This window comes from Lepisosteus oculatus, chromosome 14 (genome assembly GCF_040954835.1).
Source record: "Lepisosteus oculatus isolate fLepOcu1 chromosome 14, fLepOcu1.hap2, whole genome shotgun sequence".
In the NCBI taxonomy this organism is placed as follows: domain Eukaryota; kingdom Metazoa; phylum Chordata; class Actinopteri; order Semionotiformes; family Lepisosteidae; genus Lepisosteus; species Lepisosteus oculatus.
This window is the reverse complement of record NC_090709.1, coordinates 51393888-51465098: the sequence shown is the minus strand read 5'-3', so window position 1 is coordinate 51465098 and position 71211 is coordinate 51393888. Positions and strand designations below refer to the sequence as shown.

Below are 71211 nucleotides of genomic sequence, written 5' to 3'. Positions count from 1 at the left end.
TTTAAAATACACGTTTTGAATAGAAAGAAATCCTCTTCCTGGTATAGCAAACCAGCATGTCTTTTTTCTCCAATCAGAGGGGTGTCAGATGGTGTCAGCCAATCACCATTCTGCGTTGGGTAGCAACGGGTGACTGTTCTCAGGCGGAAGATGTAAACAGCTTAATGTTCGTGTTAAATATTTTTTTTTAATTCAATTAAACGGGCACAGTTAAGACATTAAATATACATATACATACTGTATACAGTACAGTTTGCATACGGTAATATGTTTATGTTACGCAATTAAAAAATAAATAAATACAAATGAAAAGTCCAGCACCAGCTGGATTCGAACACACAATAGTCACGCACCTAGACCAGTAGGCTACAAGACAGCTCGCATGATCAGCCAGGCGAAACAGCCCTACATAGCTCTGCCTCAGTACACGGATATAATCATACTGTTATTAAATTCTTTAGATACGCGATTCCATATTATATTCCCTTTTAATCAAATTCTAAAAGTATGCTTGTTGACTCCGGTATCACGTTAGTTAAAGACTTCGAAGCTTACAATGTTTAGGGAGAAATGGAATACTGGTGTGTATTTTTTTCTTTAAAGTACCAAGACCAGCTATATACTGTATGTTTACGTTCCAAAATTAATATCGTTTATGGCCTTCACACGTGTTACAGTATGCTCCTATTCTTTTTATGCTCAGCTACTAAGATTTCCCTTCAGTGGTAAAATTCAATATCTACAACGGGCACAGTAAAGACGTTTACAGTAAGTCTTTCTACGACAGACCAACGGACCACGAGTGCCCCTGTCGGTCAACCAATCACGCACCGCGGTATCACGTGTCATCTTACCTGCGGTACGTGTCTGTACCGCTCACTTTGAATGGCTGCATCTGTATGTATTTTTGAATTACAAAGCAGACAGAGTAGTCCCTTAATTCAAAGATCAGATCTTGGCCAAAACAAGACAATCAGACGTGGGCTGAATTCGGAACAGGAACCTCTACTTCGTCGTTTATTGAGCTTTTGATCAATGTCTGAATGAAACAGATTTGCTTTTTTAACTCTTTGATTAAAGTACACAAAAAGCACCTTCCTTCAAACCGGAATCAAACCAGCAACCTAAGGACGCCTTGCTGATTACACTACACTCCTACGCTCGACTAACCGAGCTATCGAAGGTATGTCGGCAGGCTCTCTTGCACATACTGCCTGATGTAGTGAAATGTTCCGGGTGATTTAAATCCCACTTCGACATCAAGTTTCCAACTCGTTTCCTTAGTCTTGTTTACCTTGAATTTAAGCCACGAACCAGGATTCTACTCTATACACTTCCAGGGATCCCAGTGGGCAAAAGACGTATAATATACGTCTATTAAATGCATAACTTAGACGTCTAAATGTGGTCTACAATTCGTCTAGAATGAAATTCTAACATACGTCTAAAGTTATACGTCAATTATACGTCTATGTTTAGACGTTCATTATACATAAATGGTTGGAGTTCTATTATACGGATACATTTCGAGGACTATTATACATATATGGTTGGAGTTCCGGATAACTTTAGAGGACTATTATACGTATATGTTTAGAGGTCTGTTATACGGATAACTTTAGACGTCTATTATACGGATAACTTTAGACATCTATTATACGGATAACTTTAGATGTCTATTATACGTATATGGTTAGAGGTCTATTATACGGATAACTTTAGACGTCTATTATACGTATATGGTTAGAGGTCTATTATACGGATAACTTTAGAGGTCTATTATACGTATATGGGTAGAGGTCTATTATACGTCAAAGATGGGTTTTATAAGTGTAGAAACAAGTAAACCAAGCCAATGATTTGGTTTAGAAATGTATTCTGAAAATACACATTCACACCTGAAAAATTAAATTATACATTGTATGCAATCAATCAACAATCAACATATGGGCAATAATCATAAAAAAACACAACTAGTCTTAAACTTCAGCTACAAATTCTGGTAACATCAATATAAAGTATAGTAATGACAAACATAAACTAATTACATTAACACACTATCTAACTCAAAACCACATTTTGATTCAAATATAAATTTTAAAATGTACAACTTTATTTATTTATCCAAATTCTTTTCAGTGTCCAGATCTCCTGGCCCCCTGCCTTGCATATGCATTCTTCAAGTAACGCATTGCGTGCTCCTTTATATCTTTTTCTTTCGATGTAGGGTGGGACTTCAGCACCGCAGCTAGGAGAAAATTATATAATATTACTACTTGAATAAATGATGGTTAATATCTTCTTGAGTATAATCTCAAAAATGAACCATTAAGGTTTACTAAGCTCAAAGCGGAAATAAACGGATAAAATGTGGCTTGCATCACAGCAATTGAGCAATAAAGTCTGTCCTAATTAAAGAGTACCCAAAGTTTGAAAGTACAACATAGAATAGGAGTACCTTTAATTACTCTATAAAGACTTTCTATAAAAGTGTCTCCCAGGCCTCTCTTTTGTTGTTTATCTTTTCGGTTTGTGCCAGCGAAGTTGAATTCTGTCATCAGTTCATTTGTCATAAGTCTGAAAACCAAATTTTCACTGAGTTTAGACATTTTTTCAAGTGAGTTTCCACTCAACATTTATTTACTCAAATATTTAGGATCAAATGTAGTACTGTAATCCTTATATTTTAAAAGACAATTTTGCAGTTTTACACCTTGCACATTCAGTGGTTAACACATAGGTATCTATAAGCTCAATTCTGTGGATATGTTAATTTGATCGAAGTAAAAATTTAATGTAAAAACATTTTAAAAAAATCAATAAGCAATACCTTGACAAGACTGTGAAAACACTCTCTCTGACATTACTGCCACCTACTCTCTGAAGTTGGTTTATCTGGAAATAATATTATATTAGAAATAATATTAGAAGCTATTTTTACTACTAGATCTTCATTAATCAACTAATCAGACATACCCATTTACACATTCATGGAACAAACACATTTTCACGTATTAACTGCACTTTTTTGCAGTATTATCTCAGTCTAAAAATACAAAGTGACCATTTTTCAAAGTAAAACAAAATTGTAGTAACTTTTTAGAACATGAAAACACATTATTTTGCCATTAAAGGATAAGCAAGATTATACATTATAAACTAAAAATATGAACTTATGCCAGAGATGGATCATATTAATCAAATGTAGGCTATAAAATTATGACCCATCTGAAACCTAGAATATTGGTAGTGAATATTTTCTACACCACAGTGAGAATATAATATCATACCAGCAGGTTTTGATTGTCCATGCTGTCAAGTGCTTGCTCATATGCACAGAACTCTTCCATTGTGGTCCTGATGTGGAATTGGGAGTCCACCGGTTCCGTGGACCTACCCAAACGCCTCAATTCATCCCTCATCTCTATCAGGAGGCCCAATACCCGCTTCTGAAACTCTGAAATAATTTACATTTTATGTCAGCATTTAAAAGGAATTGGGTTAGGATTTTCTTACACTTTTGTCACATTAGCATTACTGTAGTGTTGCTAATGTGCTACATGCAATTTATAATCTTAAAAATAAAAAATTCCCACATCTGTAGTTCATTTTAACTGTACTTACTTCCTTCTGAAAGAGGATATTTCTCTCTTTTCTCTTCTGGTCTGGACATGGTCTTCTGCCTGGGAGACTCTGAAAAGAATTCAGTTATGGAAAACATTTACTTTATCACATAACTTAATATTTCAATTTAGTCATTTAGTTTGTCATAGAACTTCATCTCAATTTCATAGAGTAATTAGATGTAGGCAAAAAATGTAGTAATACCTTCAGGAATGTTGAAGCCAGAACTCGGCACCGTTTTTTTCCTTGGGGAGGTTCTCACCTTTGATGGTTGGGCTTCAATAACATAAAAAATGGTGTTAACTTGTCTTAAAATATGATTGATGATGGTTATCTTCTGAGTACATTAAGAAAACATTTTAACTTTAATTCCAATAACCTACCTTTAAACGTACTTGAACAGCTGAGTGAGCTCTGGGAGACACTCTTCCTAGGAGAGAATCTCAGTTTGGGGGGTGGCACTGGCAGCTTCGGTGGCTTCTTCTTTTCTAAACAGAAAAAATATGGCAGTAAAATATTTCATATCAAATTAAATTATTTAATCAACTTTATCTGTAACTTTTTACAATGAATTTATTTCCTTTATTTTGTGAACTTTGAAGGGAGAGAAACCGACTTACTTGGAGTAGCAGCATCAGAATCAAAGTCTGTAATATAATAGAAAATTTTCATATTTCAATATAATACTGAAAATTAGTTTAATATAGAATAAGCTAACCAAAATTTTAAGCAATTTCAATTATCAACAAATCTGATAAGATTTTTAACATTTTCATACAGAACACCTTTCAAAATGACTTATTTTAAAGAGTTGTAAAAAAAATCAATAACAAGGTACAAGCTAAATGAGGCATCAGTTGATATTAAGAACTGTTTAAAAATATAGCTATTGAGATTGAGATTGTTACTTTTACATACCATCAACGTAATCGGAGAACACCCGCTTCTTACTTTTGCGTTTTGGATTGGGTGTCACATCCTCGTCTTCAGCATCCGTAACAGAGGTGGTTAAATCAAAGTGATCACACTCTGATTTCTTGTCTACAAATAATTATATTTACATTACATATGATCAAATATGAAAAGGGTATTGTTGCACTAATACATGTACATAGACAGTTACTGTAAATATTCAATCGGAATTTATAATAATTAACAGGAATTTGCTCTTATTTTCAAAGAAAGCTATACCTGATATATGTTTAACTTTAATGAGCTTGAAGGTAACCCAAGTATCTTTATTAGGGTTGGCCTTCTCTTTGTATAGTTTTGTGGCCTGCTTTGGATCATTCGGCCACCACACATACTCTCTTCGGGCATCCACCCAGTTTGAGGGCAAGACTCCCTCAACCTCCCCCTCCTGCTCTATCCAAACTGCACGTGTCCACATCACCTGAAACAGACATACACATTTTAATTTTGAGTCTTAATTCAGATTGTGGTGCTGATTACTAAACGTATGTTCGCTTATAATGATTATACTCAATAAAAACACATAATTCAATAATAAACATTCTGCTTTATTTATACATTTGTAGTTAGATGGTATTCACTACATGCAATTCCTCACAAACTTTAAAATTTAAACTTCACCATGAGAAAAGAGCAGACTGAAGCATCCTGTGTGAATCAAAGTTGCAACTTCTTCATGGAACAGGATTATGTTCTATGCCATGAAGAAGAGGGAAAAGGACATAACCAGCACCATATGGGAGACACACTACTTTTCTGTGCAACTCTTTTACAGAGAGGAATTTCTCCCTTGCATGCACCTCCAGACTATTAACATATACAATATTAAGCAGTTTTGACTCACATGGTTCAGTGAAGAAGTTACAAGTCTGAGTTTGTCGTACAACATCACATAGAAGACTTCTGTCTGCTCTTTTCTCCTTCACAAATGCAAAGTCCTCATTATCCAACAGGAAACAACAGTCTTTTTGTCTTGACGAAATATACATCCGTGAACCAGATGCTTCACAGTTGCTCTGAACTCTTTCCTTCTCCTTCATTCTCTTTACTACTTGAGCTATAGGGTTATGACTGTTCCGCACTAGTTTCTTCAAGGACTGTAAAAAGTTTTCAAATGGGAATGCAGATACATAATTTAAGGAACAATTAAATTGTACCACATCCTGATGTAGATGTCTCAAACTGTGCACATTATATACAACAAATGTTGGTCCATACAAATGCTGAGCATTGTCAACAAAGGTATCAAGCAGTTTTTGGGCATAGTTGAGATAGGCATTTCTCTTTCTTTCGTCCGAGTCCAACATAATGGAAAGAGCAACTGTTAGCATCAGAAAATGGGTGTATAGTTCCTTTGATACAACATTACGAAGCACAATGGGGCCTGTATACAAAAGGAACTGGCGGAACTCTGTAGCCTTCCATCTGTCAAGCTCTGAGAGGGATCTTGGCTGTCTAGCAAATTCCCCAGGCATCTTTCCGCTAAGAATTTCCAAATTATCAGAAATTTCTTTCCTCTGCCTGACAGACAGTCGACATTTAGGTGGTCCTTGCTTTAAGAAAATAAGAATTCTCTTGCCAACACCAAGACCTAGATGCATGTAGTCAAGGGAGAATTGGCTTATGCACCCAATTCCAGCAGCAGCTAAGGGAGAAAGTCTTTGTTGGTGTTCCTTGTACTCAAAGTTCTTGAATTGTTCATCTGTATGATCATTACATGCCTCGTCCCCTGTGAAAACAACTCTTCCCTCCCAGCTCCCTTTAATTTTGCATCTTTCGCAGCCAAAGTACGAATTGTGTCCTTTGCAGCATTTCAGATATGAGCGTGCAGGGGCATCACATATAAAAGCCTTCACAGTAACATTAAATACTCTATCTTCAAAGTGAATGCCATTATTGGTGAGTAACTTTAACTCCTCTAAAAAGTCACTCACATAATCATCAACTGATTCAGGCTTGGACCCTCCACAAAATAATGCTACAATGAAAGGCTGGAATTGGTGAAAAGAGCACAAAATAGGCCAAAATTGCACAGATGTAGATTTGAAGAGAGGAACTCCATCAACATTGATACACAGGTCTACAGAATGCATGCCTTCTTGGAATGTTTTAGAAGATATGTTTTTCAGGATTCCTTTCTTTAATCCAAAGTAAATGTACTGACCGCCGCATTTATCACTGATTTGCACTTTATTAGGTGTTTGAAGGAGAGTCCTGCAATCCTTTGGAAGCTTGTGCCCCTGACGTCTCAATATCTCCAATAAATCATTGAAACACTGTCTTTTACAACCATGCTTTGCAGACCAAGCTACAAGTTCGGTAGATAGATTTGGCCTTGCTGGGTCAGTCTGTGCCTCATCTACAAGGTCAGTAGATTCAGGACTGGGGTCAGTTACATCAGATTCATCAGAGTCAGAAATTTCAACCTCATTCAAGATTTCTTCTTCAGAAGTAATAACTTCTTCAGTGTACCCATAGTCATTTGAATCCTGGTGTGTAATGTCATCACTGACACAAGCACCCATATCACCAGAGGACTGTTCCACATTCTCGTCCGTGGTGTCATCTATGTGAAAACTGTCATCTTGATCATCACTGCTGGATTCTGCAAGAGCATTTAGCTCTGCACGTCGCTTCCTCCATCGGGATAAATAGTGCTTTGACATAAAGTCTGATTTGGTGTGCCCCCTGCGTGCTGATGTGCACCTACAGATAATTGTAACACATGCAAATAAACAGTAAATAAACAGTGACTGTTGTATGTAAGGTACTATAAGGACGATGTAATATAAAAGGAAATGGTATCAACTTTTCTTAAGAAAATATAAATAGAAATTGTCATTCAAAGAAATCAACATATAATTACATTTTTTTTCAGGCAGGTGGCAAGACCCCCTCGCGAAACTCCTGTATGCAAACCTGTGTAAATAAATTACATACAGCACTGTTGCATGTTTTAGACCATACCGTATGCTCGGTAATTTCCCGCCATTCCTGTCATCAGTTTTATTTTTGGTATTTTAACAGAGATTTTCTACCGTTTACATTTATATAATCTAATTTGATTAAGAGAACAAAATGACTGCGATAAAAATGTTGTTAACTTCAAAAGGGTGAGTAAGAAAGGTCACACTACGCAGGTATTTCCCGTATATCATTGCCTAGTTAAATTTAGAACAATAACATTATTTCAGAAATCACACAGAAAGGAGTATAACTCCGCGATTATTTTTTCCCATAAAAACATATCGTTATTCCTTAAAGTTGTCTTGCTGAGGCAATTCTAATTTCTAAGAATATCCATATATTTTTAGGAGAATCAGAGAAAATTATCATCACATACTTTACAAATTTATGGGGTACTATAACATTAAGGGTTGTTTAGCATTGACGTTGTTAAAGGTACATGTTACATACTTATTTTCAATGACCTGCTGAACATGTGCTGTTTTTTCTGATTCTCAAATTAGAGAAACGGCAAAACGATTTTGTGTAATCTTCCCCTTCACACTATTTTTATGTGCCATTTTTTGCTTATTAACATACTTTTTTAATCAAAATAATATTAAGTAAGATCTGTATGTATTCAGATAGTATTATTATTATTATTATTATTTATACTTACTCGTCAAAAGAGGATCGCTGCGATATTCGCGGACTTCTTCTACGATTGAAAAACGTGGCCAAAATGGCGACCAACGAATACTAGCAATGCATTGTGGTATATAACCGGAAATTATACTGGGTTAGATATTTTCTCAACGTATGCGTTTATTAATGTTGTCGATATTATGGTTGAAATTTAAAATTGATAATACATGTGCCCCCTGCTATGTGCTGATGTGCAATTTTAACGCATACAGTTAGTAAGGATCAGTCACTGTTATTATATACAGTATAATGACATTATGGAAAAGGATTGGGAACAGGCCTGGCGTAACGGGGGGAGGAGTGTCGTCCCTTCAGTTTTGGGCAAAAGGATTTACTTAACTTAATTTGCGCCATAAAAAAATAGTTGTACTTTGTCAATGGTCAGACAATACTAAATGACACGAACAGTCACTCAGTCTGTTTGATGGGCAGGAGGGCTATCCGTCCAGGAACTGCACATATCAGTGTCGTTATTGAGTGTCAACATTACGATCCTGTTTGCTCAGGTGGACCGATTCCTTGCAGGAGTTTATCATTATACTTAAAATCGTTATATAACTAGGACTAGTTATAGCAGTCTGTGCTTTCTGTTGGTTTTACAACATTTTTTTCTTAACGATTCAGAACGTCCATGTAGCTGCAAAAATGAACGCTGGTACTTTTCGCTCCAGGCAATACAAACCGTGAGAGTGACGAAAAATGTGAAACTGAACTTCATCACAAATACCAGATTGCTAGTCGTTATCTTCTATCATGAAGCACTAATCAATGGCATAGCTGCGAGATTTCATTTGGGTAGCTGCACCGTACAGCTCCGTTTCAACCGAAATATCACTCCCCCCTCAGAATTTCAGACGCCCCCCTACAGCTTTTTCCCCGGGCACCGCGCACTGATGGGGGACAGGGTATCCAGGAAATGGTATCAACTTTTGTAAAGAAAATAAAAATAGAAACTCTATAGGCACTCAAACATTTTACTGTTTTTTTTCAGGCAGGTGGCAAGACCCCCTCAGCAAAACCCTTGTATGCCAAGGTGTGGGCATTGATTCGTCGAATATACGTATATTTATGGCGAAATTACGTCTATACGTATATATACGTCGCCTCGACGTATAATCAACGTCGAATTGCAACCGTAAAATCGACGACATGAATAAACCCATATATAACATCGAAAACACATCTAACACAGTGCCTGAGGCTTTTTACTGTATGTATCGTGTGTGCCGCAACTAGGAGTATACGGCACTCTGCACAGTGCACGAAGTAAATTATTTTGCAGTAATTTATTTATGATATTTACTATATTTATTATACACGTGTAAATTAATAACTGCAAAATAATTTACTTCGTGCACTGTGCAGAGTGCCGTATACTCCTAGTTGCGGCACACACGATACATACAGTAAAAAGCCTCAGGCACTGTGTTAGATGTGTTTTCGACGTTATATATGCGTTTATTCATGTCGTCGATTTTACGGTTGCAATTCGACGTTGATTATACGTCGAGGCGACGTATATATACGTATAGACGTAATTTCGCCGTAAATATACGTATATTCGACGAATCAATGCCCACTGGGATATTACAAAATGTTTGATGGGGCATCAATCATTCCAGGCGGAAATTGACTCCTTTTTTTTCTCGAGGGATCATATTAAACATTTCATTAGTATCGAGAGGAGGATCACCATGAGACACAAAACAAACAGTTTCTTTCTGTCTTCATTAGAAAGTAGCATTTGTGCTACATTAATAATATTTTCGTGGAAATAAAGAAGTTGTAAATTTTAAAATTTATATTTGAATCGAAATGTGGTTTTGAGTTAAATATTAGCGTGTTCAAGTAATTAGTTTGTGTTTGTCATTACTATATATTACTATATATATATCGCCATATTACTAGAATTTGTAAGTTTACTAGTTGTGTTTTTTAATGATGATTAGACATTTGTTGATTACAATATTGTATATAATGTATAATTTGAACTACATATTTTCCAGGTGTGAATAATTGTATATTTTAAGAATACATTTCTAAAATAAATCATTGGCTTTATTTACTAGTTTCTACACCTATAAAAATCTTTCTTTGATGCATAATTGACCTTTAACTATATATGTATAATAGTCTTCTAAATGTATCCATATAATAGAACTCCAACCAATTATGTATAATAAACATATAATCATAGATGTCTAATTGACGTATAACGATATACGTATATTAGAATTTCATTCTAGACCAGTTACGGAGCACATTTACACGTCTAAGGTATGCGTTTAATAGTCGTATATTCTACATCTTTTGCCCACTGGGATGTGCCGATTTTAACTTAGCAAACCAAGATACACATTTTCTAATGAAGCCTTAATTAAAAGACAGTTTATTTCTCGAAAGCGTGTTATGTAAAAAAAGAGAAAAACAAAAATATATGGATGTCAATCTTTCAAAGCTGAAGATTTTACTTTTGAAAAAATGACATTTTATGTATGCAGATGCATTCGCTGGTTTTAGAACTTTGCTGTACTTCCTGAATCATTTTCAGTATTATAAAGTGGGTGTAGATTTTTCTTTCATGTTAGGACGCGAGTGTGTACATGTGTTTGATTTTTGTTTCACTGATTCTCATTGAAGATTTGGGAATTAATGACAAAAGAATCAGTTGCCTCAGAAAGCAGAAGGTTTGGTTCTCAACGATATTGAAGACACGTCCATGTAGAGCAGCGGGTGATGATTTGTACTATAAAAGACCAAGTGCTCAAAGTGACGTCTGCGTTTGCCGTTTAGACTTTTCATCTCGGGCGCGCTTTTAGAAAGCAAAGATAGAGCAGTTGTGTTGAATCGCTATATGGCAACTATCAGCAAAGTGGCGCAGCGGGAGCGTGCTGGGCCCATAACCCAGAGGTTGATGGATCGAAACCATCCTCTGCTATGTACACTGTATGCATGATTGATTTAGCACACCATCAATTTAATGAAGTGAATTTAAACTGATTTTTTCTCTCGTGTGTATACAAGCTTCACACTTAAGGTACTCTTTCGTCTTTACCAATAGCAGATGCCCAAATGTATCTTCATAGTTTCCTCAATTCCTTCAAATTAACATCCATATCAAACCAATTATGTGTATATATATATTACAATTAAGGTACATATTAAAAATATCAACGCACATTTGTATAATGCTCATTTAATAATGATTGTCAAGGATTGTCAAGTTCTCCAACAAATCTGTGTTCTAATTTTAAAATATTTTTGCTAAGGATACAACGGGTGTATAAATGAATTCTCCCAACATTCAGTTAAAGAAAAATTCCACACGTGAAGATGGTTTTCTTGGACATTGACTTAGGTACTTAATTGTTTACTTGTTGTAGTTGCACATGAGTAAAACACGAAGATCTCCTGCAACATTCAAGAGGGTTTGCGAAGAAATCCCTTCAATTTTTAGCGGAGATTATGTTTACATCATCACAATCTGAAGCACGTCCCTGAGTGCGTTTGACCCAGCAGCCCTTTGTTTAACAGCTGCACAGGGACACAATCCCGTTGCTTTTCACAAATCACTGGCATTTTTTTGCAGCATTTCTTCTGTCCTGAGAAGCAAGATTTGTATTTTATCTTTCAGAAGTTGTATGAATTTCTTGAAGTTCAGAAACAACTTGTTCCAGAAAGGAAATGAACACTTGCTTCAAAGTAAATCAAGACGTATGTGTCTCTTGCTGTGTGTGCTCTTATCTGTCCATCTCTCTTTCCTCTTCTCTCTGGCAGTCTGTGTAGAGTATCTGAAGGGGATGTAACACCACTTGGAAAAGAAGAAAAATTCTCAGAGGCAGAATTAAAAATCATCATTCTCTTCTCAGTCAGATTCACAGCTCAGACTTACACTCAGACAGGATCTCAACTCCATAGTGCTCTCTATCCTCACAATCCAGAACCAGAACATATTCAGACAATCAGTGCTGCTACATGAACAATATCAGACAGAACGGCCTGGACTCATGTCACATTTCCCCCTTTTATCCTTCCTCCCAGCCCTCTTAGAGACATAAAAGAGCTCCTGGTTCTCCTCTCTGTGAACTGGGCTCAGGGGTCACTGATCTGGCAGTTGTGGGCTCTGTTCCAGGTCGAACGCAAGAAGATTCTATTAATGCTTTGCAGGACTTCCAGCCCTTCAGTATTACTTTCTTTACTGTATGTCAGCCTCCCAAAATGTTTATAAATGTTTTATAACACATATCAGTGTGTAATTATCTTATTATTTATATAGAGTATTTATGTAATAAATACCAGTATTGACACTATGATCAGTATATTGATTATTTGTAGCCGATGGTCCGATGGTCGTGTCTACAATAGTGACCATTTGACCAGTCTGTAGCTCTGAGCAGTGGGACTCAGATCTCACAGAAGACCCGTCTGTGTGTGATTCCATACCAGCCCTGGGATTCAGCTACTCTCACAAATGTCTCATAGACCGTCTTATAAATTTACAATTAGATGAAGTCATGTAACAGTTTTACAGATAATTTAAATAATCGGACAGCAATTTTGGCAATGGATACATCTCCACATGGGGGAAAGAAACTGAAATATATGTGCTCACTGTAAAGTAGGAAGAGGTGGTCAGACAAGCAAAACCACTTTGCAGATAATGTGAAGTGACATTGTTTTGTGTCAATCAGCTCACAGATTTCGCTTCATGTGCCTTAAGCTGTGAAATTTGTATGGTTGTTGAATGAGATTGGTTTCTTCACAAGCCCTGTCAATTGCCAATGGAGAGCTTGCCGACGCACACCTTCATGAAGACTCTCTTTTCGATTTCATTGTCAAGTCGCCTCCTTTGCATACAATAGTAGCACCGACACTAAGAGAAAGGATGAGAAATGGCGTTTATCAAGCGATTGCAGTGTTTGTTTGACTGAGGATCTTTGTGTGCTGAACTGGCCTCTGGAGAAGTGAAGTGCAGTAAAACAGAAGGTTTGTGTCACTCAAGATTGTTACAGAACAGAACAATACAATTACAATACTTTTGTGAGAGTAAATATTACTGGTGCATCACAGTTCTTATAATGGTGAAAACAGGAGCACCTTCTTTACATTTTTGACTGAAGTATTTAAAGAAATAATATCACTATGCAATTCATAAATGCAATTGAGCTCCTCTAAATGTTCTAGTCTAATGAAACAATGTATAGAATTAGGTGACAATATCGGAATTCATTCAAATGAAAATTAAAAGATTAATTTTCAGCAACAAAAAAAGTGCTCGGAAACAAGAATGAAACCTTACATTCACCCTCTACATTAGCAGCGAACAGTAGGACAGAAGGTTAGAGTCACTGGACACTGCGTCAGAGAGGCCGATCTCTTCTCCCTCATTATGCAGGCTTACCCACTCATGATGAACTGTCCTCCAGCAATACTCAGCTGCCATCATCGACTCAGACATGACGCTCATGTACATATTATACCTTAATATGGCACTGCGTTACAATAATTTGATCAAAACAACTGGTGAAAAAATAATAATCAAATATTTCTTTCCTTCTTTTAGTAGATAAAGTCTACTTTATCCAAAAAATAAAACAAGATTTATTTTTTTTATTAAATCTGTCCAAAAAAAATAAATTTGTCCAAAAAAGAAGCATTTATTCCTTTCCTCTCCTACCAACCCTTACTAGTCACCTAGTTTTTAATTAAGAGCTGGATTTAAGCTCTAGTCTCTTTGGGGGTGTGAGTTGGAATCCCACTGCTGCCAAATATCTCCATCTCAGTGTTAAGAAGCAAAAAACACACATCTGCTGCAGACGTAACAGGAGAATTTGTGCCATTCAGCCTTATAGCGTGATGTCATTTTCTCATGCTCATTTTTAGATGCTTGTGATCGAATCTATGATTCTTATGAGTGTGCCCTCCATAAAGGTAACACAGATATAACGTGCCAAGTTTTCAGAGAACCGCATTAAATACAGGTCAGAAGAAGGCGACAAAGTGTCCGCTAGGCAGTTCAGCGATTTCAATGGTGTTCTCTGTTGTTTAGGTCCAGAATGACACCCGTTACAACCAGGAAACACACAGTGTCAGGCATCAAAAAGACTTCCCATAACCCTGATCCTCTCCTTGATCCGGTGATGGCATCCAGACATTTCCTGCAACAAAGCCAGGATACGGTCTTCAACAACACGAGTGAAAAGCTAATTCCCAACCTTTGCAATCCTTTGCAAAGAAGGACCGCATGTGCTCAGTGTTAAATGCACTGTTCATTATTAATAATAATAATAATCTTTACATTATATAGCACCTTTAAAGGTGGCTTTTCAAAGCGCTTTACAGAATGACAACAATAAAGTTAAAAAATACACAAGATAAGCAGGATGAGAATACACAGTTAGAGGAGACAATAGATGGTGGTATTAAATACAGTAGGAACAGAGGGGTAAAGAATAGTTCATTAAAGGCTCTTCTAAAGAAGAGGGTTTTGAGTCTGGATTTGAAGGAGTTTAGAGAAGGTGACTCTCTGATATCCTTGGGGATAAAGATCCAGAGCTTTGGGGAAAACAGCAGAAGGCCCTGTCACCCATAGAGTGTAGTTGGACTGGGGGACAGATAGGAAATCACAATTAGAAGAGCGAAGGTTGTGAGGTGGGGAGTAGGGCGATAACCCAGACAGGTACTGAGGTGCCAAGCCATGGAGAGCCTTATAGGTGAGCATGAGGATTTTGAAGTTGACAGGAAGCCAGTGCAAGGAGTCCAGGACAGGAGTAATGTGATCACAGTCCAGTGCTAATTTATTTCTTGTGGCTGGTGGTTCATTTTCAACTGTGGACTCTTAAGAAGTCCTTTATTTGACTTGATCAACACTAATCCCTAGAGGATTTTGAAAGGTTGAATTAAAATGGTACATGACTGTGGTAGGGCTTGAACCCACAACCTCAGAATTAGTTCATTCTAACAAGGCTTAGAAATCCAATGCACTCTCCATTGCACCACAAAGCCAACCAATACATAGCTATACAAAACAGCTACAGAGAGCTGTAACTCATGCTTCTCCTGTTGTCTTTAAATTAAGCTCCATAAATATTGACAATGAGTGGCCTGTTGTCTACGAATAGATACCGGTGGGATTCACACCCAGGGTCTCCTGGGTTTTAGTGAGGCTTCTTAACCAGCTAAGCCACGGTGCCAAACCTGCTAAATGTTATCCACAACTTCAAACACCTGTGAGAAACGGGCAACTGCAGTGTTACGCCTGCTGGCTCAACAGATAATCCTTTTCGAAGTTTAAGGAGAGGATTTCTTTGTCAATTCAATTAAACGTTTCAGAAATGCTGAACGATTGATGTGTTTCACACGCAGCGCGGGCTCTCCTTTGCTTACAAATATTATTTTTCAATTTACTCAACTACGATTTTTGCTGAGCATTTTGTTTGATTGCTTCCTATTGTATACTGCACTGATTTCTGTATTGTTCAATTTCCCTGTTGATTTTAATTTTTTGTTTTCTAAGACAATCAGACCAGCTGTTCTGACCTGTACTGCAGGTAACACCCCATGAGAAACATCATGAGCATCTGTAAAAGCTCTCTACCTGCCCACTCCCCACACCGACGTGTGTGAGCAGGGATTTAAAGGGACATTCTTAAGTGTAGAAATATTTTATCGTTACATACTTTTTCTGTGCAGTTAGTTCTCCTTCAACTCCGCCCAACAACAGAGGTCGTTTTTAATACAGGAGTAAAGGCACATTGCACATCTGCAAAACATCACGTACAGGTTTAGGGAGAGCCACATCAGTGATTGGAAGGTAGGAAGTTTCGGGTCACTTTTTTATTATAGATTCAAGCAGCCCTGAATAACTTTTCAAGAAACATTTCAGAATCCCAGTCACGTCCAGTATGATTGCTACACAGGTCTACAGTATACAATCAGAATACTGTTTGTGCGTTATATAAAACACACTGCCCAAAGCATTTCTAAAACAGGAATTAGACGTTTTGGAATGCGGCCTCCTTTATAAATAAAATAAAAGGTCTGAAGCCTGCTCCAAAGAAGCACTATATTCAAAGCTGACAAAGAAGTGATAGGAAACATCTCGGAAAACGAAGGTGAGCACTTTATACACAAAGTAAGTGTTTTTGTAACTCTAGGACGTTTTGTGAAAATGTTTGATGTGCAGAAGGGCTATCCGTCCAGGAACAGCATGTTACATAGTGTCTATGTTTTGGGGTGACAACATTATTACGACCTTATTTGCTCAGTTGGACCAATGCCTTGAAGTAGTTTATCCTTATACTTACAATTGTTATATAACTAGGATTGTAGTTATAGAAGTTTGTACTTTCTGTTGGTTTTACAATGATTTCTTAACGATTCAGAACGTAGCGCAATTGGTCAGGTTGGGGTGCTTTTAAAGCGGAGTTATGCCGAGGTTGTGAGTTCAATCATCACGTGGAGTAGTTTCTGTTTTCAGCTACAGAAACTCGCTGTTGAATTTAAGTCCGTTCTTGTGTTGCTTTTTCCGCTCGATGGAGCTGTGTTAATGCAGGCACACCTGCTTCCACGTCAAGTTATTTTACTGTTGCTCACAAACCAACACACTGCAGACACCTCTGATATTGTCAATGCTTGTGGGCCACATGTTCCTGCTGTCAGCCTACCATGTTCATGCACATCTAGAAATATTACTGTTACAGTATAGGAGTGAACAAACAAAATGAAAGCACACCAAGTTTAAAAAGGTCAAAATGTGTCAAAGCCCTTCCTCAACGAGGATGGGGTTCAAACCTACTTGTGCAGAGTATAATGTATTAAGAAGTTATTGCTTTAACCACTAGGCCACCTCCATACACACTTTAGCCCCTTCCGGACATGAGTTGGCTCTTTCCCCATGCTCGAGGGTAATTTTCCTCTTCCACCTACAATTTCAACATTTACCTTGGGAGATGTCAAACCACAGAGCCTGTGCTGCGCTTCAGTGCCAGCTGTAGTGGACACCCCGTTGAACATAAAAAGCAAATTGAGCTCCTTGGACATAAGCCATTTCTCGTCACTTTGCTCAGCGAGCAGGCTCAGCGCACACTGAATGCAGGTGTCTCAGAGCAATTGAGATGTGTCCAAGTGGCTGTAAAAGGGATATTTGATGCCAGTGCCATGGCTTAGTTCTCCGACAGTAGGCGTAGCGGCGCGCCGGTTGGAGTATTCTTGGTCGCATTTAATGGCAACGTCATGGCAACATCAGCTCAAACCACCAAATGGAGACGGGCGTGCCGACAAGCTGACCCTGCTGATGCGGGATTAACACTATGATAAGAGAATGCTGTGGCTTAGTTGGTTAAAGCGCCTGCCTAGTAAACAGGAGATCCTGGGGTTGAGTCCCAGTGGTGCCTGTCTTGCCACACAGTTTATCATTATGGACAGCAACATGCTTCTACATTAAATTTAATGGAAGTGTTCATTTAATTTTTGGAACAACTTGTTTTTAAAAAAATCCATACAAATTGCGAAAGATAAAATACTCATCTGTTTTGTCAGTGAAGAGGAATTACTGCCAGCTGGCAAGGAAACGAGAAAGATTTTTTTGTCTTTAGCCAAAAACCTGTGAATGTAGAAGAAAGGTGATGTGCGTTAGTTTCTATGGCACAGTCAGTCAGCGTATCCTTCAGTTAAACATAACGTTGGTAAATCAAAAGTCCCAAAGACGCATTTCAAATTAATCCGACCTCAACACCGTCTCCCCTAAATGTGATGGGGTTTCTTTGGATGTCCTTAAGCATCCTGATAGTTGCAGAGATTTCAAACTTTTGGCACAAGTCAAACTACAAGAAGTTAATAGTTGAGCGCCTATGTCAATATCACGGGAATGTGACTATGTAAACTTAAATAGTATTCAAAATATTGCAATTTTGTTGTAGTTTAAAAAGATATTTTAGCTAGGGATCCTCAAATGATGAGGGTAGAAAAGAGAACTATTCGACACCATCAGGAGTGCTTAACGTGATACAAGTGTTTTTTAATCACAAAGTGAAAATAGTAAATTTGTCTTTCACTTAGGCGTTCATTAAAAGCTCATTAAACAATGAAGGAGAGGCTCGTGTTCCGAATTCTCTGCGTGTCTCATTGTCTTGCTTTGATTTTTAAAATGTACACTGTTGGCTATTCACTCTTCCTAACACAATTAAAGAGCCGAGTTTAGTTCAGAGGTAAAGCATCTCATGCATCGTTTTCTATCACCAGCATCTCCACTCTGGATTTCTTTTTAAGCGCCATATCTTTTCTGTGATTTCTTTCGTTTGAATTCCCTCATTCCCAATTTCAGCGCGACACATAAACTCGTTTGTCTGTTTTAAAGAGATGCAGTTTTTAAAACAGACAAAATGAAAGACTGTTTAACTAAATACACATAGAAAACGTGCACCTAATTGAGAAAATTTGGACTGGGGTGATTTATTATTGTAGCGGCGCAAGCTCACAGTGGTGCACTTGAGGAATGCGGTACAAGGGCCAGTGGTGCATTGGATAACGCATCTGATTACGGATCAGGAGACTGTAGGATCGTAATGCTCTTAAACCCAATACCATAACCGTAGTGTGTTCAGTCCCACACAACCTTTCTATCGACTGAATAAGCCTCCTGTTCCATCTCCATCTTCTTCCCACACATTCCGGCTATTTCAGCACCGTTATTGTTGGACCACAGTCACAGATACGTAAGGGACACTATTCTGAAGAACCGTCTTAAATAAATAACGTTGCAAAAGGTAACGATAAGGGTTTCTTAATGTAACCTTACATTTGGCCGTACAATACAATTTTCTGTACCCTCAAAAAACTAAAAAAAATTATTACTGCTTTCTCCTGAGAAACACAAGTGTAGTGTCAAATCACAATAAATAATACAACAAATATACTAAATTAACACCCAGATATGACAGCACACAGCTATGACAGAACACATTGAAGACTTAAAAGCCCTTTAAATTTTTATTTCCTTATTTTCCATTCTCTTCCCTCCACAGGATAACTGAAAACTAACTATAATAAAGACTGTATATGCATTACTTGTTTACAGCTACTAATAAAGATATACATGGAACTTAATTATTAATAAATAACACTTTTATTAATAAATACGTGTAATGATAACATTCATTGTGAATATTTGTGGTGTCTGGAAAGCAATTTTAGTTAAATATAATAATAATTTTCAAGCAAGTGGTGCATAACCTTGTTACTTAATGAGTACATTATTTCCATTACATTCAAGACAGTTCTAATGTGATCAATTGTTCTGCTTAGTCCGCTACTGAGTTGCTTAAAACCTATGAAGAGGTGGTTTAAGCTAGACTCCTAATGCAGTAACATCTAACGGGCAGCAGCTGTTATTTTAGGTTTGTTGCAATTGAGAACAGGTTTAGTACAGAGTTGCTGACAAATTTCAACGGAGTTTATTGAATATAAGTTTATTGCAATTGACCCATTGTAGCTACCAATCAGCAGCAAGGAAAAACAAACTTCACTTGTGCCTGTCAAAAAAAAGGAAACAGAGTAGTAGTTTATGTGGTAATTTCAGGTACTGTACAATGTAAGAACTAATGTTAACTACTCCCATAGTAATGCGTGGGGTCCTATCAATAGAAAAAAACAATTGCTGTAACCCGAAAATACAACAAACACAAAACAAGAAGCCTTCCAGGAACCTAGGTAAATCCCGATAGTTGTCTAACAACTACGAAAAAAAAAAACCAAACGCAACAACTTCAAAAGAAAAAGAACATTAAAAACAAATCTGGGGAACAACAAAAACACAGAGTCTAATGCGAGAGCTTTTTCAAGTCTTCAGTGCTCCTCTCGTCTCAGTAGACCTCTCTCATATATTTGTGTACAGGTCAGCTGGAGATACACAGCTGATGGTAATTTAAGTAGGAAGCTGCGTCAGCATGTATGGGCTTCAAAGGAAAAAGTCAAGGTTTATTCCATGCTGAAAAGAGAAGGAAACACAATGTTTCAGCTGTGGAGCCTTATTTGATTGTGACTCGAAGTAAATCTTCACTTCTTCGTTTGATGTTAATTTATCTTCATCAGATACCTGATAGTATCTAAACTTAACAGTTGCTTTCAGTAGCTAAAGCTCTAGGTGAGGCTTGAACTCACAACCTCGGCATGACTCCGCTGTGCACTACTGTATAAGTACCAAACACGGACCGATTGCGCCACTGGAACTGTGCAAGGTATGCAGAAACACAGGGTGAAACCGGTTTTGGTTGTGGATCCATCTATACATGGGGAACACTAAAATAGCAAGGAAAATACAAGAAAAGAAACTGAAAGAATTGTGCTAACAGCAAAGGGGGACGGAGGGAGGTGGTCGGACAAGTAAATCAGCCTGGCAGATTATTTGTATCGTCATTTTTTGAGTCAATCAGCAAACAGATTTCTCTTCATGTGCCTTAAACTGTGCAGTTTGTATCTTCGTTGTAGATAGGTTTCTTCAGAAGTCCAGTAAACTGACAATAATGGAGAACTAGCTGACGCACCCCGTCGTGAAGACCCTCTGTAAGGTGATTACACGTTTCATTTTCAAGTCGCCTCCTTTACACGCAATTGCTGCCCGGACACTGAGAGAAAGCAGGAGAAATGGCTTCAATTTCAACGTGAAAGCACAGTACAGGCTCGATGGCTTCACATCTCCCATCAATCAAATAAAATTGCAGTAAAGCGATCTAAATATGACTCTGAAGTACTGGGAAAGATGATTATTTTGAGCGTGCCTCCCAGGGTCTGCTACGAGGCTGAAGTTACAGTAGCTTCTTATTCACCAGCTTCTTATGCGTGTTTTTCGTTCCACCTTAAATGGTGCTGCTGTGATGTTATGTCACCTTTCGCCTGTAGATGGCTCTCTTCAATCAGTACTAATCCGGCTGGAATACTGTAGACATCTTCACTGAAAGGGGATATCCAAATAGCGACTGTCCAAATTATATTTTTGTATGGAAATATTTCAGAAAATCGCAAACCAATTTTAAAAACTCACCACAACACAGACTTACACTGGGAAAAGATGATTGCACTTTCTGCTTATTGCTACGGCCTTCCCCCCGATTATGAAAATGTCTCACAGTTCTGACACCGCCGTGTGAAAGACAATGTAACAGACTATCAAAATCCTGAAGTACAAGAAATTTTAATGCACCAGTTTTTTAAATATGACCCTCTGATCCTGGCATGTCAGAATACATTTCGAAAAAGTATGGCATGAATTGCACGAATTGCAATGGCACAAATTATTGAGAATATCACTGACCTTGCCGATATTTGCAGGGGATACGAGTGTTTTGCACATGTTGAACTACGACACGTCAAAATTGAGCTCCTTAGTCAATATCACCGGGAATGTCCAATAATGACGAACATCAGAAGCTTCAAGGAAACTTAGACTTCGACATGGAGTTTTATCTTCGAATGGAGGGTGGGAGAATTCATTTATACTCTCGTTGCTCATTAGCTAAACTATTTAAAAAATATATGACACAGATTTGTTCGAGAAAATTGTAATTGCCTTAAAGAGAATCTTCTTGAAGATGTGCACCAGCTAGCTCTCCACTGTCAATTGACAGGACTTGAGAAGAAACTGTTCCCATACAACCAACATACAAATTACACATCTTAAGGAAATCCGTGTACTAAATAACATAAAACTGTCGCTGCAAATTATCACCAAGCTGTTTTATGTGTCTGACCACCTCTTTCCTACTTTGCAGCGAGCACAAATCTTTCTGTTTCTTCATCGCTATTTTACTGTCTCTTTTCCCCATGTGGAGATGGATCCACAGCCGAAACTTTAGGTCAGTTCCTGTTATTCTGTCTGATTGAAAGAGCTTTATTAAAGGCACTCCCATCTCTGCAGGAAAGTTATTGCTGCTCTCAACACAATATACTGCAGCCAAATATAGCGATAGTGTCACTGCCTGTGGGCCACGTGTTCCTGCTGTCAGTCTATTATGTCATGTTCATCCACACCCAGAAACATTACTGCTGTAGCACAAGAGTTATATAGGCGCAGTCCATAGAGCATGAATCTCTTAATCTCAGAACTGTGGGTTCAGCCCCCACATTGGGTCCCTCTGTGTCAATTTCATCCCCCCAATCCTCCTAGCATGACCTGATGGCGTAACAGTGATACCCAGTACCCAGCGTAATTCAGCTTTCTTTCCACTTGATTCAGATTTTGATCTGAAATCATTGGCCGAACAAGAGTTTGTCTAAATCGAGGGAGATCTGCTCACAAGCAAGTATTAAACACTTCAGCATTTTCTGTTCGAATACCACACTTTGTCAAAACACTGCCGCTTCTTAAGCTAATAAGTAACGGTTTTTGAGCACGCATTGTATTGTTAATGCTTATATTAAAAAAGCATAAATTCACATAATGGAATTTGGACTGAACATAGTAGTCCAGCCCCTTTACAACATTACATACCCTCTGATTAAAGCTTAAAACTACAGCAGCAGGAGTAATAATAATGGCAACAACATGTTTGGAGTTCGGCATTTCATTTATTCTGCGGAAACATCGTATCAGAATTAACTGTCCGAGATAAAAGAGTAATTGCGGCTTCAGGTCGTTTTTACAGAGCATTGCGTTGTTCTGTTCATGCTGATTACACACTTTGAATTTGTCATTTACTGCTTTTCTAGGTTTTTCTGAAATTCCTCGCATTTGAGCCAGCACTAAAATATTTCATTCCCGTCGCTGAATACATCGTGGAAACGGTATTTGCAACGGAATGCTGTCACACATGAAACCTTTTCGTTATTCGGTTCTGAAGTTTGAAAATGAAAATAAAACGGGGGTCACCTCATAGGCTTGAAAGAAGTCCAAGCAGCATAAAAACCCGCGAATTCTCACAAAGGCTGCACCTTTCTTCTGCTGCTTTTATAAATCAGCCTTAAACATTTGAATGCATACCTTACTGTTGCTAATCACATTCACGTATTTACGAAGCTTTTTTGTTGTCCGTTATGTTTTTGCTAAGCAGTTTCTCCGATTTCCTCGTACTGTGATTGTCAGCGAGCACAACAAGACTGAAACAGTGTAAAGGCAGGTAAAAAAGACAGGGTAAAACGCCTGACTGTCGGGAGTGGGATTTGAACCCATGCCTCTATTTGGAGAGTGAAACACAAAGCTTATAAGAAACTGTGAATTTGCTGTTTTAAACTGCTCGACTATCCTGAAAAAATGTGTGCTAATTGCACCAGTCGCATGCGATTTTCCGTAACTTTAGGGCGATTGATACGACTGGACGAACACAATTTGTGGCGTTTAGCATGACATGGAAAACAGTACCGGAGCATTCGGGTCCGGACTACCAGACTCAGAAACAGTTTTTATCCCCGCACTATCAAACTATTAAACTCCCAGCCTCTCTCACTCTCTCCTCACCTCTCACCTATGATCTGAACCTCACAGTGCCTTCTTTCTTACCAAACACCCAAACACACATTGAAAATCTACCTCTACCATACATGTCAAAAGCTCACTCCCCATCATTTCTATCCCTTTATTTCATTCTTTTGATGCGTGTTTTTGCACATAACCTGTTACATTTTTGTTGTTTTGCACACTGCCTGTTGTTGTTTTTTGCACATCGGCTGTCGTCTCAGTCTTTCTTTTGTTATACAATTGTATTGTTGTGTTTTTTTCTTAGTACTACTTATGTCCGAGAGCTAGCTAAATAGCATTTCGTTATACCATATACCTGTGTATGAGTATAATGACAATAAACTTGAACTTGAACTTGACATAGTCTTGCAGGCAGTATATTATTTTATCGTTTACTCGTATAAAAAAGCATGGTCTTCTCGTTCCTAAGTCAGATTTTTAGTGCTTTCGAACGTTACTTCCAACCTGGACTGACAGCTCACCCGATCTGTTTGTGATCAGACCATGGAGTCGGGGGCTATACCAAGCGCACGTTCCTTCCCAATGCTGAGGCGATCATTCGGAAGATGGGTGTGAAGAGAGATAAGCTTTGTCGACTAAAAAACAAGGCAGGGTATGCAAGAATACCAATCACTGGCGACAGTTATGCTCTCTTACTATTGAGATCCCTACATTGCGAGTTTTTTTAAGACTTTGAAACTAAAGGAAAGCGGTGACAAATGAAACAGGCACGGGTGGGGTTTGAACCCACACTATTCGGTTTACGAAACCGACGCCTTACCACTTGGCCACCGCGCCTTCGCGTAAGCGTGGGAATAAGGTTGTTCGAATTATTTTTTTCTGAATCCGGTTTACATCGCCAAATGTAAACGGGAGGCAGCAACAACAATAAAAGAGATACTTGTCCTTAAACTCGGACGTGATGTTCTGCAGACATGTGCACAATGTCCTGTTTTCTTGCAGTGTAGACATTTTGCTGTTCACGCTCCGCATTCATCTGCTTTGTGCGTTATTAGTCCGAACCTGTAACATGTAATGTCAGCCATCCCCTGTTCTTCTATTTCTCTAGAATGACTGCGTCCTGCTGCTCGGCTTTTGTTTGTAAAGTTTGAGCGAGCGCCCCGTTCAGTGTCACTTTGTCACTGTGGTCAGAAAGCATTCTTGATTCTGCTTGAGCTGCTTCATGAATTCTAGCGACTGTAAGAGCTCTTTTTAAAGTCAACCCTTCCTCCTGCAGCAATTTATAGTCTCTTATGTGCACATGTTTCCACAAGCTGATCTCTTAACATGTCAGTTTCCAATACTTCAAAGTCACAAGATTTAGCCAGTTCTCTTAGTGCAGTCACAAAAGCATCAACAGATTCGTCCTGAGACTAAGTTCTCTGCCTAAATTTATGCCGTTCCAAAACCACATTTCTCCGCGGTGTAAAGGAAGCGTCTAAGGCAGCTACAGTCTTTTTCTCCAGGGAGGTTGGCGAAAATCCGCTGCACGGAAGCCCCGATACAGTGCAGTAATGTAGCACGTCTCACGGCATCCTGAGCTTCTGTAGATCCACTGGCTATTTAAAAAAAATCTGTACGACTCCATCCATATCTTGTATTCCGTATACAAATCCGGAGCTCCGAGGTTCAGTAGAAGCGGTGGAAAAAGCTGGGCATAAGCAAAGCTTCTCGGCGCGGCTGCCATATCTTCCATGGCGCAAGCTAAACGAAAAGTCCGAAAATTCAAAAGTTCGTTTCTACCAGCAAGAGAACTAAAATCTGCAGTGTTCTGCTCGCTTTGAGTCCGTCAACCACTCATCTCTCGTCGCTATAAATGTTGTGTATTTTAATAAAGAGACGTTTTTATATTATTTTAACTATGTTGTTAACTACACAGATCAGGTCCATATTCTACCGCAGTAACTAGTCCGAAACGTAGTACATAGTACACACTTTTTAAGTGAAGTCAGGTTGTTAAAAAATTAAACCAGCGCCCTGTCACAGAAACGTACCCCAGTCTCCCGCGCAACAAGCGGGGGTACTCAGCACTATACTAACGAGGAGCGCTCGTCTGCAGCTGAGCGTCAGCTCTGTTTACTGTCAGCAGTCATTTCCTCATTTCTAAATACTTTTTCACCTGCTCTCAGCTTTTAAAGACGGTCATAAACGCTCAAGAAGTAATTCATGTCAGTTTGAAGTCTGTTTCTGTTGTCTCAGCTCTTGATAAAGAAAAGCCGTGCGTAGGAGAGTCCCTCTCTGAAGAAGTTTGCCGTCACCCTGCGAGGGAGAAGAGCCATCAATCACCGAGGCAACCACTGAGACAGTTAACATTAAACACGTGAAATGCGAGATGTTGTGATTTTTTTCCCGCTTAAGGCTTCTATCGTTTCTACTCTAACGAGAAAGACCTCTTTAATAGAAGTGAGATTTTAACAAACGTCTCCAGGGTTAACTGCGACCTGAACGCAACGCCTTAGACCACCAGCCATCTTGCCTGTGGTACTTATAATGAAGTATATATTTTATTTCTTTCTACTCGTTGATGAGAAAAAAAGTGAAATCATGTAATTAGGGATATGTCTTTTTTTTCCATGGGGAAAACTAGCCCGAGCAAATGTAAAGTTTAGAGCAGCGCTCAATAAAAATGATCAGAACCCGAAAGCGCTTCTTATGCGGATCAGTATATTCCGATACCACTGGTTCTGCAGAAGAAATAAGAAAAGCCGAACTCAAAGCAGAAATGTGTTGCCATTACGGGTACTCTGTCTGCAGCTGCTTTAAGATCTACTCACACCGTGTTGCCATTAAGGCTACCTAGTTAAAAAAAAACTTATCGTCACCTTTTTGAACGTGATTATTAGACACCCATTAAATCTCAACCGAGGTTTCTTGAGAGATCGTTCAGCGAGCAAGTAATAAAAAAACTACTTCGCTTCCAACCTCTGCTGTCACTGTAAACTTGGACGTGATGATGTGCAGTGTGCCTTTCCTCTTGTCGTATTCAAGAGTACTCACTGTGTGAGCTGTACTCTACTGTGATTTAATTTAGATGATTACGTGGAGTAGAGTGACAAGATCTACTTGAACATTTTCGGTTTGTGAAATGAAACACTAAATACACTACTGTGAATACAAGTAATGGACATTTAAAATAACCACAGTACAGCTAGAAGAGTGAAAGATAAAATACTTTTTAGAATGATATTCACAACAGACTTAAGGACAGCACAACCGCCCGAACAGGGACTTGAACCCTGGGCCCTCAGATTAAAAGTCTGATGCTCTACCGACTGAGCTATCCGGGCTCTGAATGAAATTCAACACTGTTGGGATCCTCGCAAGTCACGTGTCTCTTGTGCCGAAGAGGAGTCATACCTGACCCGTCTGGAATGACCACTGACAGACTTTATCCAGAAGCGACGGCACCACTCCCAGTAGAATGAGTGAGAAATACAGCATGACATGGGTAGTTAAGGGGCTCCCACAATCCATCTTTCCTCACATTACTGATTTTTTTTCAATAGCATTTTGACCTTTTTTCACATTCAGATTTTTTTCACATTTAATAAAATCTTTTAATCAACAACATTAAAAAGAAAACAAATGGAACATTTTTTGGAACAATAATTAAAAAAAAAACTTTAAATGCCTTGGTTGTATACGTGTACACACCCTTTATAAAGGGAGTTGCAACAGTGCTGAAATTTAAAGAGCATTTCTGTAGAGAAAACAGCCTTGATGTTAAGCTTAGGGAGCCTGTCTTTTCGAAATTCTATTTCTTAACACCTTGCACAGCCTCCCGACAGACTAACATATTTTTTGGAGAAATTGGCTCACACACCGGAAGACACTAACGTTTATTTACGTTAGAGTATGTGAATAACAGTTTAACCGAAAAAGTTTGTAATTGTGATTTTGTTAAAATTCAATAAATTGTCTATCAACAGTTAGAATTTATTAAGAAATTGTTTTATTTCATAAACTATAAGACAATTCAGAGAGTTTATAGGTCATATCCGTCGCTTATGTTCTTTTAACTCTAGCGTTCAGGATCCAAACCCAGCTGCGGACGGTTGTGTTTCTTGAATCTGTTGTAATCATCAAAAGTCGATGTGTAGTCCTTCAGTACTTTCTCCAGTTGTGCCATGGATATTTTATACGATCAATACTTGTCATGCTCTTTTGCATTTTCCTTAACAAACGGAAAAAATTCTAAGTGTGTTTATGGCTGTGCTTCTACACATCTACACGAGAGCACTTGTAACAGCACAGGACACGCAGTGAGGAATTCGTGAAGCTTTCAGTTTAGTGCGGAGTTCAGAAGGAGGATTCGCTCGCTGAATGATCTCTCAGGAAATCCCGGGTGAGATTCAACAGGTGTTTTCTGCAACAGCCACGACAAGTGTGAAGCAATCTCAGGATTTCCTGAATTTGAACTAAATTATTAGTTCAAATAATTTAGGATTTAACAGAACTAAATGAGGTACATTTAAAACAGCAGAGCAACTCTGCAGCACGTCGAGTGTGCCTGCATTTAATTTTGTAAACCTGGGTCTCTCTGAACACGAGCAAAGAGTTCTCACTCAACAGAAGATTGCGATGTGAGTACTATAACATAAAGCACCTGGAGATACCAGGGATCGAACCCAGGACCTCATACATGCGAAGCATGCGCTCTACCACTGAGCTACATCCCCGATGCCGAAGTTTATGGAACAGACTTAGAGATGTGCAAAGGCTCACTGATCACACCACTCACGAAGAATGCCTGCAGTTTCCCACTTTCGCGTTTCTTCTACTACAGAGTAAATTCATAGGAATGAAGAAATAAGGAAGGAAAAATAATCGCATCGAAGCTTCAAGAGACTGGGCACAAATTAATCTGTTATTTTTGTATCCAGTTACATGGGCGATGGTGGTTGATTCCCAGACGGGGGAGTGCTTTTTTTCTACCTCCTTACTCGACTGTCTTTCAATTCTATTTTATTTGAAAGCTTTTTGCATCTTTTAAGTGCTCTTGATTAAACTATGCATAGAAAAACAGCAGTACTGATGATTTAACGTAAAAGGGTGAAACAACGCCCCAACCACAGGAATGGTAACAGGAAGGATCGTGTTCTTATTTAATATGTCCTTTTGAGATGTCTTGTCAATGCACACAGGCGGTAGAGCTGAATAATTTACTTTTAGTGGTATTTTTAAACAAAGATGGAACACGTTCTTTCTATACCAGAAAGAAAGGAGCAGACTTTACCTTTAAGAGGCAAAAATGACACCTTATCAAAGCTAATATTAATTAAAATGACATCACAACAAAAGAGTGGAGCCTTGAGTGAATAAAGCCTTGAGTGGAGCCTTGAGCTTTCATTGGACGTCTGTGTCTCCATAACTTTGTAGGTGCAAGAGAGGAGTGTGATAATTTGCAGGTGCTTCTCGGAAGTGCGTTGGTGGTACAGGCGCCTTCCAAATAATTGAGTCAGGTTTGAATCCCAGCCAGTGCAAACCCAAATCTTTTCAAGATAATCTCTGGTCCGCTAACACATCTTTTGAAACACTGCAACAGGTAACACCCCGTGTGAAACATCATGAGCATCTGTTAAACCTCTCTACCTACCCGTTCCTAGCAGAGACATGATGAGGGTCTAAAGGGACATTTTGAGCCGTAGAAACATTTTATCATTCCGTACTTTCCTGTGCAGTCAGGCCAGTTCCACTTTAACTGCGCCCGACAACGGAGGTCGTTTTGAAAACTACGAGAGTAAAGGAAGAGTAAAGGATTGGAAGCTAGGGAGTTTCAGGTCTGTGTTTTTATTATAGGTTCAAAAAAATCTGAATACCTTTTCAAGAAGTATTTCAGAATCCCAGTCAAATCCAGTACGAATGCTGCATAGATCTGCATTGTACAATTAGTATACTGTTTGTCCCTTGAATCAAACACGCCTTATGAAGCATTTCTAAAACAGGAGAGATCGTTAGGGAATGCGTCTTCCTGTAAAAATAAAATGACTTCAAGGGCACTATAAGCAGAGGTGCTCTACAGAAGAACTATAGCCAGAGATGCCAAAGAGGTCGAGATTTCACCACGTGAGAGAAAGCATCTCAGAAATGAAGTTGCGGTCGTTTCCACGCCTCATAAAACCACGTGGAGTAGAGTGACAAGATCTACTTGAACATTTTCGGTTTGTGAAATGAAACACTAAATGCACTACTGTAAATACAAGTAATGGACATTTAAAATAACCACAGTACAGCTAGAAGAGTGAAAGATGAAAGACTATTTAGAATGACTTTCACAACAGACTTAAGAACAGCACAACCGCCCGAACAGGGACTTGAACCCTGGGCCCTCAGATTAAAAGTCTGATGCTCTACCGACTGAGCTATCCGGGCTCTGAAAGAAGATCGACACTGTCGGGATCCTCGCAATTAACCTGTCTCTTGTGCCGAAGAGCAGTCATACCTGACCCGTCTGGAATGACCACCGACAGACTTTATCCAGAAGCGACGGCACCACTCCCAGTAGAATGAGTGAGAAATACAGCATGACATGGGTAGTTAAGGGGCTCCCACAATCCATCTTTCCTCACATTACTGATTTTTTTTCACATTCAGATTTTTTTCACATTTAATAAAATCTTTTTATCAACAACATTAAAAAGAAAACAAATGGAACATTTTTTGGAACAATAATTAAAAAAATCTTTCAATGCCTTGGTTGTATACGTTTGCACACCCTTTATAAAGGGAGCTGCAACAGTGCTGAAATTTAAAGAGCATTTCTGTAGAGAAAACAGCATTTTTTCTGCCTTGATGTTATAGGGAGCCTGTCTTTTAGAAATTCTATTTCTTAACACCTTGCACAGCCTCCCGGCAGACTAATAAATATTTTTTTGGAGAAATTGGCTCACACACCGGAAGACACTAACGTTTATTTACGTTAGAGTATGTACAACTCAGGCTTTAACAAATGTTCATGATGTTTCACACGGGGTGTTACCTGTTGTAGTGTTTCAAAAGATGTGTTAGCGGACCACAAATTATCTTGAAAAGATTTGGGTTTGTACTGGCTGGGATTCAAACCCGACTCAATTATTTGGAAGGCGCCTGTACCACCAACGCACTTCCGAGAAGCACCTGCAAATTATCACAATCCTCTCTCTCACCTACAAAGTTATGGAGACACAGACGTCCAATGAAAACTAATTTTATTCACTCAAGGCTCCACTCTTTTGTTGTGATGTCATTTTAATTGATATTAGCTTTGATAAGGTGTCGTTTTTGCCTCTTAAAGTTAAAGTCAGCTCCTTTGTTCCTGGTATAGAAATAACATGTTCCATCTTTGTTTAAAAACACCACTAAAAGTAAATTATTCAGCTCTAACGCCTTTGTGCATTGACAAGACATCTCAAAAGGACTTATCAAATAAGAACACGATCCTGCTTGTTACCATTCCTGTGGTTGGGGCGTTGTTTCACCCTTTTATGTTCTTCTACAATATTTGCAGACAGGGCTTTATCACTCGAGTTGTACAGAACAAGTGTGCATCGGTCCATGAAAATCATCAGTAGTGCTGTTTTTCTATGCATAGTTTAATCAAGAGCACTTAAAAGATGCAAAAAGCTTTCAAATAAAACAGAATTGAAAGACAGTCGAGTAAGGAGGTAGAAAAAAAGCACTCCCCCGTCTGGGAATTAACCACCGTCGCACGTGTGACTGGATACAAAAATAATAGATTAATTTGTGCCCAGTCTCTTGAAGCTTCAATGCGATTATTTTTCCTTCCTTATTTCTTCATTCCCATGAATTTATTCTGTAGTAGAAGAAACGCGAAAGTGGGAAACTGCAGGCATTCTTCGTGAGTGGTGGATTGTGATCAGTGAGCATCTGCACATCTCTAAGTCTGTTCCTTTATGTTTTTCATTGGGGATGTAGCTCAGTGGTAGAGCGCATGCTTTGCATGTATGAGGTCCCGGGTTCAATCCCTGGCATCTCCAGGTGCTTTATATTACAGTACTCACATTGCAATCTTCTGTTGAGTGAGAACTCTTTCCTTGTGTTCAGAGAGAGCCAGGTTTACACAACTAAATGCAGGCACACTCGACGTGCTGCAGAGTTGCGCTGCTGTTTTAAATGTACCTCATTTAGTTCTGTTAAATCCTAAATTATTTGAACTAACCCTAACCCTAATAATTTAGTTCAAATTCAGGAAATCCAGAGATTGCTTCACACTTGCCGTGGCTGTTGCAGAAAACACCTCTTGAATCTTACCCGGGATTTCTTGAGAGATCATTCAGCGAGCGAATCCTCCTTCTGAACTCCGCACTGTCCTGTACTGCTCTCGTGTAGATGTGAAGCGCAGCCATAAACACACTTTGAACTTTTTCCGTTTGTTAATGAAAATGCAAAAGAGCATGACAAGTATTGATCGTATAAAATATCCATGGCACAACTCGAGAAAGTACTGAAGGACGACACATCGACTTTTGATGATTACAAGAGATTCAAGAAACACAACCGTCCGCACCTGGGTTTGGATCCTGAATGCTAGAGTTAAAAGAACATAACCGACGTTTATGACCTATAAACTCTCTAAATTGTCTTATAATTTATGAAATAAAACACTTTCTTAATAATTACTTACTGATGATAGACGATTTATTGAATTTTAACAAAATCACAATTACAAACTTTTTCGGTTAAACTGTTATTCACATACTCTAACGTAAATAAACGTTAGTGTCTTCCGGTGTGTGAGCCAATTTCTCAAAAAAAATATTTGTTAGTCTGCCGGGAGGCTGTGCAAGGTGTTATAAAATAGAATTTCTAAAAGACATTCTCCCTAAGCTTAAGGCAGAAAAAATGCCATTTTCTCTACAGAAATGCTCTTTACATTTCAGCACTGTTGCAACTCCCTTAATAAACGCATACAACCAAGGCATTGAAAGTTTTTTTTTTAATTATTGTTCCAAAAAATGTTCCATTTGTTTTCTTTTTAATGTTGTTGATTAAAAGATTTTATTAAATGTGAAAAAAATCTGAATGTGAAAAAAGGTCAAAATGCTATTGAAAAAAATCAGTAATGTGAGGAAAGATGGATTGTGGGAGCCCCTTAACTACCCATGTCATGCTGTATTTCTCTCTCATTCTACTGGAAGTGGTGCCGTGGCTTCTGGATAAAGTCTGTCAGTGGTCATTCCAGACGGGTCAGGTATGACTGCTCTTCGGCACAAGAGACACGTGACTTGCGAGGATCCCGACAGTGTCGACTTTCTTTCAGAGCCCGGATAGCTCAGTCGGTAGAGCATCAGACTTTTAATCTGAGGGCCCAGGGTTCAAGTCCCTGTTCGGGCGGTTGTGCTGTCCTTAAGTCTATTGTGAATGTCATTCTAAATAGTCTCTTATCTTTCACTCTTCTAGCTGTACTGTGGTTATTTTAAATGTCCATTACTTGTATTTACAGTAGTGTATTTAGTTTTTCATTTCACAAACCGAAAATGTTCAAGTAGATCTTGTCACTCTACTCCACGTACTCATCTAAATTAAATCACAGTAGAGTACAGAACACGCAGTGAGGAGCTCACACAGTGAGTACTCTTGAATACGACAAGAGGAAAGGCACACTGCACATCTGCAGAACATCACGTCCGAGTTTACAGTGACAGCAGAGGTTGAAAGCGACGTAGTTTTTTATTACTTGCTCGCTGAACGATCTCTCAAGAAACCTCGGTGGAGATTTAACGGGTGTCTAATAATCACGTTCAAAAAGATGACGATAAGTTTTTTTTTTTAACTAGGTAGCCTTAATGGCAACACGGTGTGAGTAGATCTTAAAGCAGCTGCAGACAGAGTACCCGTAATGGCAACACACTGCTTTGAGTTCGGCTTTTCTTATTTCTTCTGCAGAACCAGTGGTATCGGAATATACTGATCCGCATAAGAAGCGCTTTCGGGTTCTGATCATTTTTATTGAGCGCTGCTCTAAGTACCACAGGCAAGATGGCTGGTGGTCTAAGGCGTTGCGTTCAGGTCGCAGTTAACCCTGGAGACGTTTGTTAAAATCTCACTTCTAATAAAGAGGTCTTTCTCGTTAGAGTAGAAACGATAGAAGCCTTAAGCGGGAAAAAAATCACAACATCTCGCATTTCACGTGTTTAATGTTAACTGTGTCAGTGGTTGCCTCAGTGATTGATGGCTCTTCTCCCTCGCAGGGTGACGGCAAACTTCTTCAGAGAGGGAGTCTCCCACGCACGGCTTTTCTTTATCAAGAGCTGAGACAACAGAAACAGACTTCAAACTGACATGAATTACTTCTTGAGCGTTTATGACCGTCTTTAAAAGCTGAGAGCAAGTGAAAAAGTCTTTAGAAATGAGGAAATGACTGCTGACAGTAAACAGAGCTGACGCTCAGCTCCAGACAAGTGCTCCTCGTTAGTATAGTGCTGAGTACCCCCGCTTGTTGCGCGGGAGACTGGGGTACGTTTCTGTGACAGGGCGCTGGTTTAATTTTTTAACAACCTGAGTTCACTTAAAAAGTGTGTACTGTGTACTACGTTTCGGACTAGTTACGGCGGTAGAATATGGAGATCATCTCCAGCTTTGAGCTCAACTGCAACAAGAAGTCATGCTAAATGTAGTATTGTAACGCTTACGGCCGACAAGCACTGTGTGTAAGAGCCAGCGTACCAGAGCGGGTGACGTCACCGCCCTTCCCTGTGATAGCAGGACTACAGCTACTGGGCTGTAGAGAGATCTCTCTTTAGCTCACGGGGCTAGGTCGCTGCAGAGAGACGCGGAAGTCCCGGGTTCGAGCCTCCAGTCGGGATGGGGCCGACCAGATGCGGCAAGGGCGCCTGCCTGAGCCCCCGTTGCGTTACAGTATAGTGAGTAGACATCGCTAGACAACAGAACGAGAGAGTAGAAGGTGGGAATATATGGTGTAAGGGCGTGATCTGTGTAGTTAACAAAATAGTTAAAATATAAAAACGTCTCTTTATTAAGATACACAACATTTATGGTGACGAGAGATGAGTGGTTGACGGACTCAAAGCGAGCAGAACACTGCAGATTTTAGTTCTCTTGCTGGTAGAAACGAACTTCTGAATTTTCGGACTTTTCGTTTAGCTTGCGCCATGGAAGATATGGCAGCCACGCCGAGAAGGATTGCTTAGGCCCAACTTTTTCAACCGCTTCTACTGAACCTCGGAGCTCCGTATTTGAATAAGGAATACAAGATATGGATGGAGTCGTACAGATTATTTTAAATAGCCAGTGGATCTACAGAAGCTCAGGATGCCGTAAGACGGGCTACACTACTGCACTGTATCGGGGCTCCCGTGCAGCGGATTTTCGCCAACCTCCCTGGAGAAAAAGGTACATATGAACAGACTGTAGCTGCCTTAGACGCTTACTTTACACCGCGGAGAAAAGTGGTTTTGGAACGGCATAAATTTAGGCAGAGAACTTAGTCTCAGGATGAATCTGTTGTTGCTTTTGTGACTGCACTAAGAGAACTGGCTAAATCTTGTGACTTTGGAGTATTGGAAACTGACATGTTAAGATATCAACTTGTGGAAAAATGTGCACATAAGAGACTATAAATTGCTGCAGGAGGAAGGGCTGACTTTAGAAAGAGCTCTTACAGTCGCTAGAATTCACGAATTCATGCTCAAGCAGAATCAAGAATGCTTTCTGACCACAGTGACAAAGTGACACTGAACGGGGCGTTCGCTCAAACTTTACAACCAAAAGCCCAACAGCAGGACGCAGTCATGCAAGAGATATAGAAGAACAGGGGACGGCTGACATTACATGTTACAGGTGCGGACTAACAATGCACAAAGCAGATGAATGCGGAGCGTGAACAGCAAGATGTCTACACTGTAAGAAAACAGGACATTATGCACACGTCTGCAGAACATCACGTCCGAGTTTAAGGACAGCAACATCAGAGATTGGAAGCTAGGGAGTTTCAGGTCTGTGTTTTTATTATAGGTTCAAGAAAGTCTGAATACCTTTGCAAGAAGTATTTCAGAATCCCACTCAAATCCAGTACGAATGCCGCATAAATCTGCATTGTACAATTAGTATACTGTTTGTCCTGAATCAAACACGCCTTATGAAGCATTTCTAAAACAGGAGAGATCGTTAGGGAATGCGTCTTCCTGTAAAAATAAAATGACTTCAAGGGCACTTAAGCAGAGGTGTGAAAGCCTGCTCTACAGAAGAACTATAGCCAGAGATGCCAAAGTTGAGGTCGTTTCCACGCTTTATAAAACAACTACGTCAAACAACAAAAGGTGAAGAGCTGCTGTTGAGAACAACGCGGCCAAGCGCTCTAAGGAGCTGGCTTAAACCTCCAGGCTCTTCAGGAGCATCTGTTGGAGTCACACTGCTACAGTGTATCGCCTTGTTAAGTATCCCTTTTATTGTTGTTGCTGCCTCCAGGCGATGTAAACCAGATTCAGAAAAAAATAATTTGAACAACATTATTCCCATATTTACTTGAAGGCGTGGTGGACAAGTGGTAAGGTGTTGGTCTCGGAAACCGAAGATTGTGTGTTCAAGCCTCTCCCGTGCCTGTTTTATTTGTCTCCGCTTTCCTTTGGTTTTAAAGTCTTCAAAAACTCCATATGTAGGAGTCTCAATAGTAAGAGAGCATAACTGCAGCCAGTGATTAGTATTCTTGCATATCCTGCCTTGTTTTTTAGTCGACAAAGCTTGTCTCTCTTCACACCCATCTTCCGAATGATCGCCTCAGCATTGGAAAGGAACGTGCGCTTGGTACAGCCCCCCACTCCACGGTCTGATCACAAACAAATCGGGTGAGCTGTCAGTCCAGGTTGGAAGTAACGTTCGAAATCACTAAAAATCTGACTTAGGAACGAGAAGACCGTGTTTTTTTAAACAAGTAAACGATAAAATAATATACTGCCTGCAAGACTATGTCAAGTTCAAGTTCAAGTTTATTGTCATTATACTCATACACAGGTATATGGTATAACGAAATGCTATTTAGCTAGCTCTCGGACATAAGTAGTACAAAGAAAAAAACACAACAACAATACAATTGTATAACAAAAGAAAGACAGAGACAACAACCAATGTGCAAAAAACAACAACAGGCAGTGTGCAAAACAACAAAAATGTAACAGGTTATGTGCAAAACCATGCATCAAAAGAATGAAATAAAGGGATAGAAATGATGGGGAGTGAGCTTTTGACATGTATGGTAGAGGTAGATTTTCAGTGTGTCTGGGTTTTTGGTAAGAAAGAAGGCACTGTGAGGCTCAGATCATAGGTGAGAGGTGAGGAGAGAGTGAGAAAGGCTGGGAGTTTAATAGTTTGATAGTGCGGGGGTAAAAACTGTTTCTGAGTCTGGTATTCCGGACCCGAATGCTCCGGTACCGTTTTCCATGTCATGCTAAACGCCACAAATCGTGTTCGTCCATTCGTATCAATCATCCTAAAGTTACGGAAAATTGCATGCGACTGGTGCAATCAGCACACATTTTTTCAGGATAGTCGAGCAGTTTAAAACAGCAAATTCACAGCTTCGTGTCTTATAAGCTTTGTGTTTCGCTCTCCAAATAGAGGCATGGGTTCAAATCCCACTCCCGACAATCAGGCGTTTTACCCTGTCTTTTTTACCTGCCTTTACACTGTTTCAGTCTTGTTGTGCTCGCTGACAATCACAGTACGAGGAAAACGGAGAAACTGCTTAGCAAAAACATAACGGACAGAAAAAAGCTTAGTAAACACGTGAATGTGATGAGCAGTAGTAAGGTATGCATTCAAATGTTTAAGGCTGATTTATAACAGCAGCAGAAGAAAGGTGCAGCCTTTGTGAGAATTCGCGGGTTTTTATGCTGCTTGGACTTCTTTCAAGCCTATGAAGTGACCCCCGTTTTATTTTCATTTTCAAACTTCAGAACCGAATAACAAAAAGGTTTCATGTGTGGCAGCATTCCATTGCAAATACCGTTTTCACGATGTATTCAGCGACGGGAATGAAATATTTTAGTGCTGGCTCAAATGCGAGGAATTTCAGAAAAACCTGGAAAAGCAACGCTTGCAGTAAATGACAAATGTAAAGCGTGTAGTCAGCATGAACAGAACAACGCAATGCTCTGTAAAAACGATCTGAAGCCGCAATTACTCTTTTATCTCAGGCAGTTCATTCCGATACGATGTTTCCGCAGAATAAATGAAATGCCGAACTCCAAACATGTTGTTGTCATTATTGTTACTCCTGCTGCTGTAGTTTTCCCAGTGGGCAAAAGACGTACAGATGCAGCCATTCAAAGTGTGCGGTACAGACACGTACCGCAGGTAATTGGCTGCGGTATCGCGTATCATGACGCAATATGACGCGGTCCGTGATTGGTTGACCGACAGGGCACTCGTGTTCCGTTGGTCTGTTGTAGAAAGACTTACTGTAAACGTCTTTACTGTGCCCGTTGTAGATATTGAATTTTACCACTGAAGGGAAATCTTAGTAGCTGAGCATAGAATAGGAGCATACTGTAACGCGTGTGAAGGCCATAAACGATATTAATTTTAGAACATAAACATACAGTATATAGCTGGTCTTGGTACTTTAAAGAAAAAAATACACACCAGTATTCCATTTCTCCCTAAACATTCTAAGCATCTAAGTCTTTAACTAACGTGATACCGGAGTCAACAAGCATACTTTTAGAATTTGATTAATAGGGAATATAATATGGAATCACGTATCTAAAGAATTTAATAACGGTATAATTATATTCGTGTACTGCGACAGGGCTGTGTAGGGCTGTTTCGCCTCCCTGTTCATGCAATTTGTCTTGTAGCATACTGGTCTAGGTGCGTAACTAACAATGCACAGGTTGTGTGTTTGAATCTAGCTGGTGCTGGACTTTTCTTTTAACAAACATTTCTTCGAAAAAATAGAATAGCGATATTATGGACAATCAATTGACTTTTATATTTCAAAATATTGCAACATGATCGATTCTAAGTCATTTTTGATAACTATGAATAGTCACCTTCTTCCCTTTAAAAGCTAGCAAGACAGGTTTCGATTCACATTAGCTGGTGAGCCTTGTTAAAAAAACTAATGATAATATAACATGCCACTGTTTGTTCATGAACAAAGTTATACTGAGATTTCCTTAGATACGCGATTAAAAAATAAATAAAAATTTGAATCTCCTGCGGAACACATTCCATAAGAATCAGCGGTTTTACAGTATATATCGCCTTTAAAGGTGGCTTCTCAAAATGCTTTACGGGATAAAAACAACCAGAACAGCAGCAACAACAATATGGTATTTCATTGCACTTTGAAAACCAAGTAATAACTTAACTATACAGTACGTGCAAACATTTCGTATGTTGCTGTCGTGAATGCCTGTGTACATCACGCAAAGTACATCCTGAAATGCCTCCCCCTGTTCAATCCATTGGAGCACTTGCTTGAGTCTTTCCTCTTTGTTTTTTAGCCTTATCATGGGGCATGTGTTGGTTTTTCTGTATCTCCATCCAAGCCTGCTGCGTACTCTTCTTATCGATGTCGGGCTAATGTTCGCACCGAGGTCAGCCCATAGCCGTCTTTGGACTTGCATCGCCGGCAGCTCATCATTTTCATCAGTCAGCTTGTCGATAGCTCGCACAATAGGACTTGAAAAAAAAGAGATCAACAGTTAGTTTTAAAAATAATGTGCGTAGTTGTATTTACATGCAAGAAAGGTATTTTTAGAAAGTTATTTACCTTTGAATCGTCCTCAGTTTAGATTCTCTTTGCCTCCTCTCCGCTTTATGATGTCGTCTCACTGTGCTTTCACAAACGAAGATGTCCATCGAAGCCAAATGCTGTACAATGTCCCGTGTTGACTTCCCGTTTCTTTTCATCTTCATTATTTGGTGTGAGAGAGTCTTCGTGATTTTGGCCATTGTCCGTCTCCTTACCAAAGCGATACAGTAGTGCAGCTTGAATTCTGTACCTATATACTGTATGGTATGGTACAGATAAAACTTACACCATACCGATGAGCTTATACCGGGGAAAGACTCCTATTTTATTTAAAACACAATACGCCAGGAAATGTGTGATCAGATTTTCCCCGGTTCAGAAAAAAAAGATCTAAAGTATACTAGTTTGTCACTAGTATACTTTTAATACAGTCTTTGCTGTGCTCTTGAGGATCCTTGTGATATTTCGAGCTCTGGTTGGATGATAAGTGTCGCAGTTTAAATAATTTTTGTAGTTGGAAATTATGAAACGCTCTGTTAAAAGCAAGGGAGTTTTTGTGTCCTTTACAGTAAAAGAAAATGCCTGACAGAGTAGGGCTTGGACAGATTCCAAGTGCATTTTTGCAATTTACATTGCATTGTGCTGCTGTAATACAGTTTAAAATAATTAAAAGTCTAAACAGTATCAGCTTTATTTATGGGTTGCAATTTAAAAAAAAGTCAAAAACCGCACTCAAAATGCAATTTAGAGTTTTCTGGCAAGAGGAAACACCCCAATTAATAATGTAATATGCCCCTGTTTGTGCATGAATAAGGTTATACTGCTATTTCCTCAGATACGCGATTACAAAAATTTTAAAAAAAAATTGAATCCCCGGCGGAACCGGGCATCCATAAGAATCAAGTAATAGGTTTATTCCACGCTGAAAAAAGAAAGAAAACACATTCCATAAGAATTGGCGCTTTTATATATCACCTTTAAAAGGTGGCTTCTCAAAACGCTTTACAGGATAAAAACAACAATAACATTGTATTTCATTGCACTTTGACAGATCGTCCTTAAATCAAAACAGTAACCCTACACCATTTTATTTTTTCAAAGAAATGTTTGTTAAAAAAAAAAGTCATGGTTGTAGCTGGATTCAAACACCCTACATGAGATGTACAAGTCAGTAACCTAGCCCACAGCACCACTGGCAAGGTCGCATGAGGTGTGTTGAAAAAGCCCTAGAGAAACAGTATCAGCAGACATTGTACAGCGTGTACTATTCTTGTGTTGCGGTACATGAATATAATTATATCATTATTAATTTCTTTAAATACGCTATTCAATATTATATTCCCTTTTAATCAAATATATACTGTATGTTTATGTTCCAAAATTAATATCGTTTATGGCCTTCACACGCGTTGCAGTATGCTCCTATTCTTTTTATGCTCAGCTACCAAGATTTCCCTTCAGTGGTAAAATTCCATATAAATATTCAATACTTAAACGGGCACAGTTAAGACATTAAATATACATATACATACTGTATACAGTACAGTTTGCATACAGTAATATGTTTATGTTCCTAAATCAATCTCTTTTATGAGCATGTGATGCGAAAGGCATGGTGAATCGGAAATTCTCAAAGATTTGACTTTGCATGATTGGAAACAAATGAGTGATTGCGAAACGCTGTGGTGTTACTTTTACAAAGACGGTCAACGAAAAAAAGAATGTGGACCAGGGCAATACTTTGAGTTTACAGCTTGTCCAAGGTCATTCATGATTAATACTATTAGTAATATCTTCGTTAAAGACTTTGATGGCGACAACTCAAACATGAGAGGTTGTGCTTTATTAGCTCCACCTTGTGGAAATTCCGGATACTATTATTTTACTTAAGGTACCACGTGGTATTATGAGGTACTATACGAGAATTTATGGTAACTCGTGGTAGGCTGCGTCAAGCGCACCGCAAAATAATGAGGTATCGCCTGCTCGTTTTGAATGGCTGCATCTATATACAGTAAATTTTATAATCACATAAATCAGCAAATTTCTTCAGATCTTCATCTGTAATTATTTATACTCTTTCCTAAATTTAAGATGGTTTTCTCCACCCTATTAAAATTGTTCACATCCAACATCCACATTCAATTAGACAGAATGTAATTGATCATTTAGAGCAGAATGTTTTCCTGAAGTTCAATGTAGATCAGTTTTGTGTGACAGTAATGACCACTAGAGGACAGTTTTTGGACGGTGAATTCCCTCCCTACCTTTCTTCAGCTTGCTGTTCTGGATCAGCTGCCCCGCTAACAGGGCAAGCACTACAAAGAGCAGAGCCCCAGGGGTGAGATGGACAAGCCTGTCTGGGGTGTTGTCCTGGTGCTGCCTGAGCAAGGAGACAGATCAGAAAATGAACTTGTGTCTTAATCTTGTGTTCATCTGTACAGAGACTAGAAACTGGGGATTTTACCCGTCTTCAAGGAAGAAGTGCTGGTTGAAGTAGGAAGAGCAGTAATACAAGATAAAATGATTTTGATGAGGAGATTCACAGCAGTTCTTCTGTATTTCTTGACAAAAATGAAACAGAGAGGCCATGGTTTATAGACAGCAGTACTCCTGAGAATCAGCAGCAGCATTTAGACGAATGGAAGCGTCTCGTATTCCCTTCTGTCAACTGCATTACCCGTCATCATTGGATGGTTTTGAGATCCCAAACCTGAAGAAAAAGGAAAAGGGATGGTTGAGATTCAGAAAGCACAAAAGAGGTCATAGCCAAGACAAATACACACTACATTAATATAGAGCATTTAATAGCCAGGGCTCACACTAATTGTTTTTCTAATAGGCAGAATATGTGTTGGCTTCTTCATTATTATTTACATCTGTATTCCTGTAGTGAGAGCAGCCCTGAACACCCTGAGACCTCCAGCTGCTCCCACTCACCTGTACAGGTGACCACAGCATCCTCCTTGTGCCAACAGTCACTCTGTCCCAGGGGAGCATGCCAGCAGTTCCGCACGTGAAGCTCACTACCCCTGCAGTTCACCTCAGCCAGACAGATGGTGCTGTTTCATCTTCCAAATGAGGAGTTTCCCCACTGCATTTAGCTGAAGAGAAGACATCTGTGCCTTGGAGTCTCAAATCCTGTTCCACAGCCTCAGGCCAGGAAACATGTTCAAGTGAGTTTACAGGATGTGGCCATAAGTTGATAAAGTAAATCAGTTCTTAAATTGTTTCACAGGTATGCGCCACATAAGATAGGGGCTACATACACTTTAAAAAAAAATAATAACCAATCGCGTCAGTGCACTGAACCAGAGAGTAGCCTAGCTGTATTCTGCATTGATGTTTAATAGATGTTTCAAGCCAGGAAGGAAGAAAATAGACTGGAGCATAAAGTGGTGGCTCTGTGACTAAGGATCTGCCCCCGTGACTGGAAGGTTGCCAGTTCAGATCCCACAGCTGGCAGAGGAATCCTACTCTGTTGGGCCCCTGAGCACGACCCTTAACCCTAACTGCTCCAAGGGTGCTATACAATGGCAGACCCTGTGCTCTGACCCCAAGGTTTGCTCCCCGTCTGTGTCTTCACAGAGAAAAGCTGCGGTATGTGAAAAGATGAATTCCTAATGCAAGAAATTGTATAGGGCTAATAAAGAAACATTAAAATTAAGTGTCTCTGTCTGTTAATCAGCTTTATTTTGTTCTCTAGACCACTGGTCCCTCAGGTTAGCTGGAGGAGGTGCCTGCTCTGGGAGGGTTGAGGTATATCACAATGGCTCTCGGGGTACAGTCTGTGATTACTCCTGTAACCTGCAGGATGCCCAGGTAGGCTCCAGACTCCCACTACCCTCTGAATAAGGAAGTGGCTCCTGTCAATTGAGAAAGCATTTAATCTCAAAAACACCTTAAATATGAGACCAACAGCAAAAGCTTTGTTTTTAACATGCTGTTGTATTGTTCCTGAAGCCCAAATAAGTGCAGCAAGTCAGTCATGTTCCCCCAAAACTCCCATTATTTTAGGTTTGATGAAGAAGTGCATAAAGAATTTTGTTCAGAAATCAGATTAACTACAGAGTGAAGGGTGTGGGTTAATTTTTTGTGATGGCTTTGGCCTTATGAACCCACCCCTCCCTTTTTTCCTGCATACATACTTCCCAATTAACTGTCACTGCTAGTGGCAGAACAAGTTGTCACCTTTCTGTGCTTTTGGTCATTAGAAATATTACAGTCTTTGATAAAAAGACTTACTTTAGTCTCCTCATGTCTTAGTGCTTAAACTGAACCTAGGTACATTACCCCACTTACTACTCCAGCCGCCCCCCCAGCTGAAAAGGGGGAGGGGAGGGGGTGATGATTCTCCAAAGTCCTCTGCTCCCTCCACATCCTCACTGGTGCTCTCAGCATCTTGTCCTGCAGCCTCTCTGTCCCCTGGAGCCCCCTCAGCATCTTCACTGGAGCTCTGAGGGTCTCCCTCCTCATCCTCAGTCCAGGCAGATTCCACACCCAGAGGAGCTTCTACTGGTGCCACAGCCACCCGACTGCTGGTCACCAGGCTCCTGGTACCTGTGGACAAGCAGCACCCAGCAGCGAGGGATCTGCTTCAGCTGGAGACCAACAGTGATGCTACTCATCTAAACAGCCACTTTGCCCAGGAAGGATCATTCCTCATAGTTCTCTGTTGGGCAGAGATGTATCAACAAGGGATAGAGAACCAGACCCACCTCCATTCTGTCTGCCAGCACACCTGGACTCACAGCAGACACAGACCTCATGGTCACCATACAGCTCCTCCCACCTGGAGGAGAGGAGGACAGGTGAGGTCCCACCTGGCATGTCCCAGAGCACCCTCAGCAGGCTCCTTGCAGAAGTACCTCTTTGCCTCCCTGTTGTAGGTGCAGGACTTGGTCCCTGGTGTTGCTTTAGCAGGAGCCACAGCCATGACACAGTGCATGTACAGCTCAGTCACTTCATGCTGCAAGAGGGATGGTCACAGCATTAAGGGATCAAGGCCAATAGAGGGACAGAGAAGGAACTTCTGCCATCAGTGAAGGCAAGCTGGCAGCTCTAGGCACTACAGCTGCCACAATCTGGTTCACATCTAGATCATGGATGGAAAAGCAGACCATGGATCAGTAGAGCAGGAAGGCTGAGCAGCCTTTGAGAGCAGTACCTTCCTGGACAGCTTCTTCTGGAAGAGGAAGGCATCAATTGTGAAGCGGAGCACATCCTTCTGCTTGGAGGGGACAAACCTGGACAGGCAGCCATCTGCCTTGCTGTCCACCATGCACCTGGGGACAAGGACAAGGATGAACCCCTGCAGGCTCTCGGGGCTCCTGTCCACCTCTCCTCCCAGAAGGGGCCGTACCCCAAGTTGTCGATCACGGGGAAACGGGGCTGGGAGTGCTGGTCCGGTTTCTCCGTTACGTAACACAAGTGAATGTACAGCCTCTGCTCCGCTGTGGCAAAGTAGGCAGTGACCTGGAAGTACATGGGCTGACCCAGGAAGTACTCATCCTTAGGAGAGAGCCGGACCCAGTGGGCTGGAGAAAGAGAGAGGCAGCATTACACCTGCACACAGCACCCCCTGCAGGCAGGTGGAGCCACTCGCTCAAGGAGCTTACAGTTGGTGGTGAGCAGCACAAAGCTGTGCTTGTTCTTCAGGTCCTTGAAGAAGGTCCTTCTCCTGGCCCACGTGGGGACATAGCCAACCTTGTAGGAGTAGTGGAACCTGCAGGACAGAGGGGATGAGGGGCTTCTGGACACTTTCCCAGCAGCTTCTCAGCAGCAGCAGAGCCCTGCCTACCTGTTGTAGGAGCACTTGACCGGCACAGAGAAGGGAATGAAGCGATGCACAGGTGCACTGGAGGAGGGCGGGGCATAGCGGAGAGTGTTGGAGTACACCAGGCGGCCCTGGACAACCTGCAGGGTCACAGAGGAAGGGATATTCCCAGGAAAGGCAACCCCGACACTGGCCCTACAGCTCACATCGATACACTGCCTGTAGATGAAGACCCGCTTACCGATCGCTCGGTGCCGCACTCGTGAAGCCCGTAGATGAAGTAGAAGTAAAGGCGTGTGGTTCGGCTGACGCTGCAGTTGCCCAAGGTCACCTCCGATGGCCGACAGCTGAAGCCGAACAGGAGCCGACTGACCCTCACGTACATCCTGCTGGAGTCGCACCACACAGCCACTCCTCGGGTGCCCCCGATGGCCGGGCGAGCCGGCTGCCGCCCTCGCTGGGGAGGAAACAGGACGCTCTTGATGTAGGCGGGTAAGGGGCGGCTGCCGGCTTCGGGCTTCATCTTCTCCTTGTCGAAGTAGGGCGAGTACGCGTCTCTGGACACGGGAAGGCGGCGAAAGTCGTGAGCCAAGGACTGCGAGTCGTTCTCGCTTGCAGACAGGTCTTCGGAGGGCGCATCTGCCAGGTTCAAATCCTCCGACTGGGCTGCGTCTTCAGGAGCCGGGAGGTCGGCCTGGAGCGCTAATTCCCGAGAGTCCCAGCCAGCCTGCCCGGCGGAGATCAGTGCGGGGAGCCCGGCCCCTGCGCACAGGCACAGCACAAAGAGAAACGAGCGCATTGCCAAATTGACGTCCCGCTAAACTGCTACAGAAGTAAGACACATAAACCACCAAACTGTGTTGAAGCAAGAGAGCATAAAGTGTGAACGCGGTGACTAGGTTTTTATACTAGCAGGACTATGCTACCACACACATGGTCGCACTACCGCTCAATCAACACAATCAATTACACACAGAGACCCGAATTGTTCTCAGCGTCTAATTAGAACCTGCTTCCAGTCTGAGGCGGGACTCCGTGAAGCCGCCTGAACACTTTCCCGTGTGTATCTGACCTCAGCAGAGGAGTTCCACGTAATTTCGACAGAATGAAATCACCCACACGTGTAAAATTTGCTCAGATTAATTTATTGTTCAATTCGTTTCTAATTTCCAAGGACAGTGTATTAAACTCGCTGTCAGACAGAGTACGGAACATGCGACACGTCCGTCCACACTTTCCTTTATCGTGGGGGCTGTTCTATCAACACGTACCGCAATGAAAATAATTTTACTAATTTTCATGTGTAAATGCATGTCATATTAAAATGTGTAATACAAGCATTTATTTGCTTCCCATTAAAGAAATACTGATCAGCTTTTGACATGTTCTGATAATAATTTGTCTGATTTCTCAGAGATTGCTTTTGCTTCGCAGCACTGAGAACCAATGGAAGCCCGTTTCCGCCAGGGAGTAAAAAAAACGTACTATGGTATCTCAGAATTGTGACTTAGAATCTCAGAATTGCGACCTAAAAACTCAGAATTTTGACTTTATATCTCACATTTGCGACTTCGAAATAGCCCATATTTCATTGTCTGTCTTTTTGTTATTGTAACGGATTCGGGTTCTAGGGCTTGTGCCCTCGCCGCTCCCACCCTCGTGCCTCAATGTATTGGCTTGAATCCAGGCCTTGCTAGCTGAGCTAAAGAACATTTTAGATATAAAGTCGGAGTTCTGAGTTACCAAGTCGCAATTTTGAGTTACTTAGTCGGAATTCTGCGATACCATAGCGCGTTTTTTTAACTCCCTGGCAGAAACGGGCTTTCATACATTTCAATTAGTCTGATCAGTGCAGGACAAGTTAATGTAGAACCATTGCTATGTCTGTCTCTTGTTTGTATATAAATGAATGTCTTTGACAACTTAATGTTAGTTTTTAATTTAGTTTTACGATGTAGGTCATGCGTTAACATATGCACGAGCATACAAAATGTCTCCCTCCTGATTCAGCTCATGCTCCATTGGAGAGAAGCGATTCCTCCTGCTTCTCGTACAACCATATCAGAACAGAAGCCCGTGTCGCCCAGCTCTGATTCAAGAGCGACTCGCATCTTCAGCCCTTTTTTTATTCGTGATCATAATTTTCTTAAGTTATGATCAATATTGAACTTTTTCTAAATAAAACGACAATAATCAAACATACAAAGTATTAGGAGTTGACAGGGTGCCCCTTTGGAATAGTCGTCAGAAAATGTGAGAAAAGAAAAGTTACCTAAGCTCTCACACAGCATTAGAGATTGGAATCTGATTGTAAAAAAAAACTACCTGTCTCCCCTTCATTTAACGGTGCTGTTGTTTTTATTTTACATGTTGTTAGCATTTTAATGAATTGTTAAAAGATTGATACACAAATCGCTAAATAAGAAAACGTAAAAACCCAACTGTAAGCAATTGACCATTCATATTCTTGAATTTTAAATCCCTGTGTTTATCTGTGTCCAAGTGCCTGGTGCAGCTATTTTGAAAGCAGAGTCTATGATTTATTGCGGAAGCGCATTGTTGCCACCCAGGAAAAAAATCTTCATTAATAAATACCAAATTATCTCCTAATTACGAGATAGCAACGATGTCATTTATGTGTATGAACAACCTGTTACATTTGCAATGGCAGTACCTACAGGCTATCGAAAGGTTTGCTGGCACTGTGGGTTTAGTTTTCCTGACAATGTGCATGCTGAGAAATGCGCACGGACTGACTTTCTTCTCGCAATGAAAATGTTACCGTTTGTACCTCATGTAAACACAGTTCTAACCATTAGCACACTCATATATATCCTGAATCAAGAACGAATGTGACCTGGAATCCATTCTATCGCTTCAAACTGAAAGTCAGATATGTAGTCTCAAAACTACATAACTCAGGATTTTTTTTTCCTTGATGGCAGCATTGGCTTCTGTTATTTAGATTCAACCACTGAAGAGGTTGGTTTTGTGTTTTTAGCTATTGAACATATGTATTAATACCGGCGCACCTGTCTCCACAGGAAAGTTATTGCTGTTCCAAAACCAATGTACTGCAGCTTGTGGCCACGTGTTCCTGCTGTCAGCATGTGATACCATGTTCTTCCACCGCTAGAAATATTACTGCTCTAGTACAGGAGTAAAAAAGGAAACAAATGAAAACACCGTTTAGAAAAAACACACACGTCTCAGGCCTTAACTATGACAAGGATGGGATTTGAACCTAGACGAGCAGAGCACAGTGGATTAGCAATCCAAAAAAAGACTCCTGTTTAATTTTCTTTTCGCTTGCTCGATTTGTAGTACGCACCTCAATCATTACAACCGGCAAACAAAAGGGCTTCATGTGCCACAGCATTCTGCTGCAGGTACGGTTTGCACCGTGTATTGGGCGAACCCGAATGAAATATTTCAAATATGTGAAGAATTTCATGAAACCTGAAAAAAGAAGATCAAAGCCAATGTCAACAATTCGGAGCCTGTAGGTAGCTTCAACAGAACAAAACGATCTGAAGCCGCAATTCTTTCATAGAGTATTGTGACACTCTACGCTGTTGCTATCACTGCTATATCTGCTGCCGTTGCTTAGAACTCTACTCAGCGGGCAAGTTAGTTGTACAAGGAATAGCTTTTTTTTATTAATAACCGCATTAGTAATACAATGGGTGCTCAGAAACGTTACTTATTAGCTTATGAAGCAATAGTGTTTCGACAATTTGCGGTCTTCAAAAAGTAAACGCTGAAGTTTTTATACTTCCTTGTGAGCAGATCACCTTTGATTTAGAAAAGGAAAACTTACTCCCCTGTTGCTTTCATTGCAATATCTGAATCGAGACCCAAGCGCTAAGAAAGCTGAAAAACGCAGAAGTCATAAACCCGATTTTAATTTAGATACACATTTTCTGATGCAGCCTTCATTACAAGTCAGTCTATTTCTCGAAAGCGTGTTATGTAAAAAAGAGAAAAACGAAAATATGTGGATGACAATATTTAAAAGCTGAAGATTTTACTTTTGAGAAATTGTCATTTTATGTATCTAGACGCTTTTCAACCACTGCTTTTAGAACTTTGCTGTGCTTCCTGAATCATTTTCAGTGTTATAAACTGGGTGTGGAAGTAGCGATCACTTTGTAGAGCAGTTGATAGACTGGAGCTGTTCAGACTACTCTTCTTATTTCTCAAATGCTTCCATCATTTTTCTTTCACACTAGGACGCGAGTGTGCACATGTGTTTGGTTTTCGTTTCACTGATTCTCATTGAAGATTTGTGAATTAAGGAGGAAAAATCAGTTGCTTGGGAAAGCAGAAGGTTTGGTTCTCAACGATCTTGAAGACACGCCCATGTAGTGCAGCGTGTGATATTTGTACTATAAAAGACCAAGTGCTCAAAGTGACGTCTGCGTTTACCGTTTAGACTTTTCATCTCGGGCGCACTTTTAGAAAGCAAAGATAGAGCAGTTGTGTTGAATCACACTATGACAGCTGTCAGCAGAGTGGCGCAGCGGAAGCGTGCTGGGCCCATAACCCAGAGGTCGATGGATCGAAACCATCCTCTGCTATACACACTGTCAGTCTAATGAAGTGAATTTAAACTGTTTTTTTTCTCTCGTGTGTGTGCAAGCTTCACACTTACTGTATTCGTTAATCTTTACCAATAGCAGATGCCCAAATGTATCTTTGGTTGTTCTGCGATCCTTCATAGTTTCCTCAATTCCTTCAAATGAACATCCATATCAAAGCAATTATATATACATTACAATTAAGGTACATATTAAAAATATCAACGCACATTTGTATAATGCTCATTTAATAATGATTGTCAAGGATTGTCAAGTTCTCCAACAAATCTGTGTTCTAATTTTAAAATATTTTTGCTAAGGATACAACGGGTGTATAAATGAATTCTCCCAACAGCCAGTTAAAGAAAAATTCCACACGTGAGGATGGTTTCTTGGACATTGACTTAGGTACTTAATTGTTTACTTGTTGTAGTTGCACACGAGTAAAACACGAAGATTTCCTGCAACATTCAAGAGGGTTTGCGAAGATATCCCTTCAATTTTTAGCGGAGATTATGTTTACATCATCACAATCTGAAGCGCGTCCCTGAGTGCGTTTGACCCAGCAGCCCTTTGTTTAACAGCTGCACAGGGACACATTCCCATTGCTTTTCACAAATCACTGGCATTTGTTTGCAGCATTTCTTCTGTCCTGAGAAGCAAGATTTGTATTTTATCTTTCAGAAGTTGTATGAATTTCTTGAAGTTCAGAAACAAATTGTTCCAGAAAAGAAATGAACACTTGCTTCAAAGTAAATCAAGACGTATGTGTCTCTTGCTGTGTGTGCTCTTATCTGTCCATCTCTCTCTCCTCTTCTCTCTGGCAGTCAGTGTAGAGTATCTGAAGGGGATGTAACACCACTTGGAAAAGAAGAAAAATTCTCAGGCAGAATAAAAAAACATTATTCTCTTCTCAGTCAGATTCACAGCTCAGACTCACACTCAGACAGAAGCTCAACTCCGTACTGCTCTCTATCCTCACAATCCAGAACTAGAAGATATTCAGACAATCAGTGCTGCTACATGAACAATATCAGACAGAACAGCCTGGACTCATGTCACATTTCCCCCTTTTTTCCTTCCTCCCAGCCCTCTTAGAGACATAGAAGAGCTCCTGGTTCTCCTCTCTGTGTACTGGGCTCAGGGGTCACTGATCTGGCAGTTGTGGGCTCTGTTCCAGGTTGAAAGCAAGAAGGTTCTATTAACGCTTTCTAGGACTTCCAGCCCTTCAGTATTACTTTCTTTACTGTATGTCAGCCTCCCAAAATGTTTATAAATGTTTTATAACACATATGAGTGTGGAATTATCTTATTATTTATATATAGTATTTATGTAATAAACACCAGTAGTGACACTATGATCAGTATATTGATTATTTGTAGCCGATGGTCCGATGGTCGTGTCTACAATAGTGACCATTTGACCAGTCTGTAGCTCTTGGCAGTGGGACTCAGATCACACAGAAGACCCGTCTGTGTGTGATTCCATACGAGCCCTGGGATTCAGCTACTCTAACAAATGTCTCATAGACCGTCTTATAAATTTTCAATTAGATGAAGTCATGTAACAGTTTTACAGATAATTTAAATCATCAGACAGCAGTTTTGGCAGTGGATACATCTCCACATGGGGGAAAGAAACTGAAATATATGTGCTCACTGTGAAGTAGGAAGAGGTGGTCAGATAAGCAAAACAACTTTGCAGATAATGTGAAGTGACATTGTTTTGTGTCAATCAGCTCACAGATTTCGCTTCATGTGCCTTAAGCTGTGCAATTTGTATGGTTGTTGAATGAGATTGATTTCTTCACAAGCCCAGTCAATTGCCAGTGGAGAGCTTGCCGACGCACACCTTCATGAAGACTCTCTTTAAGATTTCATTGTCAAGTCGCCTCCTTTGCATACAATAGTAGCACCGACACTAAGAGAAAGGATTAGAAATGGCGTTTATCAAGCGATTGCAGTGTTTGTTTGACTGAGGATCCTTGTGTGCTGAACTGGCCTCTGGAGAAGTGTAGTGCAGTAAAACAGAAGGTTTGTGTCACTCAAGATTGTTACAGAACAGAACAATACAATTACAATACTTTTGTGAGAGTAAATATTACTGGTGCATCACAGTTCTTATAATGGTGAAAACAGGAGCACCTTCTCTACATTTTTGACTGAAGTATTTAAACGGAAAGAAATAATATCACTATGCAATTCATAAATGCAATTGAGCTCCTCTAAATGTTCTAGTCTGATGAAACAATGTATAGAATTAGGTGACAATATCGGAATTAATTCAAATGCACAAGATTAATTTTCAGCAACAAAAAAAGTGCTCTGAAATATTTTACAAGAATGAAACCTAACATTCACCTAAATAAACATTCACCCTCTACATAAGTAGAGAACAGTAGGACAGAAGGTTAGTGTCACTGGACACTGCGTCAGAGAGGCCGATCTCTTCTCCCTCATTATGCAGGCTTACCCACTCATGATGAACTGTCCTCCAGTGATACTCAGCTGCCATCATCGACTCAGACATGACGTTCATGTACATATTATACCTTAATATGGCACTGCGTTACAATAATTTGATCAAAACAACTGGTGAATAAATAATAATCAAATATTTTTTCCTTTCTTTTAGTAGCTAAAGACCAAAAAAGAAGCATTTATTCTTTTCCTCTCCTACCAGCCCTTACAAGTCACCCAGTTTTTAATTTAGAGCTGGATTAAAGCTCTAGTCTCTTTGGGGGTGTGAGTTGGAATCCCACTGCTGCCAAATATCTCCAACTATCTCAGTGTTAAGAAGCAAAAAACACACATTTGCTGCAGAAGTAACAGGAGAATTTGTGCCATTCAGCCTTATAGCGTGATGTCATTTTCTCATGCTCATTTTTAGATGCTTGTGATCGAATCTATGATTCTTATGAGTGTGCCCTCCATAAAGGTAGCAGATATAACGTGCCACGTTTTCAAAGAATCGCATTAAATACAGGTCAGAAGAGGCGACAAAGTGTCCGCTAGGCAGTTCAGCGATTTCAACAGTGTTCTCTGTTGTTTAGGTCCAGAATGACACCCGTTACAACACACAGTGTCAGGCATCAAAAAGACTTCCCAAAACCCTGATCCTCTCCTTGATCCGGTGATGGCATCCAGATATTTCCTGCAACAAAGCCAGGATACAATCTTCAACAACACGAGTGAAAGGCTACTTCCCAACCTTTGCAATCCTTTGCAAAGAAGGACCGCATGTGCTCAATGTTAAATGCACTGTTCATTATTATTAATCATAATAATAATCTTTGCATTATATAGTGCCTTTAAAGGTGGCTTTCCAAAGCGCTTTACAGAATGAAACCAATAAAGTTAAAAAAATACACAAGATAAGCAGGATGAGAATACACAGTTAGAGGAGACAATAGATGGTGGTATTAAATACAGTAGGAACAGAGGGGTAAAGAATAGTTCATTAAAGGCTCTTCTTTGTCAATTCAATGAAATGTTTCAGAAATGCTGAACGATTGATGTGTTTCACGCGAAGCGCGGGCTCTCCTTTGCTTACAAATATTTTTTTTCCACCAATTTACTCAACTACGATTTTTGCTGAGCATTTTGTTTGATTGCTTCCTATTGTATACTGCACTGATTTCTGTATTGTTCAATTTCCCTGTTGATTTTAATTTCTTGTTTTCTAAGACAATCAGACCAGCTGTTCTGACCATACCTTGCACTGGAGCCACTCTTTTCTTTCCAAAGGCGTGGAGAGAGATGCTACTGCAGGTAACACCCCATGAGAAACATCATGGGCATCTGTAAAAGCTCTCTACCTGCCCGCTCCCCACACCGACGTGTGTGAGCAGGGATTTAAAGGGACATTTTGAAGTGTAGAAACATTTTATTGTTACATACTTTTTCTGTGCAGTTAGTTCTCCTTCAACTCCGCCCAACAACAGAGGTCAGTTTTAATACAGGAGTAAAGGCACATTGCACATCTGCAAAACATCACATACAGGTTTAGGGAGAGCTACATCAGTGATTGGAAGGTAGGAAGTTTCGGGTCACTTTTTTATTATAGATTCAAGCAGCCCTGAATACCTTTTCAAGAAACATTTCAGAATCCCAGTCACGTCCAGTATGATTGCTACACAGGTCTACAGTATACAATCAGAATACTGTTTGTGCGTTATATAAAACACACCGCCCAAAGTATTTCTAAAACAGGAATTACACGTTTCTGAATGCGCCCTCCTTTATAAATAAAATAAAAGGTCTGAAGCCTGCTCCAAAGAAGCACTATATTCAGAGCTGACAAAGAAGTGATAGGAAACATCTCGGAAAACGAAGGTGCAGTCATTTCCAAGCATCGCACAACAAGAGCTGAACCCACCCGACGTTCTCCAAAAGAGTAAGGTGTTGGGAGTGTGGCTGGGTGGTCTAAGTGCTGGGTTTGTGCTCCATTTTCTTCGCTGGGTTAGGTTTGAATCTTGCCGCTGCTAAGTGTTGGTGGGTTAAGACCTTCCTTCTATTGCGAGTTCAATGGGTAAAAGCTTTGCTTGACAGTCTGTCGAGAGACTGAACTAGGTGTTTCAAGATAGTCTTTGTCAGCTTAACATCAAGGCATAAAAAAGCCTCATTTTGTGTTCCCAACAGCAATGCTCTTTGGTCCCTTCAGCATTATGCAGGGAACAACATCTGCCGTGATCACTTTTGAGTCAGTGTGAATCGTAGTGTGCCGCAATTGTTTTTTAAATTGGTTTTGTAGGCATGGTGCATTTTTCTGTGAAACTTGAATGCTGTGCTTTTTCACGCAGAATCATCGGCAGGAGCAAAGCTTATTCAATCTTTGCGCACAGCGCTCCATCAGAAATACTTTGTCCAAGTTTTGAAGAGATTGTGGGATTCTCTGCACACGTTCACATCGCGTACCTCAGACAACACCACCATTCGATGGGAAATTGTTTCTGCTTCTTGCAGTTGTTCCTGTGGTTGCAGTAGTTACAAAGTTGCACTTTCCTCCACCTTCTGCTGTAGTATTCACTGGGTGAGCTTCATCATTTGGCTCAGAAAGGTCAACTGTGCTTCGGAAAAAATCAGCTGCAGTGTCGTTATTTTGTCGGTGAGTATGGCTGTCTTTTAAAGCACATGAAAAACACGAGTTTGTGGATTTCTCCAAATAGCAATGAATTCAGTTGTGCAGTGCTTTACTGCTTTCAGAGGGTCTTTTATCGACGCTGCTATAGTAGAGAAGTGACATAATCACAAACGCAACCATTTGTGCTGGCTGTTTCACTAAGTATTAAGCTTTTTCAACTATCACATGATTTTAACTAATTTAACATCATCTCCAAGAGAGCACCTCGCACTGCTCACTGAGCTGATGTATGTGCCCATTTCTCAAAAATGAAATATCATCTGAACTGATTTTTTCTATTTTAAATGCTTTCCTACTCTTTTAATATTTCAGTTAAATCTTTTATTTTGAAGTACTTTCCATTGATATTAATCCTAGTCCCGATGAACGATTCTGGGACATGGTGTACCTTGAATAATGTTCTTATAGGTTTCAGTTTGGAAAAGTGCGCTCTCCAGAAGCTACCGAAACCTCCAATGGTCGCACAAAGCTTAATGCAATAGCAACGTTTGGGGTTGAAAAAGAATATTACTTGCCATGAATACAAACACTGTTACATGAGGTGCGGAAGGACTATTTTAGCTCAGATCATCAATTTATCTTACATTTCTACTCCATTAATATCGCTATTGAGTGCTAAAGGTAGGTTCTGTCAATACTTCATGAGATCTTCTTAAGAAAACTTAAAAAAATATATTTCCAGTGCTGAACAAAAAGTAAAAAATACCGATTATGTGCAACTGATAAAATCTCTCTTCCAGGGATGTTGTAGCCACATGCAAATTACTTTATCAGCTTTAAAAGTTTCTTTTGCATTTATAAGACGATCAGCATGACACTCAAAACATACCTGTATTCAGTAAGCACTGAGTCTGCTGGCTGAGCAAGTTGCCTCCTCACACATAATAGCAGTCCTGAAGCTAAAATAAATTAAGCAAAACTGCTTTTATTGGGAACTTTTCATATCCGATGAGCTTGACATCTCCCAAGGGTGACGGAGTTCTTTTGAGACACTGCTTTTCCCTTTTTTCTTCTCTCTGTACTCTGATGGAAAAAAACGAGAAATCATGTAAGGGAAAAATGTATTTTTTTTCATGGAGAAAACGTGCACCAGGAAATGTTTTGTTTTGAAGAAGTGATTTAACATGATACATGACCTAATTTACTGGAGTAAATGCTAACACTGCAAGGTCTGCTTTTCTACAAGAGAGAAGTAGAGTGAAGATGTCATAATTTCACTGCATTGTTGAAGAAAACATTTTTTCTTTGAATTCTAAATCAATCAGAATTTCAGAGTGACACACAAACCCTTTGTCTGTTTTAAAGATATGATATTTTAAAACTGATAAAAATGTAGAAAACACATTTCTCACTTAGAAATTTTAGATGGGGTGGTGTATTACTAGTATTGCAGTGCTGAACTCACCATGGTGCAATTCGGTTACATGATTGGCCAGTGGTTTAATGGATAACGCATCTGATTTTGCATCATGAGATTGTAGGTTCGACCGGATTTGTGTGATTTTAAATCAGGCTCCTCAGAAATAGATGTCCATTATGTGAATGAACCGCACCTGAAAGCAAACGTTGGGTCGGGTTTCCTTTCTTTCCTGCATGAAATAGCAAATCGTTACAAAAAGCACCAGCTAATGTCCAATAGCGTTGGTCATTTTAATTAACATGAATATACTGTAAGGTCTTGGTACATGGGAGTGGATTTCATCCACAATTTAAAAAAGGGCAAATAATATTTATTTTATTTAATACAAAAGTGACCTAAAACTCTGTAACTTTCAGGTTAGCTTGAACCTGTAATAAAAAAGGGGCCTGAAACTTCCATTCTGTGATGTAACTGTCTCTAGAGTCGGACGTGATGTTTCACGGATGTGCAGTGTGCCTTTTCTCTTGTCGTGTTCAAAATGACTTGCTGTGTAATCTCTTGAATGCGTGTTCTGTACTGCTCTGTTATTTCATTTAGATCATCTATGTGGTATACAGATAAAACTGGACTGCATGGTGTAATTTCTGGGTTCAGCAGACACACATCAACCGATCTCAACATGATTTGAGCACACAACCTTCTGATGTGGTGTCAGATGTGCTACCATTGCGCCACAAGGTCACTCCTTAGAAGTGCTTTTAATTCCCCCAAGGAGAAAAATCAGCGTCCCTGAAAAAGTTTTTTTTTCATTCTCTCCTGCTCTTCCAACGAGGGTCGCTACTTCCCAGACCACAGATTATTCTTCCTGTCCGGCTCTCACACAGAGAGCAGACACACCATCTCCACTAATGTGTTTACTACATCTATAGATCTGACCCCCTACAGCCCTGAAATTCCTGGACAGGATCCCATATTGAGCAGTATTTCTCCCGTTGTGAACTTACAGTGTGTACACAATGCACTTTATACACAAAGTAAGTGTTTTTGTAACTCTAGGACGTTTTGTGAAAATGTTACTGGCATGCCAAAATCGCCCCTTCAACTGAATAGTCCCACCCCCGTCAGTTTTGGATAAAAGGTTTGGATAAAAAGTTTTTGAACACTTTCACTTAACTTGCGCCGTAAAAAATAGTTGTACTTTGTCAATGGTCAGATAACTACACTAACCCCGAATTCACAGTTACTACATCGGACTGTTTGATGTGCAGGAGGGCTATCCGTCCAGGAACAGCACGTTACATAGTATCTATGTTTTGGGGTGTCAACATTATTACGACCTTATTTGCTCAGGTGGACCACTGCCTTGCAGTAGTTTATCCTTATACTTACAATTGTTATATAACTAGGACTGTAGTTATAGAAGTTTGTACTTTCTGTTGGTTTTACAATGAATTCTTAATGATTCAGAATGTAGCGCAATTGGTCAGGTTGGGGTGCTTTTAAAGCGGAGTTATGCCGAGGTTGTGAATTCAATCATCACGTGGAGTAGTTTCTGTTTTCAGCTACAGAAACTCGCTGTTGAATTTAAGTCTGTTATTGTGTTACTTTTTCCGCTCGATGGAGCTGTGTTAATGCAGGCACACCTGCTTCCACGTCAAGTTATTTTACTGTTGCTCACAAACCAACACACTGCAGACACCTCTTATATTGTCACTGCTTGTGGGCCACATGTTCCTGCTGTCAGCCTACCATGTTCATGCACATCTAGAAATATTACTGTTACAGTATAGGAGTGAAGAAATGAAACGAAAGCACACCAAGTTTAAAAAGGTCAAAATGTGTCAAAGCCCTTCCTCGAGAAGGATGGGTTTCAAACCTACTTGTGCAGAGTATAATGTATGAAGAAGTTATTGCTTTAACCACTAGGCCACCTCCATACACACTTTAGCCCCTTCCGGACATGAGTTGGCCTCTTTCCCCATACACGAGGGTAATTTTCCTCTTCCACCTACAATTTCAACATTTACCTTGGGAGATGTCAAACCACAGAGCCTGTGCTGCGCTTCAGTGCCGGCTGTAGTGGACACCCCGTTGAACATAAAAAGAAAATTGAGCTCCTTGGACATAAGCCATTTCTCGTCATTTGCTCAGCGAGCAGGCTCAGCGCACACTGAATGCAGGTGTCTCAGAGCAATTGAGATGTGTCCAAGTGGCTGTAAAAGGGATATTTGATGCCAGTGCCGTGGCTTAGTTCCCCGACAGCAGGCGAAGCGGCGCGCCGGTTGGAGTATTCTCGGTTGCATTTAATGGGAACGTCATGGCAGCGTCAGCTCAAACCACCAAATGGAGACGGGCATGCCGACAAACTGACCCTGCTGATGCGGGATTAACACTAGGATGAGAGAATGCTGTGGCTTAGTTGGTTAAAGCACCTGCCTAGTAAATGAGAGATCATGGGTTTGAATCCCAGTGGTGCTTTTCTTCCTGTCTTGCCACACAGTTTATCATTATGGACAGCAACATGCTTCTACATTAAATTTAATGGAAGTGTTCATTTAATTTTTGGAACGACTTGTTTTTAAAAAAATCCATACAAATTGCGAAAGATAAAATACTCATCTGTTTTGTCAGTGCAGAGGAATTACTGCCAGCTGGCAAGGAAACGAAAACGACTTTTTTGTCTTTAGCCAAAAACCTGTGAATGTAGAAGAAAGGTGATGTGCGTTAGTTTCTATGGCACAGTCAGTCAGCGTATCCTTCAGTTAAACATAACGTTGGTAAATCAAAATTCCCCAGAGACACATTTCAAATTAATCCGACCTCAACACCGTCTCCCCTAAATGTGATGGGGTTTCTTTGGATGTCCTTAAGCATCCTGATAGTTGCAGAGATTTCAAACTTTTGGCACAAGTCAAACGTGTGATAAAAGTGTTTTTTAATCACAAAGTGAAAATAGTGAATTTGTCTTTCACTTAGGCGTTCATTTAAAGCTCATTAAACAATGAAGGAGAATTCGGAATTCTCTTCGTGTCTCATTGTCTTGCTTTGATTTTTAAAATGTACACTGTTGGCTATTCACTCTTCCTAACACGATTAAAGAGCCGAGTTTAGTTCAGAGGTAAAGCATCTCATGCATCATATGAAGCTTTGTTTTCTATCACCAGCGTCTCCACTCTGGATTTCTTTTTAAGCGCGATATCTTTTCTGTGACTTCTTTCGTTTGAATTCCCTCATGTGTGAATTTCAGCGCAACACATAAACTCGCTTGTCTGTTTTAAAGAGATGCAATTTTTAAAACAGACAAAATGAAAGACTTATTAACTAAATACACATAGAAAATGTGCACCTAATTGGGAAAATTTGGACTGGGGCGATGTATTATTGTAGCGGCGCAAGCTCACAGTGGTGCACTTGAGGAATGCGGTACAAGGGCCAGTGGTGCATTGGATAACACATCTGATTACGGATCAGGAGACTGTAGGATCGTAATGCTCTTAAACCCAGTACCATAACCGTAGTGTGTTCAGTCCTACACAACCTTTCTATCGACTGAATAAGCCTCCTGTTCCATCTCCATCTTCTTCCCACACATTCCGGCTATTTCAGCACCGTTATTGTTGGACTACAGTCACAGATACGTAAGGGACACTATTCTGAAGAACCGTCTTAAATAAATAACGTTGCAAAAGGTAACAATAATGCTTTCTTAACGTAACCTTACATTTGGCCGTACAATACAATTTTCTGTACCCTCAAAAAAAAAATCTTACAACCAACATACAAATTACACATCTTAAGGAACATGAAGAGAAATCTGTGTACTAAATAACATAAAACTGTCGCTGCAAATTATCACCAAGCTATTTTATGTGTCTGACCACCTCTTTGCTACTTTGCAGCGAGCACAAATCTTTTTGTTTCTTCATCTCTATTTTACTGTCTCCTTCCCCTATGTGGAGATGGATCCACAGCCGAAACTTTAGGTCAGTTCCTGTTACTCTGTCTGATTGAAAGAGCTGTATTAAAGGCACTCCCATCTCTGCAGGAAAGTTATTGCTGCTCTCAACACAATATACTGCAGCCAAATATAGCGATACTGTCACTGCCTGTGGGCCACGTGTTCCTGCTGTCAGTCTATTATGTCATGTTCATCCACACCCAGAAACATTACTGCTGTAGCACAAGAGTTATACTGTATAGGCACAGTCCATAGAGCAATAATCTCTTAGTCTCAGAACTGTGGGTTCAGCCCCCACATTGGGTCCCTCTGTGTCAATTTGATCCCCCAATCCTCCTAGCATGACCTGATGGCGTAACAGTGATACCCAGTACCCAGCGTAATTCAGCTTTCTTTCCACTTGATTCAGATTTTGATCTGAAATCATCGGCCGAACAAGAATTTGTCTAAATCGAGGGAGATCTGCTCACAAGCAAGTATTAAACACTTAAGCATTTTCTGTTCGAATACCACACTTTGTCAAAACACTTCTTAAGTAACGGTTTTTGAGCACGCATTGTATTGTTAATGCTTATATTAAAAAAGCATAAATTCACATAATGGAATTTGGACTGAACAAAGTAGTCCAGCCCATTTACAACATTACATACCCACTGATTAAACTTAAAACTTAAAACTTAAAACTTAAACTTAAAACTACAGCAGCAGGAGTAACAATAATGGCAACAACATGTTTGGAGTTCGGCATTTCATTTATTCTGCGGAAACATCGTATCGGAATGAACTGCCTGAGATAAAAGAGTAATTGCGGCTTCAGATCATATTTTACAGAGCATTGCGTTGTTCTGTTCATGCTGACTACACGCTTTAAATTTGTCATTTACTGCAAGCATTGCTTTTCCAGGTTTTTCTGAAATTCCTCACATTTGAGCCAGCGCTAAAATATTTCATTCCCGTCGCTGAATACATCATAGAACCGGTATTTGCAACGGAATGCTGTCACACATTAAACCTTTTTGTTATTCGGTTCTGAAGTTTGAAAATGAAAATAAAACGGGGGTCACTTCATAGGCTTGAAAGAAGTCCAAGCAGCATAAAAACCCGCGAATTCTCACAAAGGCTGCACCTTTCTTCTGCTGCTTTTATAAATCAGCCTTAAACATTTGAATGCATACCTTACCGGTGCTAATCACATTCACGTGTTTTCGAAGCTTTTTTCTGCCCGTTATGTTTTTGCTAAGCAATTTCTCCGTTTCCCTCGTACTGTGATTGTCAGCGAGCACAACAGGACTGAAACAGTGTAAAGGCAGGGGTTAATATATTCAGGTATGTAGCTACGTCAGCATTCGTATCTGCAAAGGAACAAGTAATACTGTAGGTTTATTGCATGCTGAAAAGAGAAGAGAGAAAACAAACCTGAAGAAGGTTTCACAGCTGAAACGTTATGTTTTCTCTCTTCTCTTTTCAGCATGGAATAAACCTATTCCCAGTGGGCAGTGATTCGTCGAATATACGTATATTCACGGCGAAAATACGGCTATACGTATAAATACGTCTCCGCGACGTATAATCAATGTCGACGACATTAATAAACGCATATATAACGTCGAAAACACATCTAACACAGTGCCTGAGGCTTTTTACTGCATATATCGTGTGTGCCGCAACTAGGAGTATACGGCACTCTGCATAGTGTACGAAGTAAATTTATTTTAATTTTTTTATTAATAAATATAATAAATAAATTAATTACTGCGAAAGTAATTTACTTCGTACACTACTAGAGAGAAGTAGAGTGAAAGACGTGATCATTTCACGCCGTTGTGGAACGAAACGCTTTTGTCTTGGAATTCTAAATCAATTAGAAATTCAGAGCGACACATAAAGGCTTTGTCTGCTTAAAAGTGATGATTTTTTAAAACTAAAAAAAAATGTAGAAAACACGTTTCTCACTTAGAAATTTAAGATGGGGGTGGGGTATTACTAGTAGCGGCACTGAACTCACCATGGTGCAATTAATTTATGTGACGGGCTAGTGGTTTAATGGATAACGCGTCTGATTTCGGTTTATAAGATTGTCGATTCGACTTCTACCGGGGTTGTGTGATTCAAATCAGGCTCCTCAGAAATAGATGTCTGTTATGTAAATGAACCCCACCTGAAAGCAAACGTTGGGTCTGGGTTCCTTTCTTTCCTGCATGAAATAGCAAATCGTTACAAAAAAAAAAAAACACCAACTAATGTCCAATAGTCCAATAGTTAGTCATTTAAGAAAACATGAATATACTGTAAGGTCCTGGTACATGGGAGTGGATTTCAACCACAATTAAAAGAAGGGCAAATTATAATTACAGGCTTCAGACACTTTTTCATACAAAAATGACCAAACACTCCCTAACTTTCAGGTTTGCTTGAACCTGTAACAGAAAAGGGGTTTGAAACTTCCATTCTCTGATGTCACTGTCTCTAAAGTAGGACGTGATGTTTCGCGGATGTGCAGTGTGCCTTTTCTCTTGTCGTGTTCAAGATTAAATGCTGCATAAACTCCTGACTGGGTGTTCTGTACTGTTCTGTTACTTCGTTCGGATTACCTAGGTGGTGTACAGCTAAAATCCGACTGCATGGTGTAAATTCCGGGTTCGGCACCAGCAGCACCTGCAAACTCATCAGCTGACCTCGACGTGATTTGAACACGCAACCTTCTGATCTGGAGTCAGACGCGCTACCGTTGCGCCACGAGGTCACTTGGGACAAGTGCTTTTAATTCACCCAAAGAGAAAAATCAGCGTCCCTGAAAAAGATTGTTTTCATTCTCTCCTGTGAGGAGCGCCGCTCTTCCAACGAGGGCCTCTTCTCCCCAGACCACAGATTATTCTTTCCGCCCGGCTCTCTCACGGAGAGCAGACACACCGTCTCCACTAATGTGTTTACTACATCTATAGATCTGACCCCCTACAGCCCCGTATATTCCTGGACAGGATATTTACCACCAGCCTCGTGAACGTCACATCTTGACCTCTCCCAGGAGGAGCACAATTAACACAGAATCCTCTCTCCATTTAGCAAATAACACAAAACTCTGTTTACCTGTCAAGACAGAAAACCAGGCTGCTGCAGGTGAGGCTTAAACTCACAACCTCGGCATGAGTCAACTGAATATGTCATTTTACATGGAAAGAGATTGGAAGTCAAGAAGTTATGGTTTTGTTTTAATACTTGCCTACTCTTTTAATTTTTCGGTCAAATCTTTTATTTGGGAGTACTTTCAATTGATGTTAATCCTTGTCCCGATGCACGATTCTGGGCCATGGTGCATCTTGAATAATGTTCTTATAGGCTTCAGTTTGGAAAAGTGCGCTCTTCAGAAGCTACAGAAACCGCTAATGGTTACATAACACTTAATGCAAAAGCAACGTTTGGGTTTGAAAAAGAATATTACTTGCTATGAATACAAACACTGTTACAGCAGGCGTGTTAGGGCTATTTTAGCTTAGATCATCAATTCATCTTACATTTCTTCTCCATCTATATCAACAGCGTCATCGCTACTGAGCGCTAAAGGCAGGTCCTGGCAATACAATCTTCTTTAGAAAACATTTTTAAAACTATTTCCACTACCATACGTAAAGTAAAAGATTCCGATTGCACGCAACTAATAAATTATCTTTTCCAGGGACGTTGTAGCTAGATGCAAATTACAATCGAAAATATCAGTATCAGCTTTAATATTTTCTTTTGGATCCACAGGACGATCAGCATGAGCCATCAAAGAGCCTGTAGTGATAAGAAGTTTAAAAGCGCACAAGTGATCTGTCTTTGGTCAAAGGAATTGCTGGAGCAGTAGGACAGAGAGCAATATCTAGCAGCTGTAGACGATGTTCGGGGAAGAGATAATTCTGTTTTCAGCACAGGGAGTGAGAATGAGCTCAGTCCGGCTCCCAGCAGAATCCATTCTGGTTTGGTTACTATCAGACTGTGCGTCTGAGGCTCTTTGGATCGCAACGTGAAAAAAAAAAGAACAAAAAACATTTGCTCACATCTTGTGATTTCCACGAGAGGAAGAGAAGATATCACTTAAAAAAAAATCAGAACTGAAGATTTGGATCCGGGACCTCATACTTGTCAAATGATTAAAATAATAATTATGAAAATATCAGGTTGTGTTTCTGCAACATATCGTGCACAGTATGCCATTTATTTCTAAAAATACAGTAGATTGTACTTAATAAAAATGTACAATTAACCGCTGGTATAAACAGATGTGTGCTGTGTTTGCCTTTGTAAGCATTTGTTTAAAAAATAAGTTCACAATACGATAAAAAACACAGAAAGCACAAACGTAATAATATAATGATACAAAATCAATACCAAATCATAAAGCCAATTAAGTACATATCCTTTGAAAACAGTGACATTTGTATCTACTTTTGAATTACAAATCGGACAGCGTAGTCCCTTAATTCAAAGCTGAATTCGGAACAAGAGCCTCTGCTTCATCGTTTATTGAGCTTTTGATCAACGTCTGAGTGAAAAAGATTCGCTATTTTAACTATTTAATTAAAGTTCACAAAAGCACCTTTCTTCGAGCTGTAGTCAAAACAGCGACTTAAGGATTCCTAACTGTTTCTAATACAGTCAACCGCGCTACCAACTGAGCTATCGAAGGGATTTCAAGTGCTCCTCTCTGGCACATATTGCCCAATGTAGTGAAATATTCCGGGTACTTAAATTCCAGTTCGACATCAAGTTTCCAACTCGTTTCTTTAGTCTTGTTTACCTTGAATTTAAGCCACAAACCAGGATTCTACTGTATAATCTTCCGGGGATGTTACAAAATATTTGATGGGGCATCCATCATTACAGGTGGAAATCCACTCCTTTTTTTTTCTCGAGGCATCATATTAAACATTTCATTTGGATCGAGAAGAGGATCACCATGAGAAACAGAACAAACTGTTTGATTCCGTCTTTATTGGGAGCCGTATCACAGCTAATGCATGTAAAACCTTCAGTATGCGATAGTGAAAGCTCAGTTATGCCAGGGAGTGGGAGTGAAGAGAACTGAACTGAAATTTAGTAAATTCATATTTAAATAGAGTGTAAATCATCAAAGTGTTCTGTCACTTAAAACTTATTACAACACTACCAGGAGTGGGGATTGAACCCACGTGGACATTTGTCCATTGGATCTTAAGTCCAACGCCTTAACCACTCGGCCATCCTGGTCTATAGCGATCGGCTCTTCAGTTGTTTAACATTTAAATATGATTCAACAATTAAAAAAAATATAAACCACGAAACCTCTTAGAGTAGCGAGAATACTTCCTTTGTGTATAAAATACATTGTGAATGCTTTCTCAGCCTTTACTTTTTCGTTTTTATGACATTTTTTTGACCGAGCACGAATATTCTTTTGTCCATATCTTCACAATGGAAGCACAGAACGCCGTCAAACCAAATGCATTTTAAAGACCGAGACTTGTGGATATTTCCACAGCCTCTACATCAAACTATCAGTGGGCTAATTATCTTTTTTTAAACCTCCGGTTTTTCATCAATGCGTAATTACGCACTTACTGGAACCCGGAGGACCGCTGTGTACAGACGTTCACAACGCGAGAAATACTGTTCAATACGGCTTCGTGCGAATAACCCGTATATGACCATAGGAAGCAGAACAGCGCAGTCTCCAATTACCCAGACTGTAAGCACGGGAATAAAGCTTTGTTTGATTTCTGAAACCCTTCCTTTACGCCCTGTTTTCATTCAGGTAAGGGTCAACTATATTGACAATACTACTGACAGCAGGAAGATTAAAATATTCTTTACTCAGCAGCTCATTAAAAACAGCTCCCATGATGTTCAAACCGATTTTTTACACAGAACACTGACACAGCTTTGCGTTCTGAATCTCTTTTTCTCATGCTTTTATTTAATATGGCACAATGCACTGGGATAGGGGTATTCTGTTCACAAACCAATAGCATTTAAATCACAGCACCCACAATGCTGCAAGTAAGTGTTTTGCACACTAAGCAGGTCTTCTGACTTTTCCCAGCTTTGTTTTGGGTTGTGGAACCTTTATTTTTTATGAATTTCTGAAGATAACACTACAGGTATACACTGGGATAGATGGGTCTTTTTCATGGCTCAATAGTAATTCAAATACAACAGCCACACTGCTGAAACCATATGTTTTACACACCAGACAGGGCCCCTAACCTCATACAACATTGCTGTGGCTGTGGCCTCTTTCTTTATTTTTTTATGATTTTCTGAAAGTAACACAACAGGTAATAATACACTGGGACAGGTGGGTCTTCTTCATGGCTCAATAGTGTAGTGGTTTGATGGGTTTACTGAGACAATTATTAATTGTAACAGTAATCACGAGGTTGTTCGTTGTAGCTTTTAGAAAATCAATCGTCAGAACAACTAACAACGCACACACACGGGTTCAATACACGAGATACATTTATTAATATAAATTGTGCACCAACGATATACTAGTCTGCCTGGATACGAGCGGCAGACCTTACTGTGAGGGTTATCAATATACAAGGTATATAATCTCGAAGAGATGCAAACACAAAGAGATACACAACAGAGAATATATGTCAATATATATCGTTCGGTTACCAAATCGCTAATCAGTGTTATTACCCACTGTTACTCTAAACTCGGAAGTAAATACATTACTCATGAATTAAATTGATAACAACTTGTGTTGAGGTACAATTGAATTCTCGAGACGCAATGTAGAACATGGGGTTTACTTATCCACTGTGTATGGATTTGGAATCTCCCGGCATGAACACCAAACCAGCTGACAGGCTCTGTTGCAGCCTCTGTTGCAGCGGTTGTCCAATGGGCGTTGTGTCGGCGTCCTCTGGCTACCGGCCAACCAGTCAAGGTGCAGCTCGGAGTAGGACGGGCGGAGGAATCTGTCTGCGGCGCGCAGGAAAGTCATTGCTCCTAGGGGATCTACCAGGAGTCCTGCTGGCTAGTAGAAAGTCTCTATGCACAGAGTGTGACCGCGAGTCCTCACAAGTCACCCCTTTGCCTGGGAAGAAGCTGGTTTGTTCCCGGTCCAGCGCTGCTTCTGAATAAGCTATTCAGGTTGTCGACGAGGGTCCAACTGTAGGCTGGCGTTGATCAAGCGGAGCATTCACGTTGGTAGAATTCTGAGTACGTACGGGATCCTCGGCCTCGCGCTTAGAACAAAGTCCAAGTCCTTTTGCAGACAACAGCAGTTGTCACGTGATTGTCTCTGAGGATGCGCGAAAATGGCCAAGGAGAGCCCCGATCTGAGCTTGCGCTCCCTTTTTGACCAAGACCCAGATGTGTGCTGATTGGTTGAGAGTTTGGCGGGCATTGGAGACCCACGTGGTATTACCACGCCCTGCCAGTCCCTGATTGGTTGGTCAAGATGAGATATAAGTCACTTACTCTTGACACTTAGGAATGCAGTCCAGATGTCCATTCGGCACTCCCTAGACTGATAGGCACCAATGAATGACCATTGATCATGATAGCCAGGCTTAGCTAAGTGCATCCCCGTCTGGGAACTTGTTCCTTATCAAAAGAAAACATCTTAAATCAGCCTGCATAAATACTTTCTCTGTGGCAGCACCACAGAGATGGAGGGTGAGATGGGGCCTCCTTTAGGACAGCATACCAACGCTTAATGCTGTCTTATTAACAAGCATTGCTGCTACATATCCCCCCTTTTTGAAGGTCACGAGGTCCTGAGGCGTTGTTGCCTTCAAAACAAAAACAGAGTTAAGTGATGTCTGTTGTACCACGGTGGATTCTACCACCCAATATTCACATTACCTCTCGAGAATTTGTACAGGAAATAGTGTTGGAAAGAACATTGCGTATACCTGCTCTCAGTTATAAGGTACATAGAAATGAGGCATCGGGCATCATCATTAGCCCTAGACCTTAAACTTCCGGCAGTTCGCTATCAGTATCGGATAGCTCTGCAGCAGGCAGACGTTTGGGAGTGGTTACCTGATTTCGGTGATACACCATTGCTCCTTTTGTCTCATTCAAACTACCCCGCAAGGCTTTGATACAAGAGAACAGCATCCAACACATTACCCCAGCCATGATCCAGCTACCCAGCAGCAGTGTCAAGATGACCACGTTTACTGTTCCCAGCGCCCCAGGGGATCCACAACGACTGTGCTTGGGACCTACCAGCGTAGTTTTTAAGTTTGTGTCGTTGAGAACAAATTCGAGTAACTGTACACCCTCAAGGCTTACTGTCTCTTGGATTCTCTCATCCAAGTCAATGCTGTGTCCTCTGAAAGCGTCCACAATCTCGAGTTCCGTTTCATACAGTTCTGACTCCAGATGATATTGTGCTAAATCGTTGAGATGCACTATAGCTCCTTCAGAAACTTGTAGAAAAACTGTTTGGTTGGGTAGCTGCACTTCGGTAGCTGTGTCATGTCTGTCATAGGTTCTTGTAACAGTTAACTGTGGTGTGCTGACCAGCCATATCTTTCCCACCTGCTCAACCTGGGGTTCGTTAACCTCACTTTTGCTCGTCACTGTGGCTTTACACTTTTCAGTGGCAGCCCCCTTTCTGATACCACACAACCTCTGAGTTGTGTCCCTAAGGAATGGCTTACTTGGGCATACCCAGTGGATATCCTTGGTTGACATACACAGTTCCAGGTTTGGAACAAGGTACAAATTTGGATCATCCTCCTGGTAAGCTACGAGCGGTGGGGTGGTCAACTTCACATGCATGTCCCCCCTCCAGAAGCCAACGTTCGATATAGACTTGAGTCTATAGATATCCTTGCTACTCACGATGGGAAGGTTCAACAGGAAACCTATTTCCTTGGCTTCGGGGTTGACATGTATGGGAATGGCACTGCCTAGACTGTATGCAAGATGTACTTGCACTGGCTGCACCATCTCAGAAGTGGTGGTCCTCAGTACTTCTTCTACCAAGGACAGTGGAACCAAGTAGGTTGGAATCTGTCCCATGGCTAGGCTAGTTACCGTGGCACTAAGCTCCCTAAGCAAATCCTGCATCAGCATTCTGACCTGTTGCACGTAAGCATAATCCTACTGTAACACGTCGACAATCCTGCCCACGGTGTGGAGGGTGTTATTTAACACTGCTGCATGAAGGTTTACTGCTAATATTGTGCCCTGTAAGGTTTTCCCTAGGCTTTCCAGCCGCTGCTTCTGTTGATACAGTCTTTCACTACCCTCTGGCATTTCTGACACCTGCCTTCTTGGGGCAGTCAGGGTGAGAGTGCCGGTAACAAACAAACCTACCAAAAAGAGCAAATGCACAACAGTGGCGGCAGCAATCAGTCCTCCCAAAAGTTTTTAAGGGTGGCTGATCCCAGTCATCTCCTTCTGAGTGACTGTCGCCTTTCTAAGCTGGCGCAGCGTGTACATGGTGTCTTTCTCAGTATGCCATGTGGCATCCTGGGCACCAACATCCTGGAAATCTGGGGAGATCTGACGCAGCTGCTGATGCTGCTCCTCCATTTCCAGGGCATCTGCTTTTTTGATTTGTTCATGCCTGTGCTCTAGGAACCCTGCAGGGGGCGGTGCAGCGGTGGAGCATGCCTGACCCTCGGCTGAGTGGTCATCTGGAGCACCTGAGTGATCTGGGATTGTTACCCCATTCTCACTGTTCAGGTCCACCCTGCACCCCTCCTGATTGAGGAATCCCTCTATCGGCATGTTTACAATCGTTCACTGGGTGTGGGTGTAGGACACCTGCTCGCTCCCCCCTTCCCTCGCTAGGGGTTCAGGGAGCTGCCCCAGCACTGGGATAGCTAGTTCACTGTCTTTGAACTCGCTATCACCCACCAGGCACCAGGTCAGTGCAGGCGGGGATTCTGACACCCCTCTTTGCGATGTCCTGCGCTGGCAGGCGGGTGGCTTGAGCATCCAGCTCCAGTATGGCTGAACCACTGTTGGTCAGACTCAGACTGACAGACTGAGCTGGTGGCTGTAAGAAAACCGGCTCGGCTTTCATTCCCTGTCCCTTCTTGGGGACTGGGTGTGTTGGAAACCCTGCCGTTGAGGCAGGAACAATCAGGTCGGTCTCTCTCACTACCTGGTAGTTGTGAGAAATAATGTTACCTGACTGCAGGTTCCCTGGATCACAGCAGAGGGAATCGGCATCTGGAATCAGATGTGTCCACAGCGCAGTAGTCCCAGTGTCCAGCTGGACCTCCTTCCTGTCTAACCTGTGAATGTTGCACCAGGGGCACCTGGCGGTGGCCCTGTGACAGCTGCTCAAGCAGATCCTCACTAATAGAGGACCTCTCAGAGCTAAGGGTGAGGGCTACTTCACCAACCTGCTCTCTTGCCATCTGGATCCTTTCCACCCCTGTGGGGTGGTGGTCCTGACCCCTCTTGGGTGCCAGGGTGCACAGGGAAAGCTCCTTTTCATCACCAAGTGGGGAGATCCGCTCCTTTTTAGGGATGTGAAAGGGGTTTGCTTTACCTGGTGGATCAGGCGGCTGCTCGGAGCACCGCTCCTGTGGCATGGAGGCTGTTGGGACCTTGGCCAGGGCACGACTTCCCTGTAGTTTTGGAAAGCAAGAAGAGACATTTATTTCTCGTCCAGAGGAACCAGGAGGAACCTCCAACTCAGCTATAGTGTTCAGTGGGCACTGTGTGATCACAGCATAACCACTGAACCCCCCTTTTTGCTTTGCGACAGGCTTAGGGTTTTTGACCTGAGCCCACAATTTTCCACGCTGGCAGTCCACCAGAGGCTCCAGCCTGTCAAGCAGGTCTTGGCCAATGAGTAGTGGCTCTGTTTTAAACCTAGAGATATAAACAGGATGCACCACGTTCATTGGCCCGAACCTAAGTGCCACCCACACTCGGTGTGTGATCCTGGCATGATCCTGGGTATAGCTGGAAATATCTATCTTACACGGTTCTACCTTAAGTCTGATGCCTTTTCCTTTCGCTACTCGTTTGAGCTCGC

General features: G+C 40.6%; 2 protein-coding genes, 3 long non-coding RNA genes and 8 other non-coding genes across 13 annotated transcripts; 2 read left to right on the top strand and 11 right to left on the bottom strand.

The window, feature by feature from the left end:
* Positions 1 to 3367: 3367 nt before the first annotated feature.
* Positions 3368 to 5053, bottom strand: LOC138243210 (uncharacterized). The gene is made up of 6 exons (XR_011192040.1): positions 4543 to 5053; positions 4245 to 4271; positions 4008 to 4112; positions 3829 to 3900; positions 3625 to 3693; positions 3368 to 3457 (listed from the first exon to the last, which is right to left on the bottom strand). It is a non-coding gene; the product is annotated as an uncharacterized lncRNA (long non-coding RNA).
* Positions 5054 to 24421: 19368 nt separating this feature from the next.
* Positions 24422 to 24493, bottom strand: trnat-cgu (transfer RNA threonine (anticodon CGU)). The gene has a single exon. It is a non-coding gene; the product is annotated as a tRNA-Thr (tRNA).
* A 2416-nt stretch (positions 24494 to 26909) lies between these two features.
* On the bottom strand, positions 26910 to 26982 carry trnak-uuu (transfer RNA lysine (anticodon UUU)). The gene has a single exon. It is a non-coding gene; the product is annotated as a tRNA-Lys (tRNA).
* Positions 26983 to 28302: 1320 nt separating this feature from the next.
* On the bottom strand, positions 28303 to 28374 carry trnaa-cgc (transfer RNA alanine (anticodon CGC)). The gene has a single exon. It is a non-coding gene; the product is annotated as a tRNA-Ala (tRNA).
* Positions 28375 to 29994: 1620 nt separating this feature from the next.
* Positions 29995 to 30067, bottom strand: trnak-uuu (transfer RNA lysine (anticodon UUU)). The gene has a single exon. It is a non-coding gene; the product is annotated as a tRNA-Lys (tRNA).
* Positions 30068 to 31599: 1532 nt separating this feature from the next.
* On the top strand, positions 31600 to 31671 carry trnaa-ugc (transfer RNA alanine (anticodon UGC)). The gene has a single exon. It is a non-coding gene; the product is annotated as a tRNA-Ala (tRNA).
* A 1284-nt stretch (positions 31672 to 32955) lies between these two features.
* On the top strand, positions 32956 to 33028 carry trnak-uuu (transfer RNA lysine (anticodon UUU)). Its single transcript has one exon. It is a non-coding gene; the product is annotated as a tRNA-Lys (tRNA).
* An 8806-nt stretch (positions 33029 to 41834) lies between these two features.
* Positions 41835 to 42555, bottom strand: LOC138242401 (uncharacterized). Its single transcript, XR_011191553.1, has 2 exons — positions 42351 to 42555; positions 41835 to 42123 (listed from the first exon to the last, which is right to left on the bottom strand). It is a non-coding gene; the product is annotated as an uncharacterized lncRNA (long non-coding RNA).
* Positions 42556 to 43080: 525 nt separating this feature from the next.
* On the bottom strand, positions 43081 to 43863 carry LOC138243329 (uncharacterized). Its single transcript, XR_011192107.1, has 2 exons — positions 43713 to 43863; positions 43081 to 43276 (listed from the first exon to the last, which is right to left on the bottom strand). It is a non-coding gene; the product is annotated as an uncharacterized lncRNA (long non-coding RNA).
* Positions 43864 to 43882: 19 nt separating this feature from the next.
* On the bottom strand, positions 43883 to 44897 carry LOC138242653 (zona pellucida sperm-binding protein 3-like). The gene is made up of 6 exons (XM_069198206.1): positions 44773 to 44897; positions 44578 to 44695; positions 44279 to 44379; positions 44129 to 44202; positions 43947 to 43970; positions 43883 to 43887 (listed from the first exon to the last, which is right to left on the bottom strand). The coding sequence occupies exons 1-6, from the start codon at positions 44895 to 44897 to the stop codon at positions 43883 to 43885; spliced, it is 447 nt and encodes a 148-aa protein (XP_069054307.1).
* Positions 44898 to 44940: 43 nt separating this feature from the next.
* LOC138243203 (uncharacterized) lies at positions 44941 to 46043 on the bottom strand. Its single transcript, XM_069198722.1, has 3 exons — positions 45428 to 46043; positions 45211 to 45326; positions 44941 to 45135 (listed from the first exon to the last, which is right to left on the bottom strand). Exons 1-3 carry the CDS (start codon positions 45983 to 45985, stop codon positions 44970 to 44972), a joined length of 840 nt encoding a protein of 279 aa, XP_069054823.1. The 5' UTR covers positions 45986 to 46043; the 3' UTR covers positions 44941 to 44969.
* Positions 46044 to 62898: 16855 nt separating this feature from the next.
* trnaw-cca (transfer RNA tryptophan (anticodon CCA)) lies at positions 62899 to 62970 on the bottom strand. The gene has a single exon. It is a non-coding gene; the product is annotated as a tRNA-Trp (tRNA).
* Positions 62971 to 65370: 2400 nt separating this feature from the next.
* trnal-uaa (transfer RNA leucine (anticodon UAA)) lies at positions 65371 to 65453 on the bottom strand. The gene has a single exon. It is a non-coding gene; the product is annotated as a tRNA-Leu (tRNA).
* Positions 65454 to 71211: the final 5758 nt, after the last annotated feature.

Bases quoted from the DNA above. Each gene is read 5' to 3' on its own strand.
- LOC138242653 (XM_069198206.1), bottom strand. From the start codon at position 44,897: ATGTACTTCCAGGTCACTGCCTACTTTGCCACAGCGGAGCAGAGGCTG. The intron at 44,696-44,772 runs GTACGGCCCCTT...CCTTGTCCCCAG, and splicing joins CCCGTGATCGACAACTTGGG to GTGCATGGTGGACAGCAAGG. The intron at 44,203-44,278 runs GTACTTCTGCAA...CCTCTCCTCCAG, and splicing joins TACAACAGGGAGGCAAAGAG to GTGGGAGGAGCTGTATGGTG.
- LOC138243203 (XM_069198722.1), bottom strand. From the start codon at position 45,985: ATGCGCTCGTTTCTCTTTGTGCTGTGCCTGTGCGCAGGGGCCGGGCTC. The intron at 45,327-45,427 runs GTAAGCGGGTCT...GTGACCCTGCAG, and splicing joins AGTGCGGCACCGAGCGATCG to GTTGTCCAGGGCCGCCTGGT. The intron at 45,136-45,210 runs GTAGGCAGGGCT...TCTGTCCTGCAG, and splicing joins GTCAAGTGCTCCTACAACAG to GTTCCACTACTCCTACAAGG.